The sequence below is a fragment of the Semicossyphus pulcher genome, unplaced genomic scaffold (genome assembly GCF_022749685.1).
Source record: "Semicossyphus pulcher isolate SPU_LCO1_2020_fin unplaced genomic scaffold, fSemPul1.0.p SCAF_3, whole genome shotgun sequence".
Classification (NCBI taxonomy): domain Eukaryota; kingdom Metazoa; phylum Chordata; class Actinopteri; order Labriformes; family Labridae; genus Semicossyphus; species Semicossyphus pulcher.
Genome location: NW_027211704.1, coordinates 30,041,196 through 30,113,284, shown reverse-complemented (window position 1 = coordinate 30,113,284; position 72,089 = coordinate 30,041,196). Strand labels below are relative to the sequence as shown.

At 40.3% G+C, this 72,089-nt stretch overlaps 1 protein-coding gene across 1 annotated transcript; it reads left to right on the top strand.

The window, feature by feature from the left end:
* Nucleotides 1–29,073: 29,073 nt before the first annotated feature.
* Nucleotides 29,074–71,462, top strand: sox13 (SRY-box transcription factor 13). The gene is made up of 14 exons (XM_069678453.1): nt 29,074–29,124; nt 55,995–56,211; nt 56,327–56,429; nt 58,040–58,126; nt 59,718–59,890; nt 60,810–60,878; nt 61,045–61,159; nt 63,884–63,960; nt 64,539–64,704; nt 65,535–65,653; nt 68,062–68,167; nt 69,614–69,784; nt 70,323–70,539; nt 71,177–71,462. The coding sequence occupies exons 2-14, from the start codon at nt 55,996–55,998 to the stop codon at nt 71,460–71,462; spliced, it is 1,905 nt and encodes a 634-aa protein (XP_069534554.1). The 5' UTR covers nt 29,074–29,124; nt 55,995.
* Nucleotides 71,463–72,089: the final 627 nt, after the last annotated feature.

The window sequence follows — 72,089 nt, the reverse complement described above, 5'->3', positions numbered from 1 at the left end:
TCTCAACTTGTTCACACTTTCTCTATTAAACAATTCATTGAATGGCCTCTGCCTCGGATTTGTCCGTGTGGTTCTTATCTTGTTTTAACAGCACGGTTGAGATGCACAATACATTTATTTTCCCTCCAATTAACACGGTGAATAATGCGCAGGTCCGATAAGGCCTTTTTGTTTCAAACAGTGTTTGTGAAACCGAGGAAATGTGCAGGCATTTTTCATTGTGAAGTTGTTTGGCTGTAACACTGGGGATCTGATGAACACGTTGGACAAAGCTGCTCCAGAAGAGGCAGGGGTCAGTGAGCAGAGGCACCGAGGGGGGAAGGAGAAGGGAGGGGGACGAGGAGGAAAGCCGTACCAATATTTCTGACCATCTCCCTGCTTTCAGATATGAATCAACTATTATTTCAAACATTATTTTGATTTTGTTGATGGAACAAACTTGATAAGGACAGGGTTTTATATATGAGTTGTACTGGCCTCACATGTTTTGTGCCATGTGTGTATTTATACAGGCACGTATACAGATAGGACCCAAGGGGGGCTTGAGCCCCTGCCCTTGTGCCCCCAGAGTCGAAAGTGCCCTTAATAATAAATAATAATAATTAAAAATAATAATAATTCTATCAAATATAAAGATGGAAATGTAAAGTAGCATCCATTAAAAATATGCCTTATAAATGTAGGAAATACTCTGCCTTCTTCAGTGTAGTCTGTAGTCTGTAGTCTGTAGTCTGTACTCGTTAGCAATCAAGCTAGTCTGATTTTCATTAAAACAACGATTTCTCCGTCATGCAGGGAAACTTACAAATATGAAATACATTTCTGATTGAATTAGGCTAAACAACTGAACACTGACTGACTGCATTACTTTCATGAAAACGTGTCAAATCTGTGGTTTCTTCCTGACATAATGTGATTCAGTAGAATATAAACAGCTCCCATGTTATCAACATAATGTGTGATTATGGAGGCATGTTGGGGGGACAAGTGCCCCTTTTTTTTTTTGCTTGAGCCCTTGCCCCCAAAAATGTCTGTGTACGGCCCTGTATTTATACATAACACACAAACAGGGACCATTTGTAGGACCATATATAGGCCTACTATTGATATTAGACGGACCCCCAACCTAAACAGTTTTGTGTTGTTGGATATAATGTAGTCTATCTAAATGGCGATTATTATATAATATATATATATATTTGCAGTATTTAGTTGAACATTTTGTCCAATTTAACATAATCATTGTCAATCTGAGAATTTATCAGGTAAAACTACATCTGATCAGGAGCAGAACTGTTGGTTCATCTTCATAAATCAAAGATAACATAAAATCGTATTTTTTTCTAAGTTTGGCGTGAGTCCTCTGTAGATATAATCTTTAGGTTAAGCATAGATTAGGTAAATAAACCATTTTTTAGGCTGTGGTTTGCCATCTTATTCAAAAACTGACAGGGTGATGTAATGCGACCCAACCAGATTGGCATCAGGCACACTAAAATAGGTGTGTTGCAGGAATTAAGGCAACTGGAGGCAAAATACCGTGTTTTTAGGGAGTCCCAATTTAACTCCATATAGTCGGCTGAATAAATGCAGTGCTGCCCTTTAATTTCACCTCTGAAAACGGTTTTCATAATGCAGGTAAATTGGAGTCTTGTTTAAAAGTTTTGGTTTAGCCTTTGGTGGTATGCTGTGGTAAAGTTTTGTGTAGCAGAGTCTCAATATCCTGAAGTTGGAGAATAAAATGCCTCAACTTGTCCAAATCTGAAGGTAATGGAAAAAGGTCCATGACACAGTTTAAATGGAACTACTTTCACTTTGTCAGTTGTCTAGGTTGTTTTCACAGGGGTGGGAACTTTGGTCGTACAGCATTATTCTGCTGCATTTGTATTCTCCGCAAGTCTCTCCTCAAAGCAGACTGCATTATGGGAGATTTGACTCATAGCTATCGCATAAGTTAAAGGCACAATCCACCCTGAAACGGAATTTTTATTTAAATAAAGAGTTTCCGGCTGGATGTCAGGATATGTACCCATGTCCTGGTAAAATCACTATGGTTATAGTCATAGTGTGCTACCTGTTATTATTACGCACTGTACGAACGGGCAGGATTTGTCTCAAGGTCTTTCTGCTGTTCACTTTCTGTTTTACTTATTTATGTCATAACATTTCTCTGTTTATTTTTCTGTCTTTGTGCTGCTGCTGCTGCTGCAAAAATCAATAAATGTGCATCTTATCTCATTTTATAAAGAAATAACACATCAGTTGGATATGTCAGTACAGTTTTATTGGCTTCAGCTGCTTAAAACTAAGTTGTGTAAAGTGTATTGAACTGTGGATTCTGGTTAGTGCTACATGCAATCTTTTCTTATGTACTTATGATTGATGTCAGTTATGGTGCTGAACCAAAGATAATCTACATTCTTTATCTTGTGACTCTAGTCTAAAATGTTCTGGCACGTAGTTTTTACTGAGCCAACTTATATTCATTTTATACATATAATTATGTATATTCATATAAAATCACTTATGCTAACCATATAAAAACCTCTAAATTCTATGTGCGACACAATGTCTACTTTTCCATGCACTGTATGCGCTGTATTTTTCTACCTCCGTGTACTGTATGCACTGTATTTTTTTAACTCCAGCTGTTTAGTGATATTGTGCACTGGGTGCACCGTGTGTGCTTTCTGTCATTCCTTTGCTGTTAACACTGACAATGTCCCTGTTGTGAGATCAATAAAAGTTTATCTTAACTTACATATTACATATTTATACAATGTCTGTGTGGTGTGGTGTCGGACATAAGAAAAAAAATATTATTTCGCATTTTTAGAAAAGAAGTTGAAATGTTGAGAATAAAGTCAAACTTTTAGTTTCTTTGTTGCATCTTGACAATAAAAGTTGAATTATCAGATTTTTTAAATGGTACTGCAAGTTCAACCTTCTTCTCAAAATGCAAAAAAATGTCACCATTGATTAATTTTTCTTATACAGCTAACTGAAAAGTAAGAAATTTCCACTTTCAAATTCACCTGCCCTAACACAATACATGTTCAAGTGTGTTCTTAACATTTCCATCTTATTCTCAAAAAAGAAACCCTCTGTTCTAATTTTTTCTCATACTTGTCCCTAAAACCTTTAAGCATATTTACCACTGTTAATGATTCTAAATAATTCCTCTATCATTGTTACCTTGTCTATCAGTAAGTATAAGGTAACAAGGCAAGAAGTTATGAGTACCTGCAGTGCTTGTGAATACTGACACTAACACACTCCAGCTAGCCAGCCCACCGAAAAAGAGTCAAAGGAAAGAGAAAGAGGACAGATGCAGTTATAATTAAGTATTTTCTTGCTGCAATGATCATTCTTGTTTGATAGTTATATAGATTGTTTACTTTTTATTCATTAGAAGTTTTATGTAAGTCATCATTAATTGAAGTTTGACAATAAAAGTTCCTGAGAGGGAGTCAGACTCCACTTAACTCACGTTCTACATTTGTCAAACATGCTTCTACCAACTTCTTCTTACTAACTGACCAACGGCATACAATCACAGCCTCAGTTTACACACACCTGCTCATATACCCTTCCCCTTGGCTTTGCTATCATCCATTGTGTTCTCAACTTCCCTTTGGCCTGTCTTTGTCTGTTTTTACCTCAGCCTGTATACACTTTGTGCTTTTGTCTTTTAGTCTCACTGACCTGTTTCCAAACCTGTTCTGCCTTTTTGACCTCATAACCTGCCTTTCATCTCACCTGTCTAGTCTGTATGCTACTTCTGAGTTCTCACTATAACAGCATAACTGTTATAGAACGCATAATATCATGATGTGTGAGGTTCTGCCAGAAGTTTGTGCTTCCAGCTTGTAGAGGTATGGAAGTCAGAGTCGATATGTTGCTGCTGCGTTTGCTAATCTCCTCCTCAGAAACGTCTAAATGATAATATTTCATTGTTAAAAAGACAAAAACTGTAAATGTCAACCTGTTTCAGGTTTTTTTCCTTTTTGAAATATTTTTTTATTTTTTTATTTTTTAAAGAGAGGAAGAAGCTTTATAGTCATATTAAACTTTGAATTACTTAATGTATATTTACCACCAAACTTGTAAATAACTAAACTGAACTTTTAGCAACTCACTAACTTAGTTATTAATATTTCTGCACTTCCTATCCAAAGTGAACACTTATGCAAATAGCTTTATAATATTTATTTAGTCCATATCAAATACCAAGGAAGAACAGTATAGGTTCGAGGAAAGTATCTCAAACACGTATGTAACAAATTTACTTTTGATGGGAAACCTAGAGCTGGAAGTGTTGGGTACATAATGAATAATCACAGTTTACATACAGGGTATGAGCAGACTAAGCCTTTCACAACAACAGGAGTACTCTGAAATAACCTTTTACTAACGCTATAATTAAAGTGTGAGGGGTGAACAATGGAAGTTTATTTATGGCAGAGTAATACATAATTATGTTAAAAAATAAGCTTTAAAAACAAACAAAAACAACTTTAAAATTATAAAGGAACCCTTTTTACCAGACTATGACCACATTAAAACTATACTGTAATAATAGGTACTCTATGTTTAAAAACGTTTAACCCTTAATTGAATGAATGAATGAAATCTTTATTGCCCTAGGGGGATTTGCCTTGCACCAAGACCATAAAAACATAAAAAGACAAATGACAGAAGACATCATCAGCCATACAGGACAGCACATAATAAACATGAAACAAAATGATAAAAAAAAAACCACAAAAAACTTCAACTATTATAAGAGCTTGTTAAGTGACTGAATGCATGATGCATCTTCAAGTCCACTACCTGGGCATTCTGTACCTGCGGCCTTCAGTTACAAGTGCATATTCAGACCAAAGTGGGTGCAGTGGGTCTGTTATGATCTTGTGAGCTAAATTTAGTGTGTACTGATCTGACGTGTAAGACAGACCCTCTTAAACACAATTGTAATACTCTTTCCTAACCCTCTGTCTTCTCTCTCTGTAATAACATCCAATATTTTGTTGATATCCTGTTAACACTGAATAATTGCACAGCTATTGTTGGGCCGTAATCTCAAAGTGTTTTAGTTAAGTGCATATAATCAACTTCCAAGCTTGTATTGAGTTTCAACAATTTGTATTATTAAATACCAAAAGTAGTCCGCTATAATTCTTATTTAAAAAGCTTCACAGAAGAAAAACGACAAAACCATTTAAAGAGCAGGAAAGCCTCCCTTTTTAATTACCTGTGTCGAATCCTTAGAAAACACAATGTGAGCCAAAAGCAACATTAAAAGGTTAGTGTTGCCATGTCTACAATTAATGTTCATTCAGTGTCACAGGTTTATTGATATTGTCAATCAGTCATGCGGTCATGAGAAGGACTCAGTGTCTTTTAGAGTCTCCACAGGGGCAAATGCTCACATATCCACTGTGCCTTTGTAGTGTACTGTGCTTGATTTGCTGACAGTGAAGAAGTTCAACAGAGGGGATAATTATCATTTTTCTGAACAAGTCTTTCAATCAACATGACATTTCTGGCCTGTCTTGTTGGTGCACTGCTGTGGCTAAATAAGTTGCCAGAGTTGCACAGGAACAATGATTCATCAACCTCTCATCTCACTCCCAGAGGACAAATAGCCACAGGAGATGTGTGTGCTTCCCAACACTTCGGCCATATTAAGAGCAATACCTCTTGATGGTGGGGAAGGGTCGGTTCATTCACGCCAAACAACAGCTCAGACACCTTCACTTAGAACTGCTGGGGTTTGTTCTTCTGGAAAGCTGAATCGATTACTCTGAAAGTCAGAAATACTAAAGCATTCCTTTAAAATGTACAACAGACTAAACCAGGCTCAGATTACAGGAGATTTGGACACATTCATACCAGTTTCTGCCTTCTTCTGGGTCTGTACTGATGTTGGGCCCAGATCTGGTAAGGTGGGAGATTTACAAATCCAGCCTTAAACCTCCCAAACATCACTCAGAGTCATTGGGGCTGCCACGATCATACCAAACATTTGATATTTAGGATTTAACATACGCAGGATTATGTCAGAACTTTTCAAGCAGGCACAATAGGGACTTTAAGCAGCGACGGTTGAAGGGACGGCTAGCTGTTAGCCCAGTTGTCCACTACGGGAAACAGACTGGTTTGCCTTAGTCAGTACAATGTTTTGTTATCATATTTGACACTTTCATTTTGTTTATATTTGATTCTACCTTCAGTAGTGGTATGGATTATTAGTAGCCTATATTTGTTAAAGATACCCGCTTATTTGACCGTTCTTTCTGTTTGTTATAAACACGTCATCAGTTGCCAGCAGCAGTCAGGAGCAAATCGTTGCTTAGTGACATTAGATTTCTACCACTATGGCAACCTGTTGGAATATTTCACGGGCGCTGTAGTCGTCCCTCAGCGTCGTTACTTAAAGTCCCTAATAGCCAATGAGAGAGAGGGACACAGGGAGATGGAAGCCAATGGCGGTGTTTCCCAGCAATGGTAAACATTGTAACCCCTGAGGTTAACGTTAGCTAGCATGCTACTGTTGAGTGATTGAGATTACAGAGAAGAATATCTGTGATACTCTTTGTGTGTGTCGCAACCAGATTTTTAAATCAGTAATGAAAATTTAAATATTCAGTTTTAGCCTCGCCAAAGATTCTACAGCCAAGCTAACATGTTGATTTTTAGCAGGTAACATGTTTACCATGTTGAAGCACTTTTTACCATTTAATAATCAGCACAAAACTTAAAGTAGGTAGTATTCAACATTTACCATAGTAATGGACAAATTTTGGCTTGGGAAAATTAGTCATGGGATACATAAGTGAACACAATAGCTGTGTCCCAATCCAGGGGCTGAATCCTTCGAAGGGTGTATTTGCGTTACAGCGGTGCATTTAAGGCTGTCCCAATTCGAAGGGTCCTTCAGATGCGGCCTCCTTTTCCTGAGCAACGAAGGATGCACCTGATGGATCCTGAGATTCATTGCTAGCAATTCAAACGAAATGGTGGACTCTTACGAGGCAAAGGGATACACTTTTAAATGTTAAAGTCTTTGGTTTTAACTTAGTCGAATAGCTAGCGTTACACGTTAAAAAAACAAACAAAAGGTCCCTCGAAACAAATAATCCTTAAAATAATAGGTTAAGTTACATGAAGTTAGTTATGCTAGCTAGTTAGCCCGCTAGCTACCTGTTGCTAGGTGACACGTCTCCATCTACTCTCATTGTATGGAATTGATGGCAAAATAGTCCCCGTGATAGGTGCTGCCATCTTGTGATGGTGACGTCGTTTGGAGCCAGAGTCTGCGCAGTAGAGATCGGCGGGTGGTGCCGCTGTAGCCACTTCCGCTAACCAAAACACACACCTACCAAAAAAACAGCAAGGATCCTGCATGCAGGCGTGTTTAGCAGCAGAACAGCTTCTTGTGTTGGTCTGAGGCAGACGTTCACAGGTATGGGAACTTTAATGACTGTAGTGATTGTTTTACGTCTCCTCTCGTCGTTCCTCCTCTACTCTGCTAATCCGGAACAGATCGGCTGCAGGAGCCGGATTTGTCAACAGAGCTGTCAGTCATCCTTTTGACAGCATCAAATAACTAATTAAAAATAAACTTGGACGTAAATCAGCATGATAAGAACTAACAATAATGACAGAAACCATGTTTTAGAAAAATGTATTTGCCGTGTATATTGATTTTATAATTTTACTCATGTCCCATCTGTTAACATGGAGGAGGCAGGCTTTATGACCTATACTGCAGCCAGTCAGCAGGGGGCACTCGAAATGTTTTGGCTTCACTTTTAGGGAGCTGTCATGTTGTCCATCTTTTTATACAGTCTATGCACAAGGCTAAGGGAGGGAACAGCTGATGATACAAACAGGAAATCCCCTGTAGTCCAGACCATCTCAATTCAGTTCGGCTTGAGAGGTCTACGCAGGCTGAGAATGACTCATCTACCGTACCGTCAAAGGCTGCAGCCATGTATGTCTGAAGTGGATGAATGACAATTAATCCAATAGCAGTTGATGCATTTCACTCAAAACCACTTGCCAACCTCACAGTGGCGATGGTTAAAAACTCAATGGATTACCTTAGCAACTGTGCACAATAACCAGCCCGCAGACATTACCATCCATCAAGCCACGCTGTCAGCAATGCATCGAATTCTAAAACAAACCCAAATCAGCACAAATCCAAGTAGTTAGCTGAATTGATTAAAATTGTTTCTCAAACTTCATCCACAGATCCATTCTCTACCACATTTTAATAATGCTGTTACATATATCTGATGCTAAGCTACCTTAGCTTATCCGAGAATTAGCTCCATATTTACCTTCTATCTTCTGAAATGGCGTCAAAACACACACCTGCTACTTAGAAATATCTCTGCTACCTATCCACACTAGCTTATGGAAAAGTCCAGTGTTGAATGATGGGCGGGGTAAACCCGTCGCCCTGAAATGAAATTGGATTTGAAAGTTTACGTAATTGCCCCCAACGTCAAGATGATTAAAGAAGGATGAAAGAATAGATTTTGTTTTAAAAATACATCAAATATTTTTCTGTACTGTATATTTAGAGATAAATGGACAATTAGTAAGGACAAGGACTCAGGATAAGAACTTGTAAAAATGGTAATCCAACACGGATATTGGCCTTCAGAAAGCAGGTGTTTGTTTAATTCTTTGGTACTCTCCCTTTGTGGCTTAAAACCTTAAACATAACAAACTGATCAACCACTACTCTTAGATTATCTGAATCTGGTTAAGGTGGTTTATGTTCTTTGATTTGGTTTTTTTTATCCTTACAGTGTATCTTAACACTGCTTCTTTTAAGTTTGCAGGTTTTTATGAAGGAGAAGGTACCTTATTTTAAGTTGCAGCTATAAGATAAGAGGTAGGAGATTCCTCATCCAACCAAAAACGTTTATCAAAGCACAAGTCCTGTATGGCCTCTGGTGCATTGCTTTAATTCTTCTCAGGTTGACAGGCCCAGCAAGTCCCATGATTCACGAGCTGCCTCGTCTCTGCCATATCTGTGTCATTAGGTGATAGATGGTCTAGAGTTTCTGGACACAGGCAGGCTTCAACAGTGTCAACAAAAGGCTGTTTCTGCACAGACTGTAATTCACTCAGGACAATACCTGTTGTCCTCATGACCGCTTGTCTCTGAGGACAAGGAAACACGAGGGCCCTGTTTCATATTACCAGAATCAAGAGTAGCACATGGATAAAAACCAACCTCCCCTTTGTGATACCTGCAAGAGCTTTATTTCATCTCAGAGAACTATTTTATCTTGCTTCCTGTTGTTATCTCCTCATGAAACTGACACCTGCTCACACACACACACACTGGCAGCAGATCCCAATGAAGTGCCTAAATATGGTGAACAAAAGGTCTGCAGGGGAGTGAAAGGAGAAGCGGAACAAAAAACAAATAAGTAATGAAATTATAACAATACTGAGAGAGGGGGAGATAGAGAGACAGAAAGAGAGAGGGAGAGAGAGAGAGAGTAGGGTTGCCACAATGGCGAGGAACAATCGCGCCGCGTCAATGGAAAAAGAGAGGTGGGGGGGAGAGGGCTATCTGGACAATAGAGCCGGTGACAGGAGCACAATGGCTGCAGTGTTTTCAATTAGACATTATCTCATAGACAGAGTGGCAGGTCTCATTGTGCGAGGGGGCTATTTCAGTGCTGCCTTTGTGTGGGGCAGTGCCATACTCCCCCACCCCTCCTCGACCCTCAACTCCCTGAATTCTCCCCCCTCGCACCCTCGCCCCCGCAGAGGCCCTGTTATCTTGTGTGCGGCTGTGTGTATCTGTGCGTATTCGTGTGGGTCCGTGCACAGAGAGCAGGCCTTTTATGTAGCTTGTTATTTGCTTTCCATCAGCGGAAGGCAAAGAGTAGCTCGCTACGAGGGCCAGAGCTGCAGAGAGACAGGGATGGAGGGGAAAACAGGAGTTGGAAGGTGATGGGAGTAGGTTGGCGGGTTGATCAGACCCCGTCTAGATGACCTACGATGTTCAGGTTCACTGTTGAGTCGTTTTTGCCGAAGTCGACTGGAACCCCCTCCGTCCTCTGGAGACTTTCTGTAGAATATTGTGCGCATCGCTATCGACTCAATCAGGTCATTGTGGTCTCTGTATCTCTATAGGGTAATGTTTGCGAAAAGCAGTTCTCGCCTTCGGCTCTACAAACTTCCGCTGTTGTTTTGCTGCATTCAGCGGATGAGGGGTCGGAAAAGCGGGTGTTGCGGTGTGCTTGCTTCTCAGAAATAATGCGAACTTTGCTTATCGGAAGGGAGCATCTGTACAATTTTGACACGCTCACAAAAACGGTTGTTTCGACAAGCCTCATTCAGCCGCTCCTGTGCGGTTAGCGATGTGTTGGTACATTTGTGTGCGTCTGTGTATGTGTCACTTTGACACTTGGCCATTTGGCATGTTGGTGGTTGTTGTTCAGTCTAAATGCACACATAAGCAGATCTGGGCTATCGCTCTGATATTGTGTCAGCTAGGCAGAATAATCATTTGAGGTTTTTCCACCTTTGGTGTTTATCTCAGAGGGCTGCAGTGAGTCAGCCCCCCCCTGCTGTGTACGGGGTACATTCCATATCAGACATGGGTCACACATGTGCAGGTGAAGAGGGTTGCTATTAAACTATAATATAACCTTGCAGTTAGGTTGTATCTCACGTTCAAAGATGGAGCTTCTTTTAAATATGAATTGCACTTAAAAGCCTATTATAAACTAATGAAGTGTATTTTAACACTTGATGGAAAACAGACATTAAAGGGCCTCATTTGCTGCTATCCAACACAAAAACTGTACGTAGTAGCCATCCAGCCACACTGTAATTCTGCTGTTAGTTGAGCTCATCAGATTGAAGTTACATCCTTTAGAACAATCAGCACTTGCTCTATGCGTGGTGACTTGAGCGGGGTACTGTATTCAGACCATCTTGCTTGTTAACTAGTCCATGTCTCGTTAATCCATCAGAACAGTTCCTGGTGACTTTGTAGGACAACATGATTATACTTGGCATATGTGATGGTGCTCATTCATATACAGGCCAAAACAATTCATACGTTTTTTATTGTGAAAAATGTAAGGTGGACAGATTTTAATGTCCAGGTTCACACTGGAATCTGATGAGAAATCTGTCCTGATACTGAACTTACAAAATTGACTAATTCTGATGATCTGTGTTCTTATTGGAAAACACAAAATAAGTCAGTGACTGATACATTAGTTCAACTCTAGTGATATAAAGTCTGTGAAGCTTGCTGAAAATATGTAAACAGTTTAAAGTGAAACAAAAGCAGCTAAACTTAAGAGAAAAATGCATCTCCTGAGAGAAAAGAATTACTTATTTTTGATGTATTATTTGTCCTTTTTTTTTACAGTTTGTGTAGAAAAAACATTGATAAGACGACAGACAGATAAATCCTTGAATCTCTTTCATTTTCTGACATTCAACAGATTGCACCTTCAAAAATATTGATTCGAAGTTTTACCAACCATAAAACAACAAAAACATTTTAATATATTAGGATAAGACTGAAAAATATAACATAAACATGATTATTACAGATTAAACAATCTAATATCACAAAGCTGTCACCACAGTGAGTATGAAGGTCGCGGGGGAAAATACCTGCAGAATGATAAGCTCAAAGCTCAACTTGCCACCATGACAGCCTTAATAATAACATTACCCTGATGTCTGATACGACACTGTATGTTTTTGGTGGACGTTTTTTTCAGTTATTGATTTGCCAAAAATGTTTTTTTTTTTACAGTTTTTCTGGCCGAGTCTGTCAGAGTGACCTCTACTGCTGGAAACACTGACCCAAAAGCTCCCATAGCAAAGGCTGCAGGCCTACTTCTCTCTGTTGTCCAGCGTTTCTCAGAGGCTATTTCTGTGCTCTGATGAACCAGTTCTGTGACACAACAAACTCTTTATGAGGGTCATTTAGTGGTGCAGCTTTTTACTCCAAACAACAGAGCAGCAGTTTTTGGAACTTTTGGATTAAGAAAACATGAACGGTACATTTCTCATTTTGAAGGTGAAACTGAATCATGATATGAGATTAAAAGTCTTTATCTAAGCAGCTTTCAAAACATTCTTAATTTAGTTTCTAATAAATGATTTCATAAAGTCATGCAGACTAAAACAACACGTGATCGCAGGTGTCTCAGCTTTTACTTTGGTGCAATATTTGCAGCTGTTTTCATTGTTGGTGCATTCCACCATCTCATCATCTATTTAATATTTCAATATTAGATGGATATCATTCTGGTCATGCTTGGTTTGAGTTGTTCAGTGAGTATATGTGTGCGTGTGAGGAGCAGTGTGAAGCAGCAGGTATGCTGTGCAGTCAGCAGCCCTCAGATGGAGCAGATATCTATCTAATGGTGGAGCGGAGATGGCTGCTGAGTGACCTGATTCCAATCTCTAGCATCAGGATCTGGCAACCCCCGAAAAAGACGGGCAAAGTGGGACACAGGAAGACAGTGTGGCGAATCTACTTCATTGAGGTCGGGGTTGTTATGACATGTTGCTTGTAGATTAAGTCGGGCTGCTCATAGAAAAACGAGCCTCCAGCAACTGCCACTGCGGCCACATAGGTGGGGTTTTGTGAGCATACGTGCATACACTCTCATAACATATTTCCTGTTATGTAGCATTTACCTTAGTTACTTTCAGGTACAGATAATAATAAGAATAAATAAATCTACCTGAAGATTAAACAATTAAATGAAGATGTGAAGAAAAAATAATGTAAGTATTATGTTGCCTTATACACCAATGAACAATTACCACCATTTTCTGTAACTTTCATTACATAAATTCAACCATAAGCAAGTTATTCTACATTTTTCTCTTGAACTGAGACTCATCAATGGAGACACAGATAGGCGATCCATTTTAGCCTCAATGCTCCGTCTCACAGATTCCCTGTGAAGGAATGAACAGCATTCTTTTCAAACATGTTTGCACATTTGAAATATTTTCACAAAAGAAATAGGTCGATGCCGTACCAAGTGAAACTTGTTATTTGTTGCATTATGTGCAGAAATCAAATCATGTTGGATCAACTTTCAATGAATAATTAAAGTAACAGATCACACAAAACATTTAAAGTTGATTCAATATAAAAGTATTTATTTTTAACTCCCTTCAAACTCACTTCTAAAGGTGGAGGTAACCTCTATGTCATGTTGACCTAAATTAAGTTACTTTTGATTTTACTTCCTTATTGCAATACATTTAAGTAATCAAATCAGTCTGATGATGATGATTAAAGGGGACATATTTTAGTTATCCAATCAATTTTCTATTATTCTAATGTGTTTTTGAATCACGTTGGTAAAGTTTGTTTCATTTTGTATACAAAAATTGTATACATATTTTAATTATTTTTCGGAGCCTCTCCTTCCTCCTGAAACAAACAAGCCTTTTGCCATTCAAAGGTTAGACCTCAGCCCCGATTGGCTGACAGTATACTGAAGCTGAAGTAGACTTCAAGCTAGTGCAAGAAGGCAGCCTGAGGTGAATGACGATGAATGATGATTGGTCGATTTCAGCTAACGTAGGGTTCTATGTAAACCTGCAGATGCTCTGAAAGCCCCAATCAGAGGCTACCCTTTTTAAAAATGTAATTCTGGTGTGTCAATGTAATGTAATGTAACTGTGAAAAATAAACAACCAACAATCTGAAACCCATGCAAAATATGAGAATATCCATTTAAACAAACAAAAAAAGCCATAATTCATTGATTGAGTTCAGCTGGATGTCCCGCTGCCAGTATCCAAATAAAACTACAGGTTCAACCATAAACATTTATTTAAAAAGTTATTTGTTAATGAACAAACTTTTAATTTTCAGTTCAACACTTTCTGATCTGACGAAGAGCTTTTTTAAAAATGGTAAATGGACTGCACTTTTATGGTGGTGTTCTCGTCTTCAGGTCCCCTTAAGGTGCTTTTACACTATATGTCACATTCACCCTTTCACACACACATTCACACACCAATGTCTATGCCTTCGGGAGCAATTTGGAGTTCAGTGTCTTGCCGAAGGACACTTCGACATGTACGCTGCAGCAAGCAGGGGATCTAACCGCCTACCTTTTGACTGAAAGACAACCGACTCAACCACTGAGCCACAGCTGCCCCATTTGCATTTTTCAGGCATGCTTTAAAATGTTCCAATAATGTTCCCATGCTAATAAATACATGAAAGCTTCTTCGGTAAGCTGTGACCTGCACAGACAGTTGACAAATCATTATATTTTGATGGATATGTCTTTTGTGTAATTTATGTGGACATATTGCTAGTTTATATTTGTAATACTTGGGCTGACAAATAAAACTATAACAATTGAATGTAGATCACTGTTTCACTGTCTGTAATCCTCTGACTTCTTTTATGTGTCTTTTGATTGATACATTGATACAAGCTGGTGTAACAGGTTGCTGTTGTTGTACGATGAATACCCATTGACTGTGCACCTATTTATATTCTCCTGATACTCTGCTGTATCCTATTATTTACTGTTGCAACGGCTCAATATCCTCATGGGAATCATTAAAGTTTCATCTTCTAAACAACTTGGCACGCTACTGTGGAAACTCTGCGGCTCCAGGAGTACAAACAGAGGTTGAGGGTGTATAGCACAAAGCATGGTGGGTATAAGGCTACACTAGAAACTATTGCTAACTGTGGCTGAGTGTTGTAGCAGGTCCAGCCTGGCAGAACAAACAGCAGGTTGGCACTGCTCAGCAAGGCATGGGCGTTTTTATTTGCAAAGTGACATGACTTGAAAGCAGGATGGAGAAGCAAGCAAGAGGGTTGTTTGGGCAGATTGACACAGTTAGACACATGATTAAGCAGAGTTAAGCCTCAAGTTCAAGTTCTTTACTGTCAAATACAAAACAGTTAAACAGTTGTTAGCAATGGCTCCCTCAAAAGATGAACAAAATCTAATTCTATCTAAAAGATAAAGTGCAGCAGCTAAATTACACGAATAAAACAATAGATAGTTGTGGAAGAACTTAGAGGACATGCATCCATACATTTTATTTATTCTGTTTTCACCCGATAACGAGTCATTTACCGATAGTTTTTTTTGAGATCTTGACTTATTTATGTCGTTATCTCGAGATCTCAAAGATAATTTTCTGGCAATCTAGAAAACAAAACAACAGGCTGGTCACTGATATTACAGACCAGGACATGCCATGCTGCCATTGCCCACACTTGCTCGAATTATGATCATCTTACCTGACAGCAGGTAACTGCCGGTTTTTTACCTCTAAAACCTCTAAAAAGTCCCACATATTGAAATCGCCTGGTCATAATGTCTGGTGAAAATGATATATGTTCAACAAAAAAAAGTGCAGAAAGTGGTCATTTGAGCACGAGATATGATGTTCCGCTGTGTATATTTCAGTTTAGTTATGTGTATGAACTGAACTGTAGACTGGAGTCCTTGTTTACAGTGACAGACAGAGTGATGGCTGTCTCATATGCACGACTCCTCCGCAGGTTGAAAGTGCAACAGTTTTTTGGGACACAATGAACCCAATTCTGCGCCCTTGACATGAATCAAAAATAAATAAATAATTAGATCTCGAGAAAACAACTGGAAATAACTCATTATCGCCGGAAACCAAAGTTAATAGGTAATAATAGTAAATGTATGGATGTATGTCTGCTTAGGGCTTCGTTAGATAAGACTAAAGAAAAAAGTATAATACTCTCTCGCTGAGTTAAAAGAAAAAGTAATTTGACTCGAGTCAACAAAGTCACACTAACACCAACCATTGCTGAAAAACAGTTGTGTGTGTTGTATTTATCCATCCATCCATCCATCCATTATCTATACCGCTTATCCTGTTCAGGGTAGCGGGGGCTGGAGCCTATCCCAGCTGTCATTGGGCGAAGGACGGGGTACACCCTGAGCTGGTCGCCAGTCAATCACAGGGCTGACGCATAGAGACAGACAACCTTTCGCACTATGCGACCACACCTATGGGCAATTACCAATTAACCTTACAAGCATGTCTTTGGACTGTGGGAGGAAGCCGGAGACCATGAGGAGAACATGCAAACTCCACACAGAAAGGCCCACCTTGCCCAAACTGGGGTTTGAACTGGTGACCTTCTAGCCGTGAGGCAACAGCAATAACCACAGCACCACCGTGCAGCCCGTGTTGTATTTATGAATAACACAAAACATCTTCACTTCTCATGGGAATATTTTAGTGAACTGTAGTACAAAATTGCATACTTTTAAATGCCGGTATAACTTAATTTTGATCATTCTTGTTTTCTCTATGTCTTGCGCATTAAAGTTTGTCATCAGCTTGTTAGTTTCATCAAAAACAGACATGACTTTGCCTGCTGTAAGCTGACATACCCGGCTCCTCAACACCGCAATCAGTGTCATGTGAAAAGAACTGTTAATATTGCATCTCATTGGGTGAGGTGATATATATAATTGCATAGTGCTACATTTACAATTGTTCATTCTTTCAAATTCAAATTAAATTTGGCTGTTACACATGCTGGAGTCTTTACACTGGTAGCAGAGATGGATGCCTGTGAGGCTCTGTTTGGTGCTGGCAACTGGACACAGCGAGTGACTTCTGGTCATTTTGAGGCCAGAGGCAAACTAACACATGCAATGAGGAAGAATACATTACCAGTAGATGAGGCAAACCTGGCTTCAGTTGTAACTAGTGACATTCCCTCTTTCCCACTGTTCTGTGTGCCACAGTGCTTTAATAACTTCACTGGGGAGGAGAAGAGTTCAAAACACATCCAAACCACAGGAGGAAACTGTAACTGTAGGTGCAGAATCGCCAAGAGCAAGTGCACAGATTGGACACTAAAGTAGGTACAACTGTTGATCTGTTGCAGTTCAGACTGTTTTACTTTATGCTGCCTATAATTTTGTGCGTGTTTAACTATGTCATGTAGGTGTTAATTCAATATATTTTAGCATGGTGGTATAATAAACTGCACAACGTTCAGAGTTCAAAATTCTGCCCACCTCATCTACTTAAACAGGGAGGACAAAAAATAGAAACATCTCTCGATATACATCCTGTTCTTACTCCAAAGTCGTCCAGCTGTCTTGGCCCTCCGTGTCTCATGTACCCTTCAGCATCTGCATGAAACGCACAAGACTCACAACTAACTCCAGTGTGAACCTATTTGCAGCAATACAAGAGGCTCACGGCAGCTCTTCTATACAATGTTTGACCATTCACTCCCTGCTCTCAGTGATGTAGTGTCCCTTCTACACCTCTTAGATTATGAAATACATTGTGAGACCTGGCTGTGTACAGGCCATGAAGGTCATTATGGACAATAGTGTAATACACCTGGCTATTACGTATTAGTAATCTTGGCCTAGTTACCGAGCCATTATTTCTGTTGGGTTATATTTATGAATACTTTATTTACGTTTATAGCAGTCAACAAAATATAACCGATACAACCGATGAATCCAATGTTTGTTAGCTGTGGGCTAAACTCTGGGTCTGACTGGGACTAAAACTAACTTCAGTTTCACTGTCATCATAATAGATTTATCAGTCTAACACAGCCATACATAGATTCATCCTGCAAACAGCTGTGTTTAAAGAAGAACCAGAAAGAAGTCGCCCATTTCTTCACTCACATGCAAAACAAATGCAGGTGTGAGCCAGATCAAGATATTTACACCAGGCGTACAGATTCTGTCCACAGGGGCTGCAAAGATCGACAACGATTGAAAAGCTCCTTACAGCTGCTTTAATCACATTGTTTAATGCTTTTGTTGCCTCGACCAAAACATATCAGTGGATTGGATGCATGTTTATGAATACTGATTGATCTGTCAATATTAAAACGTTATTATGTGTAGTATACAACGTTATTGCCTTTGTTTGTTTTCCAGTGTTAAAGTGCTTTTCTAATAAAAGCAGAAGAGCTATTTCAGACATTTTTAATATGAACACAGCAAATATCACGTTAATATCAGTGCACTACTAGAATATAAATCACTATTAAAATAAAGAGGGAATAGAAAATAGATCATTAATACGCGGAAAACTTAAGTCAAAGAGACATATCCACTTACAATTCAAAACACTAGTACAGAATCTGGTGGACTAGATCGCGCCTCAGGCCATGTCCACACGTACATGGGTATTTTTCAAAACATAGATTTTTTTGGCTTCTGACATCAGGCTGTGTGCCGTTATCTTCTTTGTAAGGTGTCACAAATGAGGCGACATTCCTTGCAAAATGACGGACGTGACAAAAACAGTGATGCTTAACAGGACTTTTTACATGTTTACACATATGTACAGTTACTCGTCAACTACACTGAGCAACAGAGGCGTCGGGATTGATTTTTTCAGACTTTTGACTGGCCGCGATTCTTCTTCTGCTTTGCATGACCAGGTAATATCGGTGCCTGTTGGTGTGGCATTCTCATGACAGTGATCTGATGTGTTTTTGCGTTTTCGTTTGGACAGGGATTTTTATAACCATGCTTGTGTGGATGGGTTGTTTTTGGAAACAAAGGAGGCAAAAACTCAATTTTCAATAATACCGTGTATGTGCAGTTATGGCCTCAGATAGTTCTCACATACGTATGACTGAAGGTCTTGTTTTTTTAATTCTGGAATGGAACATTTTATTTCAAAGCAGAGCTGAAAGTTCAAGGTTCATTAAGTTAAATCTATAACATTTTTTTTTTTTTTGCAGTTCTGCCATTACAATGTGTCCAGGTGCCAAAATGTAGAACACCTGTGTTCACACAGCTGTTGTAGATACTATCCACCTTTCACTTATAATGCACTACGTATACTATTTATATAGCTTTAAAAAAAAAAAAGGCATGGATCAATTTACAAAACACAAACAGTTCATTAAAGCATTGTCAGCTTGATGCAAAATATTAAAGGGAAATGGTATAAAGGGCAGCGTAAGAGTGAATCAACAAAAAACAATTTTGTACTCTTTTGAAAGTATTCAGTTACCACTCTCTGTACCTGTGTCTGACATTTTCCACATCATTTTGTATGTCATTCAACTTTTTTAATCCATTCCCAGTGATGAGATAGCAAGTTTGTCTGTGCAGTTACTTCTCCTGCTGCAATCCTGCAGTGTACCTCAAGGATCAGTTCTTGGTCCACCATTCGGTCGTATCATTCGTCACCATAATATCTCTTTGCTCTGCTATGCTGATGATACACTGTTTTATCTTTTGATGAAACAATCTGAATACAATAAGCTGGCCACACTGCAAAGCTGTATAACTGATGTAAGAGACTGTTGCAGCTCTATTCATGCAACCACCTGTTGTACACCATCTTTCTACCAGTCCAAAGACATGCTCATTAGGTTCGTTGGTGACTCTAAAAATGCTCGTAGGTGTGAGTGTGAGCGTGAAAGCTTGTCTGTCTCTATGTGTCAGCCCTGTGATTGACTGGCGATCAGTCCAGGGTGTAACCCTCGCCCAGTGACAGCTGGGATATCCTCCAGCCCCTCCAGATAATGGTGGATGGATGGTCTTCACGTCTTCACATGACAACATAAGTTAATACACAATTTCAGCTTGAGCCAGACAATTAAAGTTAGTTTTATATGCTTATTTAAAGAGGAACTTCTCTCTGTGTTACTACCCCTTGACCGCAGCTCAGCAAGGACACAGTCCCAGGTGGAGAAAGGAATTTCCTACTAAAAGGACCAACTTTGGAAGATACCTGGTTAAATTAATTAAGCAGGATTTTCCTAGAAAAATAAAATATAGACTTTTACAAATATAATATAATCAACACTTATGGGCCTCTATACATGTGTGTTGGTGAGTGTGTGTGCAGACCCTTGTGAGAACCTTCCCTCTGCATCTATTCTGTTGATTTGCTTTGCACAGGACGTTTTCAGGAGGGGCGCTGTTGTGGTTCCCTGAGCCAATCACAGCGTATAGGTGAGTGTGGGAGTGGTTCAAATTAGCAACTGGGCCCCATTCAGAGCGGCGAACATGGCGAAAGAGCGATGCATAGTTGGCCTTCTTTCTGTTGGACAGGTAGGTGCCTCAAAGCATGCTAGCACAAAGCTAACCGTAATGCTGTCAGTGTTAGCTCGACGGGGTGGGCGTGTTCTCGCACGAAAGAGTGAGAGTGAGCTTCTGGTGACGAAGACCCCACGAGGAGGGGCCCAAATTTAAATGTGCAGTTGACAAAATGCAAGGAAAAATCCTACTTATTATACCTTTAAAGAGTGTTAAACGGTTTAAAGCCTTCACACTTTACAAGGCATTATTGCACAGAAAAACTGTAGACTGTATACATGTCTGTCATAGTTCAGATTTTGCTGTGAAAAAGTCATCACATACGAGCTTTAAACAAGAAGAAACCAACACAGCAGAGCACATTGTTGGTACCATAGAAATGGCAGATGGAACTTAGGCCTATGTGATTCAAACACATAATAAAAGATAATAATCAAAACATTGTGTTGCCAGTGGCGCGCTGCAGGCAGCCATTCAGTAAATACACTCTCTTTCCATTGTTAAGGTGCATTGTCAGAAACAATAGGTGCAGGCTTTTTAGAGAAGGTGACCAACAACACAACCACGTTTCACTTTGTAAAACAGTAAATCCCTGCTCCAAATGTTATTATGTTGTGAAACTCACCATGCCATTAAGAAAACCATACAAAGGTGTGTGACAATATCCTCACTTAAGACCAGAAAAGACCAAACATTATAAAAACATCTAACAATAGCAGGTCCAGGGTGTGAACCTGCTTACCAGCTCGACATTAAACATCAACAATGGTTGAAAAAATGGATAGAAGGAAAGTTTAAGAGAGTCTGCAGCTCCTTATCCTGCCTATTGTTTATTTTAGGACAGTTTTGCATCCACATGTGCTGCCCTGATTTATTTGATTCTTTATTTAAATGCCTCCTTCGGTGCAGCCCTGTGTCTCACAGCTGCTTCTTCCACTCCCTCTGCTTCCATATTTTGACATACTACAGTTTGTCTCCATTGTTCAGAAGCATTGTTGGACACAATAGACCCACTTTTAAGGAAAGGTGGCAGAAACAACAACAACACGCTACAGATTGTGTTGTGTTTTAAAAAGTCCCTTTATAATCAGTTCACAACTGCAGTCATTACACTACAAATAAACTGTTAACACAATTAAGAAAGGATTTAGAGAACCATTTTTACCTGTCTTCTATCTTGTTTTTCAGTAAACAATGCAGAAGGCCCTGCGTTACATTTGACAGGCACCCTAAAGGTCTCTGCATCACATTTATTACACTGTTAGTGCTAGCAGGTGTATCCCGTTTTCTCCTCTAAGTGGGCTTAGCAACGGGCCTCGCATCACTTTTTTCTCTCATTTATTTTCTTCACCGAAAGGTCTCGTTCGAGGGCTTCGAACAACCCATATGTTTTCTGCACTGAGAGGGCTCACTAGAGGAACCTGCATGACGTTTTCTCAACAGGAATGGCACCTTAGAGAGCCCTGCATGACGTTTTCTCCACTTCAGTTGTACCTGAGATGGTTCTGCTTCAGGTTTTCTATACTAAAAGTCTCACTAGAGGGGCTTGCATCTACTTTTGTCCACTGGAAGGACAAGGTTATGGGCCTCACGTCACGTTTTCTACACTGTAGGGGCCCCCTTGAAGGCCTATCTTGTGTTTTTTCCATGAATAGGGCTCACATGAGGGCGCTGGATCACGTTTATTCGACTGGAAGGGCTCACAAGTGGGCCAGGCATTACGTTTTTCCCACTGGAAGGGCACCAGAGAGTGCCGTGCATCACGTTTTCTCCACTATACAGGTGCTGTGGAGGGTACTCAATCGTTTTTTATCAATCATATGGGAATTTGTGGGAGTTATACTTAAACAATCCTCCTGGCCAACAACTGATTTTAAATGGTATCATGCAAAATGAAATTCTTGAGGCCACTGCAATCATTTTTTCTTTCAGTAAAAATAAATAAATAAATAAAATGACTCTTTTTCTGACTGATGTTTTCAAAGACTTAGGGGGCATTATTTTATTTTTCACTCAAACACAGAAATCTCTCACATTATATTAGAATAAGAACTGTATACTTATTTATTTTTACATTTCCTTGATTCATACACTGAACAAAAATACAAACGCATAAACTCATTTTTCATGAGCTGAACTCAAAGATCTAAGACTTTTTCTATGGACACGAAAGGCCTATTTCTCTCAAATATTGTTCACCAATTTGTCTAAATCTGTGTTAGTGAGCACTTCTCCTTTGCCGAGATAATCCATCCACCTCACAGGTGTGGCATATCAAGATGCTGATTAGACAGCATGATTATTGCACAGGTGTGCCTTAGGCTGGCCACAATAAAAGGCCGCTCTAAAAGGTGCAGTTTTATCACATAGCACAATGCCACAGATGTTGCAAGTTTTAACATCACGTTGCCAATAAAAGCTCAGACTTGGCAGTCGTAAACAATTTTCCCAACAGCTCAGCCTCCTTAAAAGATCATCCATCAACACTAGTTAAGTGCATAAAACCTGTAAGCACAGTTACACACACTAGTATAAGAGCCACACACACTGTAAAAGCAAAGGATTTAAATGCCTTGACATCTTGTCACGAGACTCCAGAATGAATTCCTGACTATCTCCATGTTCACTAGCGACCTTCCATCCATCCATTTTCTATACCGCTTATCCTGTTCGGGGTCGCAGGGGGCTGGAGCCTATCCCAGCTGTCATTGCGTGAGAGGCGGGCTACACCCTGGACTGACAGCCAATCACAGGGAGACAGACAACCTTTCATGCTCACATCCACACGGCAATTTAGAGTCACCAATGAACTTGAAGAGCATGTCTTTAGATTGTGGGAGGAAGCCCGGAGGGAACCCACGCATGCACAGGGAGAACATGCAAACTCCCCACAGAAAGGCCCACAGGAGCCTTCTAGCTGTGAGGCGACAGCGCTAACCACTGCACCACCATGCAGCCTCATCAGCGACCCTCGGGGCAAAATAACTGGATTAAGCTATTGACTTAATCGTATTTGTAATGCAAAGTAATCTATGCAGATATTCATCATGCAGTTGCAAGTCGGTGTGACTTTTTGCATTTTCTTTTCACACATTTGCAAAGGGATAGATGCTTGTCGCGGTGCGAGTGTGTGCGTATCTGCAACAGCAAACCTATCGTACAACTTTTGGAAGGAACCAGGAAAGGGTGTTTGACTAATTGTGCTATGATTTATGGCATAATTAGAAGAATACATTTGAGTCATAATATTTAATGAACAAAACTGCATATTAGAAAATAGAAAACCTAAGTAATAAAATAACCCAGATCTAAAAATGTGGTTGGGTAGTTGCCTCCCTAGATTGAATGGGCATAACTCCTCTGAGCCAGTTTATCTTAAGGTGCAGAGAGGTTCATGTAGAGCTTGACTCTCCAGGCTGTGGGTCATGATAAACATCAGAAGCCAGGACATCACAACACAGAAACAGCATGTAGCTTCTCAGAAAGCATGGAGCGAGTGTTCACATGTAAAGCAGTGCATATAAGTGTGTCTATGTGTGCGTCAGACTTTCAGATGAACTGAAGAGAAAAAAAAGGGACGTTAGTTTGAAAGAGGAAGAAAAGGGAAAGGGTAAAAGAGAAAAGAGGAGATGGAGAGAGAAAAAGGAGAAGTGTAGAAAAGGGTTTTGTAATCTCGGTATAGTGGTGTTGTGCCGTCTCCATGGCGACAGGCACAAAGGCCCGTGGTTGGCCATTGATGGCTAATTGTATTCTTCACAGCTCTTTTGTTAATTGTTGTCTGCCCAGCTCCCACTTCCTGCTGGGCCACGGCACAAAGCCACGAACAGGAGGGATTAGAAATGGCACATCAGCTCCCCCAGTGCACAGCCAAACTCGCTCTACCTTGTTCTCTCTCTCTCTCTTTCATTCTCTCTCCTCCTCTCTTTGTCCCTCTCTTTCTTTCTCTATCTCTCCCTGTCCCCATAGAGCCGCGCCTCCTTTTATCTTCTCCTCACCGTGTGCACTCCCATGACCTCGCCAATTCTTTCTCTTTCTTTCTTTAGTTCTCTCTTCATTCTTTCTTTCATCAGTCTTCCTTTCTTTCTTAATATGTTTCTGACATTCTGTCAGCTATATATATATGCATGTATATATACATGCATGTGTATATATATATATTCATGTATATATACATATACATGCATGTATATATATATAAATTGATCTTGATGATTGACAACTTTTTACAAATGGGCAGTACGGTTCAGCAAATTGTTCAGGAACAAGGTGTCACTGACATTCTGTATCTTTCCATTTCTCTTGTGTGTCTGGCTCTCCTCTGGCAACAGCAACAGAAAGGCCAATCATCAGTGACAACAACTACTGTTTGATCAGATCCATTGAAACCCAAAGCGAGCGATCACAGGAGACGAAACAAAGCGAGTACAGCGATAATGTATGTGCCATTGTGCTGTTTTCTATAACCACCATTAGAGGCGGAGGACTAAGAACAGTTTTAGAGATCCTATTATGGACACGTGATTTTCCTGGAAAATTGCTACTTTCTAGAAAACAGTGCAGTCTAAGTACTGACGTCATGGTGTATCAGTAGAAGGTGAACAAGCACTGTCACATTACACCTCCAGTCCAGAAACTCTTGCTTCGTCTGATATCACCATCACCTTCCAGCAGTGTGACATTTATATCCACTCCTCACAGAGAACTGGCCAGGTGTTAAGTTCAGAGAGAAAGCAGGGGATGAACTTATCCATGAAGTCTCTTTTTTAAATGTGTATGGACAAATTTTTCTGTCATTTTAGTGGAAAAAAAGAGTGCAACACACAATGCAAAAAATCAAAATGTTTGGATTATCACATGTAATCCTTCAAAATGTTGGCTACCTTTTCCCACCATCTTTGTGTGCGGCTGTAAAGAACAACTATAAAAATGTTAGCTTGGGACGTTGCCTCACACCAAATTAATTTTTAAGCCATTAAACTGTCGCAGACAAATGTTCAATGTCCTAATAAAATAAAGAACACATTTGCTAACAGTTCACGCCCATCTTCTCAATAACATTGTGTAAGGTGGTCATAAAACTCAGTCCATACTGTCTAAAATATTTTTGTTGTCTTTCCGTTTTAATGGAATAAAACTTTTTTTTTTTCATTTAAATAGATTTTCATTTAAATAAATGTCTGTTAAGTCACTATCTATTACCAAATGAGGTAACACAATGCTGATTGAGCCTATGGCCCACTGATAAAAGCCTTTGCATTTGCAGAATGACGGACTGGGTATCTGGTGCGACTTTTGAGGAAAAAGTCACAAGTGGCGCCCAGTTTCTGACGCGTTGTCCATCACACAGCAGTGGTTGGTCTGCCAGAGAGGGTAGGCAGAGCTAAGCTCTGCATGTGTTGCAAGTAAACAGTAATCTGCTATGGCTGAACAAACAACGAAATGATCGATGACTACAGATACAACTTTAAACATAAGTGAAAATCCACTTTTATGAATCCAGTCTACAAAGGGACGCGACCGTCAGCGAGGAAAATCAAGAGTTACGACGCCAACCGTTGACGTCACACTTGCGACACTGTCTGGATATCTGGCTGCCAAAAAGAATGAAACTGAGATCTTCGAGATTAGCAATTAAAGACTATTAGTCTTAGCTCAGGAAAATGACAAAATTCAATGAAGTGAATGTTATAAACAAGTAATAGATTATGTGTGCTCGCTTCAGTAAACAGGGAGCAGCCAAACTTGAAATTATACAAGTTATGCCATCACGGTTCCTTTATTGAATGCGACTCTATAGCTGGACGCTCAGATGCTGTCAGGACATGGTGTTAGCACGGCGGAAGATTACTTTAGTGAACCAAGTTTGAAGTAGGCAGGAAGAAAATGCCTCATTAGCAGCCTGTTTTCTCGTTATGCTAGCCCCACTCACACATCGGCCTTAATCACCACAGATAACGAAAACCGCTGCACACACATAGGCGGCTGTGTTTATAGATATAGTCTTGGAAATAGTGACCTGTCAAGATGAGGCCATCAATTAAGTGTCTTTTGATGCGAGAGGGAGATTCATTCTTTAAAAAGTTTTTCAAAGTGACATTTTTTTGGGTGTATTGTAGGCATTTCAAATGTTGAATGTACTTTTTGTACCTAAAGTCACAAAACAATTTGAGGTTCTGTAATAGAGAGGATTTTTCATGCAAAGACACATTGCTGTTGAGTTTTAAAAATGTCGTTTATATTGATACTATAACTAGCACAAATGATATTTGATGAATTTCTTTATTATCCAGGTGGTGAAAGATGTTTCACAGGTGAATATCTCAGAACTAAGATGACTGACCAGAAAAGAGCCCCGCTAAGGCCATTAGTGCAGTCTTTTATGACATAAACACCTGCGAGCCTCACTGAATACGTCTAAATTTATTTTAAAAACTGTAAGAACTAACTGAAGAGTCATCGCCTCAGCTGTGCGTTTACTGCATACTTCTAAATGGGAAATGTTCCCACATACTTAGGATACATTTGTGGAAACCAGAGAACATTTTCTTGTTTCTGAGTCGGATATTAATTTAATGGGTTCTTTCTCGGCCTGTGCTACACCCTTTTACAAAGTTTCATAAAAATTGGGCCAATAGTACGGACACAAAACTGACCCCATTAACATAACCTCAAAAACCATTTGCACTTCAACCTACTGCTTAGTATAGAAGGCGAACATTTAATGCTGTTCTATAACATATAAAAACTTGACAAAATTAGATAATAAACTTCTGATAATAAGAAAACAAAGGCTTGTTTCCTCTTATTGGTTTTAATGGCTCGCAGAGATCAGGAGGGCACTGATGGCGCGTTGACAACTGTTGCAACTGATTCAAGCAAAAAATAACAATAAAATAAAATTGAATGTTGAACACCGGCATACATTTAATTTTCTTTTTCTGTTAGAGATACACCTCTACCACTCCTTATTTGTTGTTCTTGTTTCCGGGATGAAACAAAATCCCCCTGATCCTGAGATAACAGCATTTTAAAAATGTATTGCAAGCATGGCCAAGAATGGCTTCTGTTGTTGGGTCATGGGTAAATTGGTAATTTTTTGTATTATAGTTCACAGAACTATTTAGAGATTATTCAGGGATGAAACTATTGGTTACTCAAGCCACGTCATTTGCTGCTTTTCCCCTTTTTATGTCATTTTTGACTGAATATTTTTGTGTTTTGAGACAATAAAATAATCTGGGGTTGGATCCTTGTAATATTTTATTTGGACCCTTCGTGATTCCCACCTAGCTTGAAATGATATAATTGATGTGGTAAAACCTCTTTTACATAAATAAGATACATAAAATTCAAAGCACAAAGAAGGACGGATGGTGATTAACGAGATTGGACAAGAGCTAACTTTAAGGCTCTTCTTTTACACAAGAAGGAATTTCAAGGTTTTAGGTGTTTGAATCTTTAAGTGCACTGATTCCAGTTTGGCTAACTGTGAAAAAAAGTTTAAATCACCCACAGACTGAAAACGTTGCAGAACTGATCAACTTTCCAAACTGTAAAAATCAAGTTTTATCTTACTACACTCGATAGTAGAAAGTAATGGCAGTTTGTGATGCTGAACTCAATTAGATTCATTTTTAATATGACGTCTTTGCTGGGTCTAACATTCCATCATTGATACGACCCACATGTGTTGTGTTACTCAAAACAGACATACTGGTCCTATTAGCTACTCATTTGATTTTTATGGGAAAACAGAGCCCAGAGGCCGGTACCAAGTCTGTCCAACATATCCAGGTCACTCTTCATCATCTGGGTTCGCTAAGCCTATCAAATGAAAAACGGTCACATATACGGTGGCCGAAAAAGGGCAAACACGCTGCATCGGCCTAAAGAGAAAAAGGGCTAAAAATTCAGAAAATATGCAAACACATGCAAAAACAAAACCAATGCAACGGGCGGAAACACGCTGCAACATGTTGCAAAAAGTCGACACAAATGCATTAACAAAACAACACAAATGTGTTTTGGGCCGTTGCAGTGCATTTGCACATGGCGGCCACCGTCAAGGTGGTTTGTCAACTTCGGTTAGCAAAAGTTTTCCCAACTAGCCATGAGCGCTTTGACATGAAAGAGGCTTTTTTTTTTTTACAGCATATGACAACGACAAACATCTGGAAGTACAGGAAGAGGAGCTGCATGTCTTAGAAACTATAATATTTGTCTGATATGAAACACGTTATCCAGACTAGACACAACACAGGTGCAACTGCTAAGGCTAGCAAAAATGTATCAATAAAACCAATATCACCAAAACATCAGACGTCCTTCAAGGAAAAAAATAAAATAAAATAATTTTTTTATTTTTACAATTTAGTTCGATTTTACAAACTTTATAACTAATAGATTAATTGAAATCGATAAAGATTGAATAATATTGATAATTAATTAATTTATTGCTGCTGATTATGAGGAAGTTGTTCCCAAATTAAGGAGGAGAAGAAACTCTCAATTGATCAGCCATTACTAATCAATAGTCTGATCGATGTGTGTTAATGTGACAAGGAGCCATTGACAGATAATCGTTTTGTTTTTTTAATTGTCCCTCTCTCATACACACAGTCCCCTCAGCCAGCACCTGAATTCAGTCTCTCTCCCTTTAAGTGGGAGGTGAGCGGCAGGGCGCAGCGGACGGTGAGTGTTGGGAACCAGAGCAGCAGACAGAAAGTCACCGGGAGTCAGTGAGAGAGTGAGAGCGGGCTGCGCTCTGTGACTCCACAACATTTACGCGTCGCAGCAGTATTCCGCCTCTTCGTCATCTTACCAATATCCAACACCACAAACACCACCTCCAGCAGCCGCCTCTCTCCACTCTGAACGGACCGGAGCAGAGAGGAAGTCCGCGCTCGTACCGGGCAGCCTCCGTCCCAAACCACCGGTGAGGAATTAACGCGGGAGAGAAAGAGGAGGAGGAGGACGGAAGTTTGTCTGTTTTTCCTCGTGGGGAGCTCAGGGCGCACCGGGACTGGTGAGTGACGGCTTGATCGGTGTCTAATGCACTTATTATAACAACTAAGCCCAAGCTTTAAATGTCACGATGCCCTGCGTGAAGTAGAACTTACTGGAAGTGTTTGTGTCACGCAACATTTGCTTTCAAAACTTCCAAACGTCTCCTACATAAGTAGGTGTGGATCTGTGATGTTGTTACATGTGTTGATCTATCACCTTTAAAGGGACATTGCTTTTAAATTCCCCCCTATCCATGAACTTCTAAAAACTTTTTGCTTTCCTCCATCTTAACCCAAACTCATTACCCCGTTTTTCCTTCCCTCTCTTGTGACATCTTCATTTTCTCCTCTGGATGTGTTAGAAATGGGAGGCTGACAGCGCTGCGGCGCACTGTCAGCTAACACATTATCTAGTGATGGTGGATGATGATGAGGAGGATGATGGTGATGATGTCACTTCTGTTGGCAGATGCAAATGAGTGGATATCAGCAGGTTCACCAAGAATAGGTACAGGCGTCAACGTTTTCCCAAAGACTTCAACACATTTTTCCTCTCCCCCCTTTCACTTCTCCTGATTCGCTTAAGTTTGAGTGCAGCAGAATAACTCTCTTGAATTAGTTGACTCTACAACAGTGTTTGAAGTTGTCATTTTAAAAAGTAACATCAAGCAAACATTTGAATAACACCCTGTCAGCTCAGAGGTGTAGGTTTTGTCAGGTTTAGGATGAGGAATAGTCTTCTTTAAATGCAGCAGAGGAGTAATGTAGGTCAGTAGAGCCGGAGGTCCCAGTCAAGGGACCTTTTAAAGTGTTCAGAAAGGGTCAGAAATAAGTGTCTGTGGTCTAATCTGTGTTCAGTCAATGGTGGGGTTTTGTTTGTGTGAAACAGTTCAGGAGATTGTCAGTGTGAATTCCCGTCAAACACAGACGCACAGCAGGTCCGGGACCAGTTCAGAGGTGACGTCTCGGCCTCAACGCACTGTTTAAAGTATGTAAAGCTCGTGGGCACTCTGTGTCAGCAGGGTCGTACTTAACGGTGAAGTTGTAGATTTGTGTGTGTGTGTGTGTGTGTGTGTGTGTGTGTGTGTGTGTGTGTGTGTGTGTGTGTGCTCGTCTTTACAGTGACTGCCTGCATACAAAGCTGTCCGTCAGTGGGGAGTCCCTGACCTTTCTTTCCGTCAATCTTCTTTCTTTCCTCATTCGTTCTTCGCTCCCATCTTCGCACCCCCTACTGCGTCCACCAATCCTTTTGTTTTCTTTTTCCCATTTTCTTTCTTTCTTTCTTTTCAGAAGGACAGTAATGCATCTTTATATCCTGCAACTTGCATGCACACGCTCCCATCATGCTCTTTGATCTGCAGATGTAAAGCAAGGAGCTTGTCTGTCATCACCATACAGTGTACTGGTGTACTATACATTTCTTCTTGTCTTCCTCTGACACACACACACACACACACACACACACACACACACACACACACACACACACACACACACACACACACATACACAAACAAACACAAACACACACACACACACACACGCACACACACGCACACACATGATAATATCTAGGTGTGGCTTGGCATTTCACCCTTCACCTCTGCACCCCCCCTCTCTCTTTGGAGCTTTGTCTTCACAGGTGAATGGGTTCATGCAAGACGAAAGGTGACCCGGGTGCTCACTCTTTCTCTCTCTCTGTTGCTCAGGTTCAGTGCTATCATGTCTTACTTCATAGCCATAGAATATTCCAGTTTCTGATTGGTTGGCAGATGTGAGACCAAATCAGAATGAAGTTAAGTCCAGGTAACTGAAGCAACATTATTTATCCTTCATATGCAGTTACAAACCAGCTTGTGTCTCCTGTGTGTTACCACTACATTGAAGTAACACAGCCATGCACCTGATATTCTAAAAAACAAATACCAGTGATCTTTAACAAAACTTATTTCTGTTTTGAAGGTTTTCCCAAATCTTCAAGGACTCCTCTAACCATCTGGATAAAAATATATTCCATCTGTTGTGTGATAAAAACATTTTAACCCGTTCACAAGTTGCGAGTTGTTTTTTTCCTTACCTAAACACAGAGGGTAGCCGGTAATAATCCATCTCCTCTCTCCATTTGTACGAACCAAAAAAAAACAAAAAAACAGATGGTTTGAAGAGTCTTTGAGGGTTTTGGAAAAACCTTGAGAACAGCAGAAATTGTTGTTGTGGACGACCTTCAGGCTTTTTTAGATATTTAATTTCAAGAAAATAGGACGTTCAGTGTTATGACTGAAGATTAAGCAACCAGGAGGATATATTGGCCGATATCAGCTCAATGCAGATATCGTATCAGTAAGTCAGCTGTTAAATAAAACATTTCCTTAAAGAAATGCCAATCAGCATTTGAAGATTTTTCTCACCATTCAATGGTTTGTTTATGTATTGTTATTTGTATGTAAAACAAACATTCTATCAATGGAGTTTTTATGTTACCAAATATTAATGTCAGCTTGGCCTCAAAAACTCAGCGTCAGTCTGGCTTTGATACTAAACACGAGCGTCACAAACTTAAGTTGATTCTGAGTTTTTAAACAATGGTTGACAGTTTTGATTTTATTATACTTTTAACTGCTGCCCTTATTATCTAGCTGCATTGTTATAATTACTATAATGCACCTGACGACATTCCAATATAAAAAAATAATGGACTCCACCTCCCCTGTTATTACTTTGTATTCCAACTCCTAGCCATGCATTATTTTAACATATTTATTGTTTAGATTATTTTGTATTGCACTCTAAACGGTTTGTTTGAGCGAGTGTTTAAGTGAGAATTTGTGTGCGCACGTGTGTATGTGTGTGTGTGTGCAATGCCCTACACATCGGATGTCTCCATAAGGGCAACAGAGCAGACAAAGGTTTTTTCCCCTCTCTCCTCCTGACCCCCTATATCCTCTGGACATTGTTTTCTGAATCCTATTGAACCAGGAGTCCACAGGGAAACACCACAATGGAGAAGAATGGTGTGTCTTTATGTCTGTGTGTGTGTGTGCGTGTGTGTGTGCGTACTCCTCATCCTCTCCTTTAGCGCAGTGTGAGGCCAAGCCAATCACAGAGAACAATGCTGGGTTCAGCAAAGCCTTATGATCTGTTTAAATAAAACCCCTCCGGCTGCTTTGTCTCCTTTGGAACAATCACACGAGCTGTGAGGGTTAAAACAGTCAGCTGTTTGACTGACTAATTAACACGCCGACAGTCGACGGTTTTATCCACACTTTGCCTTTGTGAGTGAAACTTCAGACCGGACAGCATAAACACTTGTCATCATTAATTCACTGTTTATTTAATATGTTACTGGGGAACCTGGACTGATGAGTGTCGGGCTGGTTTATTTTTTTTTTATATTTTAACTCACTTCCTGCAGAATCATATTATACACTCACCGGCCACTTAATTAGGTACACCTGAAAGATCTAATGTAATCCAATACACCAGCGCGGCCATAAGATTTGCTTTTATGTTGCCTGTAGTGTACAGGCTTTTTTCTAAGCTGGCACAGACGTGTTAATTCAATGATATTTCAGCGTCAAGGTTATTATTGGTGGTGGGGCTGTACTGATCTGCATTATATCCAGACGTGTCTCTAATATCTGGCCCCCTCATGTGTGTAAATAGGGAGACAAAACATCAGAGACACATATCAGTATAATGTAGTTCAGAACAACAGCACCTTTAACTATGGCCTCAGTAATAAACATCATTGAATTTACACACTTCAGACTCTCAACAAAACAAAAGTCCACAAAAACTAAACTTCATAAAAGCAGAACCCATGGCAGTGCTGTTGTATTGAACTGCATTAGGTTGTACAGGTGTACCTAATGATGTGGCTGGTGAGTGTATAAATATTTTATTGTGTTGCTCATTTTTTCCAAAATGAATTGCAGACTAAAAGTTCAGATAAAATGTAATTAAATGAGATATTAAAGTGTTTTGTTTTCAATTGACAAATCAGTTATCAGCAACAATTTGAATATTGATTAATCATTGAGGCGATTTTTAGCCAAACCTCCGTCCTCAACAGCGTCCCCTGCAATGACTGATTTTAAACTGTGAGTCGGACAGAATGTAATGTCAGCATTTAGATATTTGAAGCTTGAAATAACTGATAAATGAATGAATAATGAAAATTATTGTTTGTTGCAGCCTAAGTGTGTTATACGTGAATAGCGATGTATTTGCCATACTGTGATTTAGCTACTGAAAAAGTTAAATTGTAATCATGATGTCAATCAAATTGTCCAGCCGACAGCCGTCAGCTAAATTCACTGTAATGTTCATGTTTTTAGAGTGGACCTGTTAAAGACAACACTTTTAAGTTAATAAACTTAAAAAGGAAAAACAAGAACTCAAGAGAATTTCTTGGCACATTTAAGAGATTATTTTAGTCGTCCTTGACGACTTTAACAGATTGAAGGGAATCTCTCACAATGCAACTCTCTCTGATTTTAAAACGTTCTTGTTCAACCCCAAATGTTCTGATTTTAATGATTGTGAATTAAAAAAAGAGACAATAGATTAAAAAAAAACTGCTTCGAACTACAAAAAAAATCCTGTTTTAAGATAGTAGCATTTTCAGTTAAAACTGTGTTCAGTATCACAAATATGGGTTTTCTGTTTTCTTTGTCTTAAATGATGTCTTTGGCGTTCTGGACGGTTGGTCATTCTCTCTGTCATTTTCTGCTTCTGCAAACTCTGACAAACATTTTTTTATATGTTCTGATAGTTTGCTGCCAAAAAACAATTCTGAGTTACTGAAAATAACTGTAAGTTTGTCAAAGCCGTGATGGTCTGTTGCTTATAGATGCTGTGAAAGTGGTTGCATCGGTTTGATGAATTCATACTGTTTCTATTGAGGCCTCATAGGAGGCTAAGCTGTTTCTCTTCTCTTCTGTGTCTGGTGAAAGTGGATAAAGGGAGATTATTCAGGTTAATTCTTCACTACATCCTTGATAAGAGTGTGATACCACAGTCAGTCTCTGTGCCTCACAGCGTCCTCTTTTGCATTATGTAACAGCCTCTCCTCATGTTAGGCCATTCTGACCCATGAACATGAAAGTCTGTCCATCAGTGTGGCAAAGACAAGCTCCAGTACATTTGCAGAGATGTTCCTGGTCATCCTTTAAGTGTCAGGACACATCTCCTCTCACGGGGCGAGAAAGAGCAGTAATCCTGAGCAGAGATTTGCCTTCTTTTTATCTTTAAAGATGTTTCCACACGTTGCCTTGGTAGAGTAAAAAAAACATGACTTTAGGAACTTCATAGGAAACACACACTTCCACACACACTTCTACACACACAGTGGCTCACGCTGGGCGGGTTATAAAGTCTCAGTCTTATACTGATGATGGGCCACTTTCAGAGACACCTGGAGACAACTCAGCCGCACGCACAGACACACACGACTCTGCAAGCAGCCACACACACCGTCAAGGTAAGATTCCTGCTTTATGCAGCAAACTCATTTAACAAACCTCACTAATATGAATGAGATTCATTGGCTTCTCTGCTCACAAGGTTAAATATCTTATTGGCGTTTCATGTCTTTGTTTTCTGTGTGTGTGCACGTGTGTGTGTGCGTGTGAAAGCAGTAATGCAGTATACACAGGTTTCTCTTCCTAAAGGCAGAGGATTAAAAGCAGACATAAGTAACTATTTGTAAGCTCTCACTCCGGCCTGTTCATGCTGTTGCAAAGTGCATGTGCGATCTGCCAGCTGTGCTTTGTGTGTGCACTCACTCATCCATGAATGCTGTCATAAGCTCATAATAACGCGGGAGTAAAGCCTGCGCTTTCAGCCATGGCAGGCTATTTATCAACTGCTGTAAATCAGTTTTGACGAAGAAAGAACGGAAGCATCCTTGAACGCTGCCCTGCGTTTCTCATGCCACTTCTGAACACTTTCTAATCCTTAAGAAAAAAAAAAACAGCTCTTGAGTTTTCGGAACTTTTTCCTCCGTGTTTGCACGCCTGTTTTAAATGCACGGGTGGTTCTTCAGCACGCGATCTCAGAATGCAAGCTCCTACAGGACTAAGGTGTGTTTCATTAAATATAGAGTTGAGTGGGAAGCTTTTGTTGGGAAATATGCACCTTTTTTTATTCTGATGTTTGTCAAAGCAGCATAACTACAGGTTCCTTTTGTCTCATTGTTCCCATTATGTTCGTCATATAACGGCCTTGTATTGTTCAGCACTCAAGACATGAATGAGCAGGTTTATATGTGGCAGTGAAATACTGAGAAATCTGCCTCTTAACCCTTACCACCCTGAAATAGAAAGGATCCGCCTGTGCCTGCATGGGTGTTTTAACTTATTTAATGTAACGTCTTGAAGTATTTTTCTCATGCTTTATTTCCCTAGAATCTGACTAACCTAACCTTGTGTCAGTAAAAAAACTATTTTGCATGTAGAAACACGGTAAACATTTTGTTTCTTGATTTTGAAGTTATTTGAACTTTGCACTTTAAAAAAAAAAAATCTGCTTTTTTTTAATCTAAGCTTACCAAGGTGTTAGAGAGCCACGATTTCATACTGTGGAGTCATTTCAAATGCTTCACATCCCTTAAATCTGTCCAAGCTAAAGGTGATGTAAGTCTTTTGCCGTTATTATTTTAGGTCAGTTTAAATAGAAAATACTGTATACAAATAAGCTCCCTGATAGCTGCACATTTTCACTGCATATAACTCAACAAAATAATGGCATCAACTATCGTACGTTAACTCGAAAGACAGAAGCCTTAGCGTTTAGTTGCGAAAAGAATGAATGCTCTCGCTATTATAGTTTTTATTTGGGATTAGGATTCATGTAAGGAAAATGATCTCAGGAGATAATTTTTGCCTGGCTATGAACTTTCATAAAAAAAGTGTAATTGTGTTGGATTGAGACATAATAAAGATATCATGACATAATAGGGTTACAGTCTGTCATTTTAAACAACAGTGACAAAGGGCCTTTTAACAAGTTTCAGCTGCTTCTTACTACTTTTTCAGTGTTAGCCAACAGATTTGCATCACCATCAGAGAAGAGGGCTCAAACAGATGCTGTTTTGTTCACTGTGACTAAGGATAAAGGTATGATCGGCTTGTTGCCTTTCCTTTTTTTGCAACCAATTTGTTTATTTCTGCACAGATCATGAGAATTCACAAACTCTCTATTGATACACGAGCTTGGCTCACACAAATAACAACATACCAGTTTCCTGGTTCATTTACATGACTTTCCCCTGAGCCCAAACAACACCACTCCAGTTGTCAAATGAAACCATAAGACTCCCCCTCTATACCTGCCTGTTCTGTGTGTGTGTGTGTGTTTGTGTGCACGTTTGTGGGCTTATTTGCAAATGACCAAAGGCCGTTTGTTTGCTTTACTGCAGTCCAGTTGCATGATTTGCATTCCCTTTCAAAATTAGTGAAATCTAAAGCGACAGTAGGCCATTATGTGTCTGCTTTGTATAAGTTGGTTGCTTGTTTGAATCTGACAACATTTGCGGCGTCCATGCAACACATAAAACACGTCTGCTCTGACACCTATGTGAACTGATATATGATTATGACCCTATCATTCATGCTGCGTTTATTAGCCAATAAAGGTGTTTATTTTTTCTACATCTCACTCTTTCAGTGAAGTAGTCTCTGACAGACCTCATCCAAAAAGCTTAACATGTTAAAGGCTGGAAAGTCATCTGTTTGTCCTGAGTAAGTCCTGTGCAGTGAGACAGTGAGATATCTCCCTCTCTGTCATTTTGAACACCTTCAGTTAAGAATATATTGATCAATTCTATAAAGGCACCAGGGAAATAAACACACATTGCAAAGATGTATTGTATCACCCTGTCACAAACAACAGGAAAACATAGTTGAGATGGAATACGAGCATTATACACCGTCCTGCTTTGTGTCGGTTACAGACCAAAACCTTTTAAATGCAGCTGACTGTTGTTCCTCTGCAGGCAGATAAGGATTGTTTCCCCGTGTTTTAATTCTTCTTCATGTGTCGACGTTAGCTGACGTGTAGCACAATGAAGGAGAAACCACCCAGATAAATTTCACCATGTGGCATTTAACTACTTCATCAGGCTGTCACCTGTAAATACAGAGACCGGTGCGGAAAACAAAGCTTAACTTCTTCCTTAAATGTGTTTTGTAGTGTTTAACAAGAAAAGGCACACAATTTAAAAAGTCGAAATATACGTAGTAATTTTATTTTATCTTTTTAATAATTTAACGTTTTACGACCCCTGCCAGCATCCCGTGATGTGATGTGCGTGCGACAGTTTAAAAACCCTTGTGTTTAATCCGTAACAGAGAGAACATCATTCACCTTAGTTACTCAAGTTGTCAAAGTAAAATGTTAATTTTTTTTGTTTCGTTTCAATGCTATTTTGGGTAATGTAAGGGTGACACTGGGGTTGACATATTAAGTCTAGGCTGTAGACCGTAGACAATTTTTACTTTGGTCAAAGGATTCTATGGTTTTTTTTATGCTATGATATATTATTGCTCGATCGCTTTTGGACTATATTGTGCAAAATTTAATGAGAACATAAAAAAGAGTAAAACATGCAAACAATTTCCAGAGTAAAAGCACTAAATTCTGTCCCACAGTAAACATTTCTTTCATTTAAACTTTGATGCTTTCTACCACCTTTGCTTTCCCCGCTTTACATCTGAGCAGATGACCTTGTCTTAAGCATTAAAAAAAGCAGTTTTATTTGTTTTACTTTTAAAAATACTGAGTAAGAGTTGTTAAAGTTAAATAGGAAGGAAATAGTGCAATTGTGTAGGACTATTTTCAGCGGAGGATTTATCGAATAAATATAATATAAAATCAATTCAATGTTGGTTTTTGTGTTTTCATAAGAAGAGGAATCACCGGCCTTTTCCTCTGAGAGTTAGCCGGGGGAGACGGAGGAAATGCTTCATCCTGTCTGTCTGATCAGTCTGGTCTTCACCCGTATGTCTTCAAAAATCATGTATGTTGTGACCTAGAGGAAAGTGTTGAAATGAAAATTCTTATTTAGGTTAAGAAAACTTTTTTCCCAACTATTAAACCATCTGTATCCAAAAGTGTGGTTTTAAGCACCGATCTGAGGCCAGTGGGGTCAGCAGAAACAAGTTGAACTCAGTATTGACATATCACCACGTTTGAGGTTGATATAATGTACTTGTTAGTCAACAGGTGTTTTTTACACAACCAACTTCTTGTAAACATTATAATTGAATCTGGTTTGTGTCCACCAGATGAACAGAAGTCCAACCTTTATGCTCTGTTTTTGGTCTCATCCAAACTCCGAACCCCAAACTGCTCCAGAAGGCATCGCCGTCGGTATGTGATCGTGCATGAATGATTAGATCCTGATTGGAGATCGGCACTTACATAGCAGCCTCTGCCATCAGTGTATGGATGTGTGTGTGACAGGGTGAATGTGACGTGTAGTGTAAAAGCTCTCTGAGTGGTCTAAAGACTAGAAAAGTGCTGTACAAGTGCAGTCCATTTACCATTTAGCTGAAACTTGCTACAGCGCTTCACAAAGCCAAGGAGGGCTGCACATTAAGTTCTCATTTCTCTGTAGGTTTATCGCTACAAGTGACCCCTTTCACATTTAATTTTTATCAAATATTGATTACAGCCGACTTGAATATGTCCCTATCCCTAAATAACCTATTGTGCAGCATTACTGTTCCTTTTTTCTACTTCACTCGCTGCTTTCATCTTTCTCGCTGCTTCTTGAGTTGACATCTCTGTTTGAATTGACTGGCTCTTGACATTGACTCTTTTGTGAGTGATTGACTCTTTTGAAAGTGCTTCATGAACACTAACAAAAGAGTCAATGGATTAAAAGACATTTTTTTCCACTAGTGTTTCTTCTGTGTGTGTTCCCGTTTGCAGACTTTATACAGATATCTGCTGTGCAGAAGTCAGCTGTGTGGGCCGGGCCAGGCGGCGTGTCATTACGGTGGTCAACTTCAGACCTGATCTCCAGCTTATTGGAGCTGGTTAAGACCTATGGCACTAAGTTGTTTGTAGCATAAGCAGCTATACTTGTGAAACCCATGCGAACACACATACACACACACACACACACACACACACACACACACACACACACACACACACACACAAATACACACACTGCGAAGACCTCCTGCCGTTTCTCAATGCTGAGGCGAACAGGCCCTCAGCAGAATCACCTGTTGTGTTCCTTACTGCTCAAAGGCGTTTCCATAGTAACACCTTAGAGCCCTGGCCCCTTGGTCTATAAGACCCTCAGCAAACATAGACCCCCACCACCACCATTACAAACTCCATAAAACACACTTGCACGCACACACACACACACATACGATGCACACACGTGGGTGCTCTCAAGAAGCCGCAGTGAATGGAGCGAGGATATAAAGTGTGCCGGGCTAAAGGAGAGAGCACATTGTGAGGGTCCGGCCTCCTTTGTCTGAGCTAGCCTCAAGGAGTAGGGGGTGGGCAGGGTGTGGGGGTGGGGGGGCTTTGTGAAGAAAGAAGAAAAAAAAAAGTGGCCTTCATACGCATCCTTTCTTCCCTTTCTCTTGTTCTATCTCTTTATTGGGAGTGTGTTTTGTCTTCTCCCCCCCTCTCTCCCCCCGTCCTCCTCCTCCTCCTCTCTGATAAATGCCACAGTAGCCTTTCGCTAGCCGCCACAATAGACGACCTGTTTCGGAGAACGAGAGGGGGGGAGAGAAAGAGGGATGAGAGGGAGGGAGGCATGAAAAGAAAAATGGCTGCCTTTTAACCTGTGCGTCTGAAAAGCAGAAGAATAAAGCGGCCATGACTAAAGCCAGAGTCCTGTTCTCCCCTCTTTTCTCTCTCCTCCGTGTCTTTGTGAAGGGCGCAGTTGTGTCATCAGCCTATTTATACATCTTATTTAGAAAGCCTTTGACAGAGAGAGAGAGAGAGAGAGAGAGAGAGGTCAGAGTCAGAGAGAGGCTTATGCAGTGCACTGGAGCAGGATGGAAAAACAGACATATACACCATCAGATATAAAGATCTGATAAAGAACATACAGTCAGAACTCTTCTTTGCAATTATTTATTTCTGATGTTATCAGCTGTCACTGACTCTTTTTTTGGGATACTTAACAGACATTTAACTTCAAATAATCTAGAATATAAATTTAAGTAAAAGTTCAGATGTACGTACATGACAGGTAACAGTACTCGGGGTGAAGAATGCCCTTTTAAGCAAATATATTTTTATAGTACTGTATTGCAATGCGTTAAATATATATATTTAATGGTGTATTTTTATACTGCTGATGATATGGTTTAAAATAAACAAAAATCTAAGTTTGCAAACTTAGAATTAATAATGAAAGTAAACATAGGAGTAAAGTAACTGGTAAAGATGCTCCTGCATTGTTGTTAAACAGGAATTAAAAGTAGCTTCAAATGTAAAACTCAAGTAATGAGGAGCTCAAAAGGTAACGTGTGGAGATGTTGAACTCTCGTAGTGCTGTAAGTGTTGTTTATTAATGGATTCCTGTTAGGTTTGTGTTGCAGCTCTGTTCAGGGATCACTGACATCAAGGTGTCAAAGTTGTTACAACATGAAATTCTAAAACAACCCCTGTCGCTGAACGAGCTGTCATTATCACATTAGACCTTTTTTTTAACCGTCCTATATTTATTTTTATTGCATGCTTGTTGAGTTTTCCGTACATTGCACCACACACTGTGAACGCTTGGCTTACACATTACAGTGTTGTGTCTATAATAAAATATTAGATGATGTCAAGGCCTTGGCAGCACCGGAGAAATGATTTGTTGTCACAATTAGGGGAAATATTTTCCACAATAACATTACAGCTTACACCAGCTACATGCCAGCTAAAAATAACATCAGAATGAGGTTTATCATACAAGGAAATTGTCATGGTGTAAAAACAATGAAGAGAGAATTAGAATAAAAACAAAGCTAGTAAACGCCTGAACTACTACTGTCATGGATCTTAATTAAAAAAATAAATAACAATAAAAATAGAAAAGTAAAAACATTATTATATTAAAATAATTAATATGCGCAGTGCTTTGTTTGCCAGGCCAGTGTCCAGTTCAACCAGCAGCTCCGAGCTTGGCCCAGGTTTAAGTCCAGTTAGGTCACAGACATAGACAATGTTACCTTATGTAATAGATAGATAGATGTCTTGAATGATGTCCCGAGTATGCGCTACATATATGAAAAGGACCTCTTGAAAAAGGCCACCATTGATGATTGGTTTAAGACCTTGGTCTCTTGGATGAAAGTCCTGCTTGTGTTCCTGTTAACACCAACAGCTGACTTTATTGGCACAAAGTAACAATAAGCTTCACGAGAGCTTTCACAGAGGCTTATGCTCTTTACATATTGTAATAGTTTTAGTAATAATGCTTTTTTCTTGACTATATTTTCTCAGAAGTTTTTATGATTTAACAGTCGTGAGTTTGATGTTCAGTGGCTTTTATTCTGTAGTTTTTTGACGCAGCGCTCCCCTTTTTATCATGTAAAAAGTGAGCCATGTCATGTTACCCGACCACTTGTCCTGTCGTATCGTTTCTTGTTGACACTGAAACAATAATTCTCCCGAAAATCACAAACAACCTGAGCTTGAAAGCAGTGCATTAAAGCAGCCGCAGTCTCTGCTGTCTGGAGAGGCTGTGAACTCAGAGCAGTGCACTTACCTCCAGTCTCACACCTGTTGACTGGGAAGATTACTGAACACAGTCCTCCGAATGTTTTAGATATCACTTATAAAGTCCTTGTTTTTTTTTTTGAAGTGATGTTTCTGTCCTTTTAAAACCATCACAAGTAGTTGTGCCACGCGACTGGACAGGCACGTAAACCTATGAAGACGGCTCCATGTGACAGGGCTGCTCCCCAAGTCATCTCTTAATACTGTTAGAGGAAAAATTAAAAATAAAACTGCATTGAATCCCTTATTCTGCTGTAACCACAGTTAATTATGTGGGTTAATATGCTGCAGCTGTGGATTTCTCTGAGTTTGGACATCAGTTCATTTGTACTACTCATGAGGTCACCAGGCATCATGACTGGATGCAGATTCCTGACTCAGATGCAACCAATAACTGAACCCGTATTTGTTATTGTTAATATCCGTTAAAGGGCAGTATATTGAGGAAGTAATCTTTACTCAGTATCACCTTATCTTGGTTTTGAGCTTGACTTGTTCCTGTGTCCGTGTTCTCAGTCTCTCTAAGTCCTGCCCTTGTCTTGTGTGTCTGGACACACTCTGGACTTGGTCACTCGGTTTAGGTGGTTTTGATTACGACACTAGTTACATGCTCACCAGTTTTTGCTTTTTTATCTTTTGCATGACTGATGTTAAAAGGGAAACCAAAAAAGAAGCCGTTGCAATCTGCCACTTTTGTAGACACGCAAGAACACTGCACAAAGAGATGAACCAACCAAAAACCACATGCCTGCCAACTTTGTCATGCAATAGAACACAGAGGAAAGTACTGTTGTGTGCTCGGAGTACGCCATGGTGGGAATTAGTGATTGTTATTTAAATCTTCAAAAAAAAGTCATATTTCCTGCTTTCTCTTCATGACTGTGCTATTTAACAAACGTAGAAACTGAAGTTGCTTGACAAAAACCTGCAGAGAGCTTAAAAACAAAGCCTGACTGAGTCCTGTATCAATGGAACGGGCTGCAGCCTAAAAAAGAACCTTATCTACACGATCTCCCGACAACAGCCTAACGTCTTAGGTTTTATTAAAGAAAACAAGCCGTGGTCAGGGGTGAGTCATATGCAGTCTGTTTGCTGTAAATCCTTTTTGAAAATTAAGCCGATCAGTTCTGCAACAGATAATACTGCAGGGAGGAACAAATACATGAACCCAGCTGCTTCAGTGAAGAGCAGAATACTTCAGTCCATCTCATGATGCTGATGAGTCCAGTTCTCCAATCTTCATGGAAATCTTCTTAAACACTAACCGTCCAAATCAGCCCAGGTGTGCAACCATGTACAAATAGTCTAAAGACAACTTAGATAAAAAATCTTGATCAATCAAACCAACCTGTGATCTAATGCAAAAACTAATCTTTAACATTCCCAGTGCTACTGTGGATGGTAAGTGCACATTTGTAAGATGAGAAGAACAAATTGTCACGTTACTCTTAAACAATAAATAATAAAGAATGTATTTCTATAGAATCGTTAAAACCTAGACAAGAGGTTTATGCAGTTTAAGGGCCTGTGTCCACTAACAGCGTTTTTTGCGCTGGCAGCGCCCACAGCCTCAATTTCCAAGTGCTTCTCACCGGTGCTACCTGTTGCTAGGTTACAAAAATTGTCTGTTAGCACTTCGGCTTCCCTTGGTATTGACCCTTAAGGCCCCGTGTCCACATAGCGCCTTCTTCTGTCTGTATGCTCTGTAAGTATATTTGCTTTTATTCAAGGACATTTTACAATGAAAACAGCAGCTCTAGACCTGGAAATTGTACTCTTGAAAAAAGGAAAGTATTAGCCTCTCCTCCGTCCATTATTGTTGACAAAGTTGATATCCGAAGTCCCGCCCCTTCTTGATTTTGATTGGTAGGGGTGAGGGAGAAGTGACATTGACGAGCATGGCGGTGTTCCAAAAGATTAACTATTTTCAACTGAGAGCGCTGTGAGGGCAGCGACAACAAACAGCTGAGGCAGAGGGTGTCAAAGTGCGGAAAACGCTGAACTGCATTGTTTTTTTTGTATAGAAAGTAGGTGCTGCCAGCGCAACAAAATAAAAAACGCTGTTAGTGGACACAGGCCCTTATAAACCAAATAAACCAATTGGATTTTTTTTTTCATTTTATTTTGCAAAATAAATAAATAAACACAAAAAGACATTTTGGAGTAAACATTAATGCAAAATTGTAAAAACTTGAACAACATATTTCTTTCTTCTTGAACAGTTTTTAAGTCTTTTGACAGTTTTATCTTTCATATTTTGTCAGTGCTTACATTGCTTACTTTGCTGGCCTTAGCAAAGGGCATGATGAGGAGATGCTAGTCTACATAGATAAGAGTCTTTTTTACCATCATTATCTGGAAAGCTTGAACCACACAACTCCAAAGTTTGGGTTTTGTGAGGCTTTTCTTGCTCAACTTGAAAGTTCCCGTTACACTCTGACTCTATTTCTCACTGTAACCAACTGTGACTTTTCTAAATTAGATTTTCTCTACCTGTAACTCCTCTATAGCTCTGCCTCTGCTCTCCGGTGAAAGCAGGACTGGTGTCGCATTTTATTAAATTTAACTCCACTGTTTTTATCCTGTTCCGCGTCTATCTGACAAAACACTTTTTGTTTGCTTGTTTTCCCCCTGGTCATGCATTAACTAACACAGGGTGGTGTGTGTGTGTGTGTGCTGACGAGTGGACGCACTTTTATTCATCCCAAACACATCCCTCCGATTTGAAATGACCCCTGACACACAACTCTAAAATATATGGAGCTCGTTTTACTAGCTGCCCTTCCCCTCAAACACAAACCTTCTTTTCATCAGACACTGAAACGTACGGCGTGTCAATGTTCCACATCCGTGTCAATTCATTGGCCACTGACTGAAAGAGTCAGCAGCACACTTATTACTGCTTCATCCCTTGTTTTGTTATTTCTTAAGGAAACTTCTTCTGATATAAGTCTAGTATTAATGGAGTATCAGTGAAATTAGATGTGTGAGATAGAAATGTGTTGTAGTGTGTATTCTCGTGTGTGTGTGTGTGCAGTGTTGGGGCCTGCGTGGGGCAGCCCCTGAACTCCAAGAGGAAGAGGGGAGTAAAATGTCGTCTTTGTGATGTCTCTATCAGTCGATCGCAGCGCTGGAGTTCCCAGCTCTGCTCTTTGTGCGACGAAGTGACCGGCGACCACAGAACAACAGCACCTTATCAGGGCTTGTAGCTCTCTGTACTCGCTTCTCAGACACACACACACACACACACACACACACACACACACACACACACACTCAATGCAAGATAAAAAAAAGTAAAAATTAGGAAATTGTGCGTGTATTCCTGATGAGCCCATTCTTCAGACTATGCACTATATGGCTCAGTACCCTTGACATCAAAAGGCCAAGAGAAGAGAGGAAGAGAGAGGAAGGAAAAGAGAAGAGGGCAGAGGCTTTTGTGTCTCCAGTCCTGAGAGCCCATTCTCTAATGAGGCCCCGTCAGCAACGCAGGGAAGCATTGTTCGAGAAATGTGTGTGTCTGTTGCTGTGGGGGTGTGTGCGTGTGGGTGGGCGTGTGTTGGTGTCTTTCCAACCAGCTTAATAGAAATCTAAAATTCGAGACCCCAAACGTACATACACGAGTCTTGGGATGTCTTCTCTCAGTGAGATCTTAAAGAGTGTAAGTGTTCTGTTGGAAGGCCTTGAAGTTTCACTGAAAAGCTGTTTTTGAATGTATCTAAAAGTCAGTCAGGTAAAGGTGAATTAAAGCAACGTAAAGTGATGGAAAAGCAAAAACATGCCGTATGAAAAGAGGTGCGAACCGAGTACAAATCTGTGTGTTCAGGAGTTTGAAATGTGAGGTTTTTTTGGAGGTCACTTGCGAGCGGAGCCTCTTTGTCAGCTAATAAGACAGATGATGAAAAATGATTTTTGACTTTTTGACATCTCTGGTTATGAACTTCTCTGAATTTGCTAAGCTGTGGACTCAGTGTCGGGCTTTCAGCAATTCAGCTAAGTTTCTAAGACTTTTAACACCTCCTTACAGCACAGCATTTGTTGTTGACTGGAAAACCCAGTAAGTGGTTTATTTTGTTCAGGTAGTCGTGCTATAAAACTGCAGCTTTGGCTCTGTGTCTTTATCTGTTACTTCAAGCAAACCAGGACGGGGAAAATGTGTCCTCGCACGTCTTGTCTGGCTGCAGTGACTGTGAGCACATCGCTGAGGTGACTGCTGTTTGTCTGATGGACCTCAGTTTGCTCTTGTTCAGTGTCAGAGGACAAAATGTTTGCTCATTTGTATACAGTATAAAGAACAACACTGAGCATTCAGAATGTGCTCAATGTCCAAAGGAAGACAGACAGGTTCATTTAAACTATATTTAGAGTGTTGAGTGTCTGCAAAGGTGGATGTGTTCACACGCAGTAATCTGAGGTCGGCTAATGATGCATGCAGACATGAAATAGTTTTACAGAGCTTTCACTCATAAAGCATAAAGAGCACATATTCAGTTTTGCACATCACGCCTCACAGTAAAGTTATCAATAATAAAAATGCAACATCAGATCCTTTCCTCGAAAGCTGGCCCAGAAACATTTCACATTTTCTTACTTTTCAGAGGACACAATATTTGACATGAGGTTAAAGTGAGTCGGTCTCGGTTTGGTTATGTTTAGGTACCCATACTACTTGGTTTGATGAGGAAACAGATCAGGGTTTGGCTTGAATAATAACTAATATACGTACTTTGGTTTGCAACTAAAGTACACAAAGTATTTGATGAACTGTGGTATGTTATGTAGCTAACGTTGATAATTTGAAAAGAAGTCAACACTGACTTTTGGTATCACTCAGGGATCAAACTCCCGTCTCCTTGATGTTTGTTTGGTCCAACCATTGCCCTGGTGTTTCTTAGCGTCTCCCCCTCAGCTCCTTTATTGACTGTGTCATGAGTCCGTTTTCAGATGCTGCATAAACTTACAACAGAAACAAGCTTTTCACTTTATGCTTATTCAGCACCAATTTCCATTACAAACTTGTCCTTGTTGGCAGCATCATCTCGAGTCTGGGTCTCTAGCCTTAACCTCCCCGTCAAAGAGGGTGAAGAAGTGGGGGCCTGAGGCCTGAGGGCCGGGACTCACTCACTGCTGTGATCCCAAGAACCTGGTGCCTGCTGGTACGTGACAATTCACTGAGAAAGTAAAAGATTGTCACCACTGACAGGCGTGTTGTGAACTTGTGACAGACGTGTCAACAAGGCAGGTTTTGGAAACAATTTTAGAAACCCAGGCTATTTAAACGTCGCCAATGCAAGTTTCAAGAAGTTCTGGGTACTCAGAAAACAAAAATTCTTGCAGTGTATTTTTCAATACTGTGTATAACTAGTGCTACGGCAGGTAGACGTCAAATTACTTTCAACACCGTTGATGGGATCTCAAGATCTCAGTTTTTCATTTGGATAAATGTCTGTCAAGTCACTATCTATCGCCGAATGAGGTAACACAATGGTGATTTAGTCTATGGCCCACTGATGAAAGCCTTTGCATTTGCAGTATTACAGACTGGGTGTCTGGTGCAACTTTCGCAGAAAAAATCCCAAGCAGCGCCGAGTTAGTGACGAGTTTTCCATCACCCAGCAGTGGTTGGTCTGCCAGAGAGGGTAGGCGGAGCTAAGTGGCTGCTTTTCTGGTCTCTGCAAGTGTTGCGAGTAAACAGTAATCTACTATGGCTGAACAAACAAAGAAAAGATGGATGACTACAGATACAACTTCAAAAATAAGTGAAAAAGATACAAATAGGACACTCAGATGAAGGCAAAGGGGAAAAAAAGGAAAGCGACCGTCTGCGAGGAAAATTAAGAGTTACAACCGGAGCCAACCGCAGACGTCACACATGCAACACTGTCTGGATATCTGGGAAGTGTGCTCCCGCATACAATTTTTTATGCCATAGGTGTTGCCAAAGAGAACGGCAGTGAGATCTTCGAGATTACCACTTTAAGTTACACTTTGGAAGGTTATACGTGGCCATAAACCAGAGTACTTTACTTTGAACAAGTTAAGAGCTGAAAATGTGATGAACTGCAGGCAGAGTTCAAAAGTGTAGCCAAGCAAATACAGTAAAAGTACAAATGTTATCACTGGACAAGAAGACTTTCAGGCAGAAATGAAAGAAAAACCTCCTGCAGCTTAATATGATAATGTAGCATTTGTGATTCACCCTTTCAGTCAGAGCAGCTCGAGCATCTGTGTCCAATTCTTGTAGGGAAAAACAGATGAGCCGACATTCAACATAAGACGGTGATATTTTTAAACAGTTTTTGGTTTCTCTTTAAAAAGGCTTTTAAGTGTGTTTGAACACCTCAGCTCTGCTCTCACTGTCCCCACTTTCAGTCCGACTTCCAGGAAATCATAATCGAAGTTTCAATCAATGATGCCCCTTATCAAACCACAATCACACCTGTTAGTGGGTTCATATTGGATAGTTATCATGCATGATGGAGCTGCAGCAACGGTTACCTGCAGCAGCATGCTAATTATGCAAATGCAGCCCCTGTTCGGTGGGATTTGAAGAGGCTCTTTGTACTTCCCCTCTCGAGAGGAGAGACGGGGGCAGGAGAAGGGGGTGGGGAGGGGAGGTGGCCGGGTCGGAGGTAACAGAGGAGTAGAAAAGACGAGTTAGTGGTGAGGGAGAGCCAGTCACTATGACCTGTGTCAGCAGCTCTGTTACAGTGTGGGAGCGCTGCTGGATCTCCTCACATCCACTCCTCCTCAACAGGTCAGTACAGCAGGAGAGATGGAGAGAAGAGTGCTGAGTGTGTTCTTATTAATGAGGCTTTAACACAGTTTACTGTTCACTTTCCAAAGAAAAGATGCAATGATTACTCGATTAAACATCCTGGTTCCGGCTTCTTTAATGTAAAGATTTGATCCTTTCGTAACTTTGTAAATGCTTTTTGAATTGTTGGTTAGAAGAAAGGAGCGATGTGAAGATGTCACGTCGGGCTCTTGGACATTTGAGTGAGCAGTTTTCACAGCGTTCTGACATTAAAGCAATTAACCGATTTATCGTAAAAAATAAGCAGTGGATAATGGATTACAAAAATAAAACACTAATGACTTATTGTGGGAGCAATTTTTCAAAACTACTTTTGTATCCTTGAAATTACAAATGACATTGCTTACTGACCAGCTGGATCAAAGCGACTTCCCTCACTGATTTTCAATCAGACGAGCAGATGCAGGTCAGTAGAACCCCGATGAGTCAGTCAGATCTGAGAGGAGATGTGCTTTCTCTCAGCGATGTTTCAGTTTGCTGTAGGCTCTTGTTGTGATCGGCCCGAGCCAGGCCCTGTGTGCAGGCTGGCACTATCTGGCATTGATTGCTGGATTGTTTTATCATCCCTGAGTAAATACTGCTAACTGTCTAACATTTCCCCAAACATTTGTTTATACATCGGTTCACACTTGTCTCAACACGGCTGCACCAGCTCTGTGACAAAATGCTGCTGACTACTGAACCAGCTGGGAGAAAGATTGTTTCTTATTCAGAGGTGAAATGTGATGTAACTGGCTGTGGAAATGTGCACAGATCTGGGTGTGAGATGTTTTATATGTGTGTCTGTTTTCTTACTGTGTGGTGGTGTATTGTGCTCGAGCAGCTGACAGAGTCTTTGATACGTTCCTGCGGGGAACCTTCTGCCATTACAGCTGTCAGTCTCAGTGTTGACAATGGGACGTCTTTATTTGTTTATCACCAAGTGAACCTGTTTAGATGTCTAACACTTTATCCGGCTGCTCTCAACTGCTGAGACCGGCTCCTGGCACTCGCTCTCTGTCTATTGTGCTCTCTCTGCTATTCTGCCTCAGGCATGAGTTGGAGAGCGATGGGGACGATATAAACTCAACAAGCTCCTGTCAGGAGGGGGAAGAAACAAAAACACTGAGAGAAAGACTAAGGAAACAAAAGAAGAGAAGAGAAGAAAGGGCGAACAACAGAAGGGATTTGCATTGCCAATCCCCTGGGGGGGAAATGTTGGGTTTTACGTGTAACAACTTGTTGGGTAACTGAGGTTTTGTGTGAAGTGATTCTTGTGTCGTGGGAAGTGTAGAGTTTCAGTGTTGTCAGCGCTCACAGGAGAGGAGATGATTTTTATCTGACGGCAGAGGCATGTTCCCGCCATCCACTGTCATCCTCCATCGCCCCCCTCTAAGCTCTCAAAGGGGACAGGACCAGTTAAGTTCTGTAACAGCACAGCCATTACTGTTGTGAGACAGACACAGTATGCTGCTTTTAAGGGTTCAGTCTTTCTAAATTCCCCCTGAATGTAGATTGTCTTTTCTAAATTTTAAAGTATTTTGTTGTGATTTTATTTCCCAACTGATAACTGATTCTTGCACACCATAGAGGTCTTTTTGACAGATGTGTCATAATAAAAAGTCATGATACTACATTTTATTAGCTCTCTTTCATACTCTGACCCAGGGTTGTCAAAAGTTTTGATACTTCGATACTTTTGGATACCAAGTGTTTTAAAATGAAACAATCAACATCATTTTTGTGTTTGCACCGTAATCGTTGCACAATTGCACCGAAAGGTACCGAAGCTTTAAAAAAAGAAACATATCTTCAGCTTTTCAAACCAAAGCTGCTGCGAGCAAAAGAGAGAGAGCAGCTGTGGTTGAGTGACATAGACAGGAAGTGAAGAGAGCGAGCGCTATTAATGAAATAAAAACAGTGAAGTTACGCTCTAAACAACCAACTCACACTCCTACACCTCCATACAATCCCGCAGGAAGGTACAGGATTCTGTCTGCTCCGCCCTCCATCGCACCTGGAGCTCTTATACAGCAACGACACCGCCGACTGTTATCATTCACAGAACGACAGATGTTTTGAGAAGATGTTTTTTTTTGTTTGCGTTGGACGTCCACTCCAGAAATGTCCCAAACACATCAGAATAATGAGAAAAATAGAAACACAGACATAGTGCAGATCCTCTGCAGATACAGACACCAACTCTTATTAAGCCTTTCATTACTATTAACAGTCTGTCAGATGAGCTGGTGTGTGTTAAGTGACTTGTTTTCTGTACCAGCACTGTGGATATTAAAAACAAGAAAATTACCTTATTTTTTGTTCCTAGGACTTCGACTTTTGTTGCCGTGGTATCGAAACAGGTATTGAGTATCAATTTAATTTTTACTAGTTTCGTATTGAAGTTTGAAATTCTGGTATCGTGACAACCAGACTCTGACCTCATCGGATTTAACAGAATAAATGTAACTGAAAGTCACTCTTCTTTAAGATTTGATCTACAGCAGCTTTAGCAGCTAAACAACTGAAACATCTTGTGTTTTATCTGCGACGTTTACAACCTTTTTTACCAGCTGGTCACTGACTGTAGCTGTATTTGCATGGGACCAGTGTTACCTGGGGACACCTTTTTATTTGTTATAAGTCTGGAGGTCCTCAGTGATCCTTATCCCACACAAGTCTGCCCTGTCTGTAAATTGTCAAGTAAAAAAGCCTTAATTTATCTCAATATTTCACGGATGTCATGTGATAATATTTGTTCTGTGAATTGGCTTCTTTGTGGTCATAATTATATTTTCTCTACAACCTTTCTCACTTGCATTGGCATTTATTAATTCAAGTTTTTTCTGTATTTTTGGAGCAAATTAAAAACTGTATCCAGTGGTGATGAAAAAAATAATGATTGGAGCAGAAACTCTGAACTCACCAGTGCAGTCAGCCTTTGCTCAGTTCTATTTATTTTAATCTGAGATAGTTGCAGAAGTCTGTAATAGTCGTTTTTGGTCACTTTGTTCTACTTTGTTTAGCTCAGCAGCTGCTCTGAGGTCTGCTTTATTGTGATTTCTTAGCGGCATGTGGTGAGCGCCTATAAAAGCCGAACACTGTTGGTGGTCGGAAAACAGGCCTCAATCAGATAACCTCGTAGGAAGGCACTGCTATTTAAATCATGCAACGCATACACTACATACATACACAAGGTCGGGTTCCACATGGGTGCAGTCAGCTGCAGATAGACCAAGTGTGTGTTTCAGTAGATGAGACTGGAGTGGAGGGAAGCCATAACCTTGACTGGTTTGCATTGTTCTCGCTAAGGCATTGTTTAAAAAACAAAAAAAAACTTGTGCGTGTAAAACACACACGCACCTTGACGCATTCCTCGCTGTCAACAGCTCTGTGGGTCGATGAGATTCTGTGCATACCTCTGCTGTGGGTGACACACACGCTAACTCACACAGAGAGTCAGTGCAGAGGCGTGTGAAAGCCACCTGTGGCAGCTCTGCAGCCCAGCCTCTATGGAACGTGGAGGGGAGACCCAGGAATAACTTCCAGCGTGGGACAAAACTCACACACACACACACATACACACACACACACACACACACACACACCCACAATCAACCCCTTGCTGATATCGACGGGGGCCGCTGCAATGTTGGCTAAACAACCTCTCTGTCTTCATCCCGCCATCCTCATTCCTGCCTCAGCGAAAACACACCACACCTGAAAATAGCAATCAGACAGGATTAGGCTGACACAGATCCTTGTGGGTTTAAAGCTGAGGGCTGATGCACTGACATGTTCACATCATGGGATACTCAAATTAAAGAGCAAAAACAGCTTTTGTTTGTTTAGGAAATTTTAGATTTCGGACCTGAGATCAAGGTTTTCGCCCACACACACACACATTTCACACACACGAATGATTGAGTGTCAAAGTCATCAGTAATGAGGCAGGTGCATCAAATGAGTTTGAGTGCTGTTGGCTTCGCTCACAGCTGTATTTAAAGTGCTTTCGAGTTACCATCAGCTGTGTGAAATGATATATTATGATTCTCAGTTTGAACACACATACGCAGGTGTAAATACACACACTTTGTGCAGGTTTAGAGCTTTGGCTGACAGGTGAATCTGTTATGAAATCCAGTTACAACAGTATTATGCATTTGGCAGCAGCCTGGCATTTTTTTTCTTGTTTGCTTTGTTATATGAGAGCACAGTGTCAACCTCCAAATAATGTGACTCACTGTCTCGATGAAGGGGCACACCGGGTTTCTTCTACAAAAGGAGCCGAGCAGGAAGTAACAAGTAATGAGAACATAGTGTAAAAGTTTACTTTAAAAATATCAAGTGAATCCAGTTTAATTGTACCCTTTGTGGCGAGCATTTGTTTTGCGACTAGAACTCTGTACAGCAGGAAGTCTTTGTTGTTTCGCATATTGTTTTATATATTGAAATCCATTAGAGGATTAAGTTTATTCAGAATTTTGCATGGCCTTTCCAACACACCTTTATTTTCCTTCAACAAGAAACCTACATAAATACATACATACAAAGCAGTGTTAGTTTTGGCAGCTTTTTTAAGTTTAGTCTCAGTCTTAGTCTTAAGACGAAAATGCTTATTATTTGTAGTCACATTTTAGTAATTTTTATAGTTTTAGTCGAAGAAAACATTTTAGTCCAGTTTTAGTCAATAAAAAGTCATCACATTTTAGTCGTTACTTTTAGTCAAAACGTTTTCTCTCTTTTTTAACTAAGGTCATGTTTTCCCTCCTTCGTTTCCCAAAAAATCCCTGTCCACCCAAGCACAGTTAGAAAAAAATCCCCATCCAAACGAAAAACACAAAAACACAACAGATACGCTGTCATGAGAATGCCACACCAACAGGCGGCAATAAAACCCAGTCATGCAAAGAAGGAAAAGAAAATCGCAGCCAATCAAAAGTCTGAAATCTATTGCCAGAAGGCTACCTGGCAGGCCGTTATGGGGCATCGAGTGTGTGGTTATTCATCTATATCATATATGTGTAAACATATAAAAAGTCCTGTTAGCAAGGTTAGAAGCATCACTGTTTTTGTCACGTCCATCTTTTTGCAAGGAATGTCGCCTCATTTGTGACGCCTCACAAAGGAGATAACGGCGCACAGCCTGACTTCACGAGCCAAAAACGCTGTTTACTCTAAGTCTTCATCCTGGCCTGAGTTTTACAAAAGATCCATTTTCAGTGACCTAAAAGGGTTTTCTTTAACGAAGTTAACACTGATACAAAGGGAGACAAAAAAAAAGGAAAAAAAACAACTTCGAGTGTCTATGTTAGGTGTTGGGCCTCTACATGCCCCCAGAACAGTGCATGTTGGCATTTAATCTACAAGTCTCTGGCACTCTTCTGGAGTCTACTCTTCTCATTTGGTGTTTTGATGATGGTGAAAATCTCCCATAGGTGCTAAACTGAGTTAGGATGTCCATTATTCACACTCATCAAACCATTCAGTGACCGCCTTTCCCACCACGGATGGAGGCATTGGAAATTCATTTCAGAGGACCCTTCCCTCTAAGCAACTGGCAAACTGTGTACGTTTTTGCGGGCAAGGTTCGGGAACTTTTCTGACCTTTGGAGTTTTTGACCACTAGCAGTGCTATGGAGCAATGTTTTGATGAGTGGGTCCATGTTTTGTTTGTGTCTTTTGTTCAAGTATTAAGAACACCTGGATGATATTCCTGCAGTGTCATGCTATTTAAAGGACTGAAAGTGGCTGTAATTTACCAAAACATCTGGCATTGCACAAGCTAAAGGCAACAAGAAGAGAGCTAGCCAACAAACAAGGATGTAAACAAAGTGAACAATCAGTTTCTTTGTGGAACAGAATGCATTATATGTGCTTGTGAGTTCTGAAGGATGCACACAATATGGAGAAACAAAGAAGGTAAACATTGTGGTTTACTTGCAAGAAATCTGTACACCTTTAATTCAAAGAAGGTTGTCAGTGCAGAACAATAGGTTAATTGTGAGCCGTCAACCACAAATACAGTCAGTCACACTGTGACTTGCTGGTGGTTCAGTCCAAATTTCTCTGCCACATTTCTTGTCACTCTTGAAGTCACGTATGCACTTCTTGATTAATTGTTGCGTCACTTCCTGCGTGGAGTAGATTGCAAGAAAAGTCAAACTCAGTGCATCAGTTTGGTAGATCAGGTGGCCTTTACTGTAGGAGCCTAACATTGTGATTCAGGCTCTTAGCTGTATTTTATTGCTTCAAACACACACACACATGAATATACATCACCAAGGTTTGGAGCCTTGGACCCTGGCAGACAGGTGGCTTTGTTCAAAATCACAGTGTGCAGGCTGGGAGAGCTGGGTGAAGTGGGGGGGGCTCTAATCATTATCATGCTTTCCGCAGAACGGTGGCGCTCTGCATTTTTTGCCGTGTTCCCGAGTTGGTCGGCACATTCCGCTGGCATTGTTATCCGGCCTGTTTCCTGCGGCCGGCTGCTTTTGTCAGCCTCTCCCCCATTGTCCCGGCTTCCTTTGTTCCCCGGCTCCAACAATGGCTTTTTTTCTGCCTCTTAATATATATGTGCACTTTTTGCCCTTGTGTGTTCTGTTTGTTTTGTTCTGCTGTCTGCTGTGTTTTTCTTTCCTCCTGCTGCAGAGTTGGGAAATAACACACACACTCACACAAACATACACACAAGCCTGAGTTGATACGTTCAAGTTCACTGTGGTTCAAACCGTTCTCACTCAACCTGTCCTCTCTTCCTTTCTCCCTCACTGAGGCCTTGTCTGTCTGCCTCCCCCGGCAACCTCCTATTATTCACTGTCACACACACTGAGAGAGTAAGCCTGGCTGTTACTTTGGGTGGTAGTAACACACCCACAAACAAGCTTATGTTTGTAAAATGTAGAGCCTGATCAATCTACATTTGGCTGATATTGACTTAGCACAGATATATCTGTACCAATGTGTATGTTTTCCACTATAAAAGGTTTTTAAAAGACCCTTTAATGCAGAAAACAGTGTTTAGGGTGATGTAGTCTTGTCTTTTTCAACATAGGAGCATGCAGATATTAGCATTTAGCTCAATACCACTGTGCTCAATTACAGCCTTAAAAGCTCCTTGTTTTCTTTCCTTTTCAAACACTTCACTACATTTCACTAGAGCCACAGTTTTTTTTTTCTTTTTTTACAGAGGCTATTTTTACTTCTTAACTGTTTTCTCTGTCTTTATCTTGATCTCTCTTCTCTGCCGGTGATGACATCAACTATCAAATCAAAAGTGGCATGGCATGTGCCAAAACTTCACCACACCCATATGACACCTAGTCGTTTGTGTTTGTCTTCCAACAGAATGGTTGAGCCCAGCCCTCCAGCGCTGCACCTCCTCTCCGGCGGGGATGTCAGCATGACGGGTGTTGGCGTCAAAGTAGAACAGGAGGAGTGTGGCGGAGCCGGTGGAGTCATTTCCAACGCAGAACCTCCAAAGACATCTCCCTTACGGGATTGGTCAGCAAATCATCCACTGGAGGCCCGCCAACTGACCCCACCGCTCTCCTGCTCTCCTTTGGTAAGGATTGTACAAAAGGCATGACAAACTGAGACATTCTGTCAAAGTAAAATGTGCTTTCCTCATCCTGCTCTGCTGCTTTGCTAGTAAACGGTCTCTTTCTGTGTCCTTACAGGAGGGCTCTCCAGGTAAGGAGCTGCCTCACAGGCAAAGCCCGCTGGGCCTGAAGGAGGCCAGGACACATGACAGACCAGAAAGACAATCCAACTTCAAGGAAGGTCTGTCCAAACTCTTTACATGGTCTCTCTCATCTGTAGTGTCAGGACTAGTGTTGATAGAGCTGCCAAGACTATTTTGCCTTAAAGTTATCATTGATGAACCAGGCCAGAGTATAGCAATTATCTCGCCTATAAGTTTGTGTTTATAATTGTGCGGAACGTCTAAATGTTGAATACTGAAGGATACTGTTGGTTTTCTACTGTTTCATGTTTATGTTTTATTGTTCAAGCATACACACCCAATTACTTTTATGTCTGTATGTCTGTAAATACAACATCTACTGTGCAATGTTTGGCTGTCACTCGTTGCCTGAAAGTTTTGCATTCAAAGCTACCTGCCAGAAAGATTTTTCAGCCAGGAGTACAGGACCACATTCCTGTCCCATAACATCCACCTTGAATTATTCTTTTAAACTAAAAACCTTCTCTGAAATTAACCAAGTGCAACAATTTCTAAATTTGATTAAAAAAAAAAAAGATTTCTGTTAAAGTATTAAATCAACACACAACAGCTGGTTTCACACGGTAAAGGTTCTGGGTTTGATTTATTTGCTTTTAGAGCCAACAACAACAACAATGCATTGGTGCTTGCCAATTACTGCACAGTAAGGTGGGGCAAGGCTGTGCTCAGTTGGGAAATAAGGCAACATTAGGACTAATTTTAAACATCAAAGAAAAAGAAACAAAGGCCCAAACTATAGAAACAACTAAATTCTAATATAATTCAGTCTAAATATTTGATGTACTTTGTAGTTAGATTAAGAAACAATATAAGAAATGTGCTGCTGTTTGTCACAGTTAATTCTTTTCAATGTCCCAGATGTGAAAGCACTGAGGGCATCATCACTGGGGGACTCCAAAGTTTGATATTTTCACTATCTGCACATTCTAAAAAAATTAATAGGCAAATATTGATCAAATCAATGAAAGTGTTGAAATTTAAAAAAATAAATAGGTTTTTGAAATGTTCTTGTCAGTGCGCCTCATGAGTCTCATTTTTGCACCTGTTTGATGCACCTTTTCTCTCCTAAAATTGTGTACAAAAGTCTACACAATTTTCACACCCACCACACTAAGATAACTGTATCTTATGTATTTAAGCGCACTACATTGTGCTGCTATTCAGCATTAAACAATGCAGTCTGCTTGAAATCAATGCGTAGAACTGATAGTTTGTCTCCTGAAGCGAGGGTGTTGTTGCGGTTCCTGAATGGGTTGGGGGAGTATGGGGTGCTTTTTTCTCTCTGGTTTTGTTCAGTCCTTCACGTACAGAGTAAAAGGCTGCTCTCTCAGTCGCCCCTGAGACTCCTCCTGCCCTTAAGTCTTTCACCAGCCTGCGCTCCTTGCCTTAAATTTTCCTCAAGTTCTCTCCACTGGCTGACCTTGGATTGTTCTCTGTCCAAATATTGATCCACTCAAACACTCAAAACTTCTCCCAGACGCACAAACAACCTCTGCCCTTCTTCAATCAATTCCATTAGGAAGGCAGAGGAGAGGCTGAGAGAGTAGTTTGGTGTCAGATGGATTTTATTTGACAGAAAAATATTTTTTATGCCATCTAGTGCAGCTCAGTGCGGTTCTGCTGAGTACCTGTTGTGTTCTGTTAACAGTAATGCCCACCATTGAGAAGCTGCTGAATACTGACTGGAAGGAGAAGCTTCTGGATAAAAGCACAGGGGGGACAGGACAACTGAAAGGTTAGCTGGCAGACACTACCAACATCTTTAAACCATTTATTTACCACTTTTATCCCTTTATTTACGACACATTACTTTTATATTCTGCAAATATCTGCCTTACTTTTTCAAATGAAACATGTTCTATTGCACTTGTTTGACGTTTTAAAAGCCATACCTGGCTCTGTGCAGTAATGTGGTACAGCACTGGTTTGATAATCATGTGTTCCATCTTGTGTTCCTTTTAAAATCAGGGTTAGCAAACACAGAGACCAACAAGAAGTTTTGTCTAAACAGGCTCACTTAAGCGAGTACTGGTTTTCTCATCCAAAACAGGCTGTTTCATGTCGGGCTGATAATGCTGCTTGACATGCGAATTGCTCGAATAACAGTTTTCCTCCTGTGAATGTAGGCAGTAGTAGAGTTATTTTTAAGTGTTATTTTAAGTGAATAACAGCAACTAGAATAGACACAACAGTCAGCAGCCCTGCAATAAGTTAGTCATGTTGATAGGCTGACTGTCACTGATAAGAATACATGTAACAAAAGTTTAAGTTTATTCGCGGCCACAACTTTTCAGCACTATGTTTCTGGCCTTCGAAGCGTTCGTTCACTGTCAGATAAGTTGAGTTTTTGGAGGGTATCAATAGGCAATGAAGGACATGACAAAACCCCAATGTCCCCAGCACTAAACAGAAACATAGCATGGACATAGCCTTCCATGTGGTTTTTCTGCTGTCGTCGTGAATAAGAAATATTTATTCATCTATATTTTTTCACTCTTTTCATTTGTTTGCTTTCTTAAAGGTCTAATCTTGAAGATTTCAGTTTTGTTCTCTTGGGCGCCCCCTAATGGCGATAAACAGTAACTGTCGGAGTACGCTTCCCAATTTAACCAGACGTCTACAGCTGGCTCCCTTTTTCAACGGTTGTAACTCTTGATTTTCCTCGCTGACGGTTACTTTCCTTTGTAGACTGTTTGCCTTCATCTGAGCGTCGAATTTGTTTCTTTTTCTTTGGATTTTCACTTATTTTTGAAGTTGTATCTGTAGTCATCGATCTTTTCTTTGTTTGTTCAGCCATAGTAGATTACTGTTTACTCGCAACACTTGCAGAGACCGGAAAAGCAGCCGCTTAGCTCCACCTACCCTCTTTGGCAGACCAATCACTGCTGGCTGATGGAAAACACTAACCGCGGGCACTTGTGATTTTTTACGCAAATGTCGCCACAGACAGCCAGTATGTAATAATACTATATACTGCAAATGCAAAGGCTTTCATCAGTGGGCCATAGGCACAATCACTATTGTGTTACCTCACTCGGCGATAGCTGGTGACTTAACAGACATTTATTTTCAAGAAAATCTTCGAGATTATACCTTTAAAGTTGGCAAATGAAAAACACATTATTGTGAATGAAATGAAGGAGGAATGTTCTAACCGAGAAAGTAAACTAAAAATCAAAACAGGTAGTGAACCCAACATTATACCATTTAGCATAATGGTGAGTGGATGTGGACTTTTTACGAAACCCTCATCATCAAACAATTTGTCATGAAATAAAGGGCGGAAGCTGTTCTTAGGAAGAAACATGACCCTCTGTCCCCTCCAGGTACCCCAGAGTCTCTGGCAGAGAAGGAGCTCCAGTTGTTGATGATGATCAACCAGCTGAGTGGTCTGAGGGAGCAGCTCCTGGGAGCCCACTCTGAGCAGAGGAACATGGCTGCCCTGCTGCTGGAGAAACAACAGCAGCAGATGGAGCTGGCACGACAACAGCAGGAACAGGTAATAACCAGAGGTGTCCAATCACTGAACAGCCATTATCTCAACAAAATACACAAACATGTTGTCACTTTAAAACACATTTCTGTGTCAGCGCATTTTCTGTTGTCTATAATTTTGTTGAAAACCATTAAGGGGCTTTTTCTGACCAAATTTGAACCAGATCCAAAGAGATCACAAGAACTAAATCAGGTCCCTCCTGTGCATTTGTGTTTGTGCTTTCGACTGCATATGAAGAAACCTGGAGGCTAGGCAAATTAGACAAATGAAATTGAAACTGATCCCTGTTTGAGATGATATTTCTGCACACAGTAAAACAATTGAGAAGAAAAACACATTTGGGAAATTACAGAGGAAATCTCTGAAGTTATTTTCCTGGTTAATGTTGTCTTAGCCTTGTTTTGTAAAGATATAAAGTTGAAAAGTTCGTTTTGAGTTATAACTTTTTCTTTTGGTCTCTCTGTTGCACACACATTTTCTTATAATCTTACATTTACAGTCAGTTGCATTCGAAGTCCTAACCCCACTATCTAATATTGATATTAAGGACCACACATGCTTTCTTGCTGTCTGAGTGTTGCCAGACACTTTTGTAGCAGCATGGACACTTGCTTTTGACCACACCCTCACCACTTAAAAGAGCACATTACTAGTTTAGCATAACTTCTATAAAATAAACATTATGTTCATATAACACAACAGCTTGGCTCTTTGAATTCTCAGGTTTAAATTCTAATTGATGTTACATGTTATTTATGGACTTTTTGTTGAGGTGCGTAATCGTAATGTGAAATGCTTTTTGGTGGGGGTTAAGGGGTAGTTAGATGAAGCCCTGGTCATGGTTACCAACACTTTGTGCACCTGTGTCTGACTGCAACATATCAAAGGATGTGTGTGAGAATAAACATGTCTTTTGTCTCAGATCGCCAAGCAGCAACAGCAGCTGATCCAGCAGCAGCACAAAATCAACCTGCTTCAGCAGCAGATCCAGGTCAGCCCCTCTCAAGACCCCTCGCATGTCTTTAAACACAGCCAGCAGCACTAACAGGGGATAATGATAGAAAACGAGAAGTTGTCATGCAGAATCAGATTTGTTTTCATTTAGAAAAATGTGGGAAGAATTTTGAAGTAAGGTGTTTTGCTCTGCCTTGTCCCAGCAGGTGAACATGCCCTACGTGATGATCCCGGCGTTCCACCACAACACCCAGCCCCTCCCCGTCACCTCTGAGCCCCAGATGACCTTACCACTGCAACCAATCCCCTGCAAGCCAGGTCAGTGGTCAAGCCAGCAGAGAGGATTCAGCCTTGGGGAGAGTTGGGCTTGAAAAAAACTGTCCATGGAAAAGGAGTCTTAGATGATAAAAAAATATAACTTCTTCTCTTAATTGATTTTTTTACTCAACCTCTAATAAAAGGAACTGGTTGGTTAGGTGATGAAAGAAGATTCAGGCATGCTGGAATGAATCCATTATTTGTTTTAGGACAATAACAACCACAGAACAGTTTATAATAATAACAGGATTTTACGACTCTGTAAAGTTATCACAGCAACATTTATGGTAACGGCTATGAGGTAGACAGCAGAATTACTCTATTACAAAGTAAACTACAAGGTAGTAAAGTGGCCCTTAAATCAGCTGAATTAATTATGATGCACTAAATAAAGTAATGTCTTCTGTCTGTGGTTAGCGTTATATTTAGATAATCCTCCAAGGCTTCTCTCCATCAGGCCTTTAGTGCGGGGAACATTGGAGTTTCGTCATGTCTTTCATTGCCTAGTCATACCCTCCTGTTGTGAAGGAGGAACAAAAACTCAACTTATCTGACAGTGAACGAGTGCTTTGAAGGCCAGAAACTTAGTGCTGAAAAGTTGGCACCACGAATAAACTTCAATGTGTTGCCATCAATGCTGAAACATTTTCTGCACTTCAACTCAAGGTCCATTTTATAGAGATAGGAAAGGCAACCGTGAGATACAAATGTAGACTTCAGTTGAACAATATGGTTGATAGTGCCTTTCATACACTTACGCTTGTACAGTTAGCAGGCTATAGAGGGCACAGCTTAGAAAGCTTTGTACATGCTTTCACAAGTCTTAAAAGCTGGGCTCGTGCGTGACCTTGTCTCTTCTATCTTTTCAAACCTAAAAGACACAAGGCCAGTCTTTAAAACATTGTAGGCGGAATTTAAGGATAACCATTTATTTGCTTTCTGAGGAATTTGAGTGGATTTGTGTGAGTGCTTCACAATGTTTTGACAGATGAATGTAACAAATTGTAGAAAGACTGTTGGGTTGTGTGGAAAAGGTCAGCTATAGCCAGAAATGTAAGGGCATCTTTTATTTGACGACAAAGACGGAAAAATGAGCTTTGCTCTTTAATTTCAGCTTGGTTGTGTCTTCCATTTGTTTGGTCATAACTGTGAAAAATATTCTCTATTCACAGCTTTTAAAAAAGAAACAAGTTCGAATAAAGGAGAACTAACTCTTAATTTCCTTTTAAATTCAACACAATCCAAGCTTAATCCTAAACACACCTTACCTGTGTAAGAAGCTAACACAAGATTACTTTGTTGTTATGCTAATGTAACTGTAAAGCAGTGACCATTTACAAAGTAAGAAAAAAAATCATGGTTGCGCCCTTTTTGTTGCAGAGGGTTTGTTCTAATGAAGAAAATAACAATAGGCATGCAGGTCATGGCCTGTCATGCTAATAACTGTGAAATAGGGTTGGGTAACATGATGATAAACTATGGGCTGATAGAAAAACACTTCCAAAAAGAGGGTTTGCAGTCGATGGTGGTAGCTTTTCCTTTTATTTCAAAGGTTTTGTCTGTCATTGTTTTATGGTTATATTGATCCCCTGGTTCCTTTGCATTAGTCACAACAACTGGTAACAATTAACCACAACAAAAGTACCAAACCTCAAAATTCATTCTATAGAGTTAAAGAACAACTCTAATCTAGTAAATAGATGACAAGTAAGACTTTCTATGTAAAAAATATTGCACATTATTATGTTATATAATATAGGACCAAAGCAACAGCCAATCAGACAACTAGATTTAGTTTGCTAGTCTTGATTGACAGAAAGACGTTTTGAAAAGCAGAATTATAAAAATAAAAATAGTCTGGGGCACTTGTGTAGCTCAGCGGTCAAATCGCACATTCCATATGCAGAGGCTACAATCCTCGATGCGGCGGCCCGGGGTTCGACTCCATCCTTGGCCCTTTGAAAATAGTCATTAGGAAAAGTTGTATCAAGTAAAAACAGGCTTAGGAAAAGCGAACATTTTGAAATAACTAAAACCTTCTGGAATGTCACAAGCGTAACATGATAATATAGTATTTGGTTATTTTACATTCTTTACTTATATTTTAAATCTTTTCTTTGACATTTTATTAATTTAATTCATTTAGACACTCCCTAGTTCCAGCTCCCCATGTTAGGACAGTCTTTAGGCACTTTCTGTAAGTAACATCACTGTATAAGTAGAAGTATTTGTGCTAAGGCCAGGCACAATGTCCTTCACAATGAGCTACACTCAGCACAGCAGATAATATGTAAATTAGAGCACCCAAAGATACTTAATTGGCTGTGATAATATACAAAGTCTAATGTGTACACTAAAAATGGAAAACAGTGTACGAGCTGTACGAGTGTACAAAAATTAGACGACATGGCATGTCATACATAAATATTGTTTTGTCTCTTATTATTTGGTAAATAAGGTAAAAAACTAAACAAAATTAAATACTGTAGACTATATAGAAACTAAATTGTTATAGAAAGAGTGTCACTGACATTTCAATCAGCTGTGAGCTGCTATCACGGTTACTTGCCGTTAGCTATGCAATGCTAATTGTCACCAAGTTTTGTGTTCTATAGCAAATCTCTAACATTGACACTATTTGATATTTTTCAGCACATTTGAGTCATATCTGGGCTTAAACCAATGATACTGTTTTTCATGCAGAACATGTTTCACCTTCCACAGCGGTGGACTATCCCATGCAGCTGCTGCAGAATGCTCACCCCACCCCTGTCAAGAGGAGCAGTGGTTCCTTCAGACAGGTACAATGTTATTACAGTATTGTCTGTCAGCCATGTACAAGTTAATCTCAATGTAAAAACCTCTTTTCTCGTGTCCTTTCAATACAAACATTTCTAATGCATACATCATTTGTGTGCCTGTTTACTGTACAGTTTGTGTACGTTCTATTTACTTTATACTGTATGTGTGTGTGTACAATAAAGAAAGTGACTCCCTCCAAATTAAACAGATAATGTACTTTTCCTGCACTTGGGAGGCTGTAAAAGCTTTTGAATACACCACACCCTCTGTTCAAAGGTTTAACGTGTGTGGTACAGCTGTGAGTGAGTGTGTGTGAATGTAGTGTGAACTGTATTTGCACGGCTGGTTCTCAAGCACAGATCTAGCAACACAGTTTAAATAAACAAAAGGGAAGAGAGGATAAGGGGAACATGAAGACAAAAGACCTGAGAGGCTTCAAAGGTGTGACGGATGCGCTCCAACATGCCAAATCTACCGTGCATAACCGGAATACGTGCACACCCTCGCCCTTTGCGGTTACGCCTGAATGTGTTTAAGTGTCCCCACCCTTGCTCATCTGCTCTCATTGTGTGTTTAGGAAGCCAGTCAGCCCTTGAACCTGACCTCCAAGCCAAAGGGGCTGGAGCTGGGGAAAACACCAAGTCCGCAGAGCCTGGAGCTTGGACCGCTGGCGCTGCATGGGGCCTACAGGCCCAGAGATCTTCATAGAGAAGTGTCCCACAGCCCCCCACGATCTGCCCTCAGTGAGTTCTGCTGACACTAACACTGCTGTGAAAGGATGCATGCATTGTGACCCCAAAAGAAGAATAAAGAGTTGATAATCACAGTTTTTTGTTCTCCTTCATGCTTCTTAAGTGCATGTGGTACAAGTGTCGTGCTATGGAGCAATGATTTTAAAGAATGGGTCTGCATTTTGTTTGTATCTTGGTGCAAGCACTCATGTGTCCTGATACATAGTTCTGCCTACTGTTCCACTGCACTTTCCACTGATGCATCAAGAACTGTAGCTATGTGAAAAGTTGCCAACAAAGTCACAGAAGAAAAAGATGATTGTTAGCCTTCAAATTCTTTGAACATCATCTCCGCAAATTCAAAAGAAATTCAAACGCTGAGGGAGAAATCACCTATGTTGCTTGATTGACAGACGATCTCCGAGTCATGCACTATACAGCCTTGGCAAGAATCAGTACAGAAGCTAAATTCAAATCATCAACTTTGGGTTTTTACTTTCAGATATGCTTAATAAACAAATAGAGACAATTAGACCTTTGTGTATAAAATGTGCTTGAGGAAACACATGCAGATGCTTTGTTCTGTCATATCAAAACTTGTACATGTGTCGTTCTCTAAGAGAAGAGTTATTACATTCTTTATCTTCTCGTGTTTCCATCAGCAGGACATGATAATAATTATCATCAGTGGATGAAGAGTTATAACAATGTATGTGATGTGTTTTTTGAGGAGGGATACAAGTGTAGCTGCACGTAGCAACCTCTTCTGTCTTATTTTCTTTACATTATTGTTTCTCATTTTTGTTCTCCTCCTCTTCCTTGTCCTGTGATTTTGTCTTCAGGTTTTCTCGGAGATGGCGACGTGGTCACCCAGGCCATCCACGACGCCCAGCTGCTCCTGAGGAGCCACAGCACGGGCGGGCGAGAGAGGGAGAGAGAGAGAGATGGCAGCGGAAAGATGGTGAGCTTATGTCAGAACTATCCTGTCCCATACACAGCCACAAGATTCCTGTTTAAAGTCCCTGTCAGATATGGGTCTCATCATTTCATTTCTGAATAACCTGAAAGACTTTTACATTAAAGTCACAACTGGCAATTTTACTTGATCTGACCACAACAAGCCTGATGAATTTGTAACTGACACGAGTCTGAGTTGAATGATTTAAGATTAGCTTTAGGGCTACAGCAATACAAGATAAAATGTAAATGAAACCACCTTGAGTGCAGTTGTGTTGGTCCTCTCGCTCAGCAGTTGTCCCTATGTGCCTCAGGTATCCACCCTCGTTAAGCTAAAATAGCTTTTTCTCTCACTATCCACCAAGCTTTAACTGATATAGATGTCCAAATTCACGCTAATATCAAATCATATGAAAAATGTTTTGCATGGTTGCCACTGAGAAACTGATCTCTAGCTTAGGCTCACTGTTGCTTTCTTAAATTAGAGTTTAATACTACAGTGTTTATCAAGAACTACAAACACATGCATTATATGTACAGTGCAGTCCATTTATTAGAACCTGCATTATTGGCCACGTGGCAGCGGTTGTGACCACTGCTGATACAGCAAACTTGTTTGCATATTTACCCATTCAGCAGTTATTAAGTAACATTTGAAGCTATTAAGGCCTACAATTCATTTGTAGTATGTTTCTGGCCACCTGATGAAAGTAAGTCAAAAGTATGCACCCTCTTTTTGCTCTGTTTTTCATCTCTTAATGGAAATATCTGGCCCTTTGTTTGTTAAATGCTCCACTATGTTCACCAGCTGCTCTCTAGCCATGTCCATCTACTGCTCAGTGCTGAAAAGAAAGCATACAGTGGGATTTCAATGTTTTTTCACTGAAAACAGCTGCCTGTTGCGTCTAAAAATTACTCCATGAGAGCAGTGAGACTGATCAAGACAGTAAAGTCACAAGCCAGACAGCTTAACAATGAACTAAAACCTACTATTAAGCTAGTAAAAGATTAAGCTAATTCTATGTTAGCACTATAAGCAACTTTGTCACATTGTCAAGATATGTCGTTATTATAATGTATTTAAATTTAAGCTGTTTTAAAGTTGATACACCAGCCCCCTGTGTGAAACATTCAGAATGATAACAATTTTGTTATAAATGTTTCGAAAAAAGTCAAATCTTGATGTGAGTTGAAGTTGATGTGCAAATATCAGCTGTCTGAACAAATGGAGGAAACATTCACAGTCCGTCTCCCTTCTCTGACTGACATGTAAGGGGGGTAATCGTGGGTCAGTCAGGTTTAGGGTTACAGGGAATCGTGCTTCTGAGGTTTTAGCCAACTAAAGAATACCCCAGCTGTAGTGTAACCACACAGAAGCACATTGTTACAGCTCAGTAGTTTAGGTGTTTCCTTCTGGAAGATAATGTTAAGTAAACACAGTGAACAGAAGGCAGCATAGACGTTATATCTGTTGTTTCTTTTATGAGTAAACAGACAAAGGTAATTGTCATTGTTCACATCTACTACTCTTACTCTGCTTTTTAAGAGTCCGTGTGCTACAGTAAAAAACTACGTTTTAATCACGTTTGACTTGAGTTGTTGAATGCGAGGCAAAATTGCAGCATTGCATTCAGAAATTCCATCTAGCCTCTATGTCAATTGAATTGTATTAGAGCGCTATTAAAGCATCTTAATGCTATACATTTTGTCAACTCTTCATCCTGGTTGTTATTTTTTGTTTTGGTTCTTGTTAAAATTGTCTTCTATTCTGGTCTTGGTTCTTTGAGGTGGCTGCAGCTTTGGTCTCAGCCTCGTCCTGGGGCAACAGCTGTTGCAGCCTCACAATACCACAAAGGCCTCAGTGTGGCATTGACTGAGCCACCTGCCTTCTCTCTTTGTCCACAGTAATACTGTACTCTGGGACTCTCCTCCTCCTCCTCTCCTGCATTATCCTGCTCCATCTCGCCTCTGCTGCTGCTTTTACACCAATACTGATAACTGGCCTATTTTGGTATTACGCGCCACTGGATTGGGATAAAAAAACGTTTTACATCGTCAAGCTGATAGTTTTGCAAATTCAGAGTTGTTACATTCCCGACTCTGCCTTCTCTCCTTCACCTTTCCTCCCTCAAACAATAAACACCATTCTTCCTGCTTCATAGCGTTGTACTTTCCTTTCTTTGCATTTATAGCTCTGCATTTAAACAGCAGCTGATATGAAGAGTGTGCAGTTTCTTTACCTTAAATAGCACTCTATGTAACACATGCGTGCCGTGAACACACCTCTTGAACATTGGGTCATCTTTTATTGCAGTTGAAATTCAAATCGTCCCTTTGTGCTGGAGTGTGAATATTTGTATGACTGAAGCGCATGTCTGACTTCATCTGCCTTTGTCTTTTTTATGTCCTCAGGAGTATAAAAGTTCTCCTTGTAGCGAGAGAATTTCTCACTCGGAGCGACGTGAGGACAGCCAAGGCCTGCAGTCTACTGAGGACCGCCTCAGCAGTGACTCTGAGGGTAGGTGACCCTGGAGGAGCCTTATCTGCCCTTATGTACATTGATGCCTGCATGTTTATCCAATGTGTTGAATAGAATTTCCCCTGTCATGACTACACTTTCTGAAATAATCATGCTAACTAACACCATGAGGAATTCTACTGCTTGTCACCATAGGGGGAACCTTTTTGATTCCTATTAGAACTCTTTTATAAATGTTTTACCTTAAACCATTTCAGAGGGTTCCTCCGAGAACCCAACATGTATGGTTATACCAAGAACCATCTGCAAAAGGTTCCAACAATAACCCCCTATGAGAGGTTCTAAAAAGAACCCTTCTCTGGTGTAATGGTTCTACCAGAACACCCGCTGGAGGTTCTATCCAGCCGCTTTTTACCATATAGGGGTGCTAACAAGAACTCACAATTCTACCAAAAACCTTTAGTATTCCAAGGGTTTTATCTAGAACCCTCAGAATGGTTCTTTAATACATTGAACACTCAATGGGGCTCTCTTAGGTTCTTCTAATTGCCATGCTTTCAACAATATTTAAAGAACTCTTTTCCAAAAAGGGTTCTGTGGATAAAAGGGGTTCACAGTGGAACCCTTGGTTTTATAAAGAACCCTTTAGAACCATACTTCAAAAAGGGGTTCTTCAGCAGCAAGGTTTTGGGTAGAATCTCGGCCAGTCAAAAAGAGCCCATTAGGAACCCTTATTTCTAAGAGTGTAGTGTAACACATTTCTATTAGAAGGCAGTTAACAAGATTACTTATCGGGAAATTAATCAGAGGTTCTAACATTTACATACAATGTGATTGGAAGTTTGCAGGTTCAGAAAAACATTTCCTGTAATATGTTACGATGATAAACCAGGTTAGGTTTTAACACGATTTAGATCCTTTTAAAACCTATTATTAGATCCCCATTCACTAATGTAGAACATCAGCTATTAAGATATTTAAGAATGTCAAGGGTGAACTGAAAAGGTTAACGCTTTTGAACCCTGCAAACGTAATGGTCTCAAGTACCTAGTTTTATATTTTTGGATTATTTTTAATGCGTCATATCTATAGAATCTCTTCAACCTAAATGATATGCAATAATGTAGGTTATGCTCTAGCTATCAAGTTTTATTTTGGATTAGTTCAACCAGGATTATGCACACTATACTCCCATAGCCAATTTGCATCCGCCCACGTTTGTTTGTTTGTGTTTGTTTGTTTTCCACTGAGTTTCCACAGACATCTTATTTAAAAAGAATGAAGGCTCTGGCTTTTATGGTTTTTAATTTAGATCAATTTAAACAGGATTATTCAGAAAACAATCTCCCACGGCCACTCACGGAGGTCTGTTTTCATAAGGTTAATGACAAGAATAAAAAGGGATATAATTAAGGAGGAATGAGTAACATATTCCAAACCCAGCAATTTGTTGTGGTCATCTGACTGAAGCCCTCTTTCCTGTAGGTGCCCTACCCGTCTCGGTCCCAGGCAGCTATGCTGAGGCCCGGCCCCCTCCCTCCTCGGGCCACATCAAGAGGCCCATGAATGCCTTCATGGTGTGGGCCAAGGACGAGCGCAGGAGGATCCTGCAAGCCTTCCCCGACATGCACAACTCCTCCATCAGCAAGATCCTGGGTGAGCCTAGCACTGGGTAGGGGTGGGTTTCAGTCTGCGTCTCTATTCTGAGACGCTGCCTGGCACATGTGAGGGCACAAACAGCCACCTGCTTCACCCACCAGACACAGACACACAGACGAGCCCACACACACACTGGCATGAATCCCTTTACTTGAACCAAACATTTACATTCCTTTCTATTGTGGAGAGCTGGTTGTTGTGAGCAACCCCCCTTTCACTCAGGCAGAAACAGACAACACTAAATACAAAATGTTTGTTTACTTTATACTACTTTATTAGAAGGGACTACATTTTACAAAAATGGAACAAATGTCATTGAATTACAAACTTTGTTTTTTAAAAGGTACATTTGATTAAAAACTATTTAATATGTAATTACTAAAATCAGTCCTGAATTAATTTTACAAACTCATTGAAAAACTAAACTTGCATCTAAAATTTTCACGGAAACTTGAAGCTAAAGAAGCATTTAAAGCATGCTCTCCTGACTTGCTGCCAGAAAGCTTCAATGTTCCTTGTGTTACTGTGTCTTTAGGCTCCAGGTGGAAGTCCATGTCTAACCAAGAGAAGCAGCCTTACTATGAAGAGCAGGCAAGGCTGAGCAGGCAGCATCTTGAGCGTTACCCTGACTACAAGTACAAACCCCGGCCTAAACGGACCTGCATCGTGGAGGGACGGAGGCTGAGGGTTGGGGAGTACAAGGCTATGATGAAGAGCCGCAGACAGGAGCAGAGAGCGACCTACACGCACAGGTAAGGAGCAACATGCTTAATCCAACTTTGAGATAATACGAGAGACTTTGTCCCTGGCAGACGACACTAACAATCTACTCTGTTGACAAGACTTTTCTCTGCACCTCCACACATTGTTAACAGCGTCTGCAGCTACCGAAGCTCTTTTTTATCCTTTAAGAAACAAACAAAAGCGGAGTATTGAGCTGGGCTGTTTCTCAGTTTGTCCTCCACGATGAATAGCATCCCTCACCATTGTTTTCTTTAATGTCCTCCCAACTAGTTAAGCTGAAGGAGTTGGAGGTTGAAAATGTTAACTTGGTTGGTTTTTCAGTTTCACAGTTTTTCTTTGTCTCAGATTTACTCACGGCATCTTTTTTTCTTTTAGTTTCTTCATAAATGTAAAATGCAAATATGAGAATATCACGATGGCCATTTATTTTTTTATTTTTGTAGTAAATAGCTTATTTTTTCTTAATCATTAAGTAACTGCACCTCCCCGTCCTACCTCCCACTGCATTAAATATGCATAATGGCATTAAAGTTTCGCAGAAAACCATGATTATAATCAAACATATTCATGAATACTTGTTTAGTCAGAGTACCTTTAATTCATGCTATAATGTAACCGTACTCATTTCACTTTGTGTCCTTTCAGTCAAACAGAACCACAGCAGATCCACTACTCCCACAGCGACAGTCAGTACCCGGGAAACGCCGGCCCGGTCTCAGTGGCAGCTATGTCCTTTCACCCTGCGCTACTGGAGCATTACCTGCCACAGGTTCCATCTGCACCACGTCGAGCTGAGGGCCAGGCCACGCCCACTTCCCTACCCAGAGAGAGAGAGAGGGAACGAGAGAGGGAGCGGCCTCCGTACAGTGAAGGAGAGGAAAGCGACGGGGGAGAGAGGAGTGAGGGGGAACTGGTGCTCCTGACAGACTGAAGGGGGGGTGGGAAGGGAAAAAAAAGAAAACAGAGGTGAGTGATGAGAGGGTAGGACAGCTGAGGAGGAAGGGTGCTCTTTATTGGCTGACAGTCAGAGAAAAACAGAACAGGGGAAACAGAGAGGGATTGAGTTGTCTCCTCTGTTCATCAAAAAGACTTGGAGAAAAAAGGTCGTACTTACCTTTGTAAATGCTTTCAGTGAAGCTCTGCCCCACACACACACACACACACACACACAAAGGCAAACTCTTCTTTTTTTAATTTCCTTTCATAGACATGTCATCAGCTGCTTTGTTTTAGACAGCAATAATGATCGTTAAATCCCTCATGCTCCTTGTTTTCCTCCTGTGTTGACTTTTTGCAAACAAAATTCCCCACAGAGATTTTCACCTGTTTGAGCAACAGGCATGTGATGGAGCTTTATGTTATCAGTATGGCAGTACTTCCCCCTGCTGGTGAAGGCCAGTAAACAAAAAGTAGAGTCAAAAAAGTACAGCTCCGGGTTTCTTAATGTTTTGTGTTCAGAAGACCGACATACAATTTTACATCTTAACCACCAAACACAGGGTTAAGATTGAATTGTCCTGCTAATAAAACAATTTCAGGTAAAAGACATTTAAAGTAT

What these genes read in the sequence shown, in the direction of transcription:
- sox13 (XM_069678453.1), top strand. Translation starts at nt 55,996, where the DNA reads ATGGTTGAGCCCAGCCCTCCAGCGCTGCACCTCCTCTCCGGCGGGGAT. An exon ending in ACAATCCAACTTCAAGGAAG is followed by an intron (nt 56,430 to 58,039) that starts GTCTGTCCAAAC and finishes TTCTGTTAACAG; the next exon opens with TAATGCCCACCATTGAGAAG. An exon ending in ACCAATCCCCTGCAAGCCAG is followed by an intron (nt 61,160 to 63,883) that starts GTCAGTGGTCAA and finishes CACCTTCCACAG; the next exon opens with CGGTGGACTATCCCATGCAG.